The sequence below is a fragment of the Poecilia latipinna genome, unplaced genomic scaffold, assembly GCF_001443285.1.
Source record: "Poecilia latipinna isolate Pla-1442-1.1 unplaced genomic scaffold, P_latipinna-1.0 Scaffold2794, whole genome shotgun sequence".
Classification (NCBI taxonomy): Eukaryota; Metazoa; Chordata; class Actinopteri; order Cyprinodontiformes; family Poeciliidae; genus Poecilia; species Poecilia latipinna.
Window position 1 is genome coordinate 1 of NW_015115410.1, and position 51972 is coordinate 51972.

At 38.4% G+C, this 51972-nt stretch overlaps 4 protein-coding genes across 10 annotated transcripts; 3 read left to right on the forward strand and 1 right to left on the reverse strand.

Moving 5' to 3' along the window:
• Positions 1-1094: 1094 nt before the first annotated feature.
• On the reverse strand, positions 1095-9571 carry LOC106939186 (syntaxin-16-like). Of its 4 annotated transcripts, XM_015021499.1 has the most exons (10): positions 9354-9571; positions 9123-9266; positions 6577-6588; positions 6318-6425; positions 6088-6228; positions 4830-4992; positions 4639-4727; positions 3535-3678; positions 2843-2923; positions 1095-2444 (listed from the first exon to the last, which is right to left on the reverse strand). In XM_015021499.1, the coding sequence occupies exons 2-10, from the start codon at positions 9246-9248 to the stop codon at positions 2340-2342; spliced, it is 969 nt and encodes a 322-aa protein (XP_014876985.1). In that variant the 5' UTR covers positions 9249-9266; positions 9354-9571; the 3' UTR covers positions 1095-2339. The 4 variants fall into 4 exon arrangements, with proteins under 4 accessions (XP_014876985.1, XP_014876986.1, XP_014876984.1 ...); XM_015021500.1 differs by having other exon boundaries at positions 9168-9571; XM_015021498.1 differs by having other exon boundaries at positions 9123-9571.
• A 2089-nt stretch (positions 9572-11660) lies between these two features.
• Positions 11661-26453, forward strand: LOC106939187 (diacylglycerol kinase alpha-like). 2 transcript variants are annotated; one of them, XM_015021503.1, is made up of 24 exons: positions 11661-11914; positions 12428-12508; positions 15021-15097; positions 16119-16263; positions 16601-16675; positions 16757-16806; positions 17368-17442; positions 17535-17651; positions 18266-18383; positions 18501-18589; positions 19927-20037; positions 20124-20222; positions 20293-20343; positions 21287-21360; positions 21776-21850; positions 21930-22015; positions 22100-22189; positions 22263-22423; positions 22546-22610; positions 22827-22917; positions 23662-23839; positions 23929-24049; positions 24313-24373; positions 24877-26453. In XM_015021503.1, the coding sequence occupies exons 2-24, from the start codon at positions 12436-12438 to the stop codon at positions 24955-24957; spliced, it is 2163 nt and encodes a 720-aa protein (XP_014876989.1). In that variant the 5' UTR covers positions 11661-11914; positions 12428-12435; the 3' UTR covers positions 24958-26453. The 2 variants fall into 2 exon arrangements, with proteins under 2 accessions (XP_014876989.1, XP_014876990.1); XM_015021504.1 differs by lacking the exon at positions 11661-11914 and adding an exon at positions 12052-12290.
• A 4070-nt stretch (positions 26454-30523) lies between these two features.
• On the forward strand, positions 30524-37036 carry LOC106939182 (probable nuclear hormone receptor HR38). Its single transcript, XM_015021492.1, has 7 exons — positions 30524-30687; positions 32224-33062; positions 33822-33951; positions 34355-34518; positions 34613-34815; positions 34911-35089; positions 35188-37036. Exons 2-7 carry the CDS (start codon positions 32226-32228, stop codon positions 35448-35450), a joined length of 1776 nt encoding a protein of 591 aa, XP_014876978.1. The 5' UTR covers positions 30524-30687; positions 32224-32225; the 3' UTR covers positions 35451-37036.
• Positions 37037-44287: 7251 nt separating this feature from the next.
• On the forward strand, positions 44288-48017 carry LOC106939184 (uncharacterized). 3 transcript variants are annotated; one of them, XM_015021495.1, is made up of 5 exons: positions 44288-44382; positions 45894-45955; positions 46979-47099; positions 47181-47542; positions 47613-48017. In XM_015021495.1, exons 3-5 carry the CDS (start codon positions 46988-46990, stop codon positions 47772-47774), a joined length of 636 nt encoding a protein of 211 aa, XP_014876981.1. In that variant the 5' UTR covers positions 44288-44382; positions 45894-45955; positions 46979-46987; the 3' UTR covers positions 47775-48017. The 3 variants fall into 3 exon arrangements, with proteins under 3 accessions (XP_014876981.1, XP_014876983.1, XP_014876982.1); XM_015021497.1 differs by lacking the exon at positions 45894-45955 and adding an exon at positions 45724-45833 and having other exon boundaries at positions 44307-44382; XM_015021496.1 differs by lacking the exon at positions 44288-44382 and adding an exon at positions 45196-45332.
• Positions 48018-51972: the final 3955 nt, after the last annotated feature.

Here is a 51972-nt window from a genome sequence, read left to right on the forward strand (position 1 = left end):
ACAAAATAAATCCTCATCTCTATTTTCATTGACTTTTTTATTTATTAATTTTGGTGGAGGTTTTTTCCTGTTAAAACAGAGTTTTCCCTCTTATGTGATGTTAGATAAAAAAAAAACACCTTCCAAAGTAGGAAGACATAAATTTTCCTTTGGTTTTGCTCTAAACATAAATTAACTTCGTTTTTAAAAAGTTGACTTGTGGATTCTCTGCAGGTCATTTTCTTTGGTAATATTACTACTTTGCTATGTAACCTTCATGTACAAGTAAATCAGATTTTGGTTTCATCGTCATTATTTAATTTTCTGTCTCACAGTTAATAACTATCAATACAATTACTAAATTATTTTACTATTTTTATGTTCTCTTTATTCTCTTCCATATAATTGTTTTTTTCTTTTTTGTATTTTATTATTGTTAATATTATTACTCTAAGCATCAGTACATCTGATTTACTATCACCAGTATTATCACTACTATTTCATTAGGTTAATCCAGAATTATTAGAGAACAGGAAAATAATGTAAATCAAAAAATAACTGAAAAAAAATACACATCCTAACCCACATGTTAAACAATTTCATTGTTTTTGTCGTGACACCTTTGATGTTCTGAGTTTGGTCTTTGTTCTGTACGTGTCGATCTTAATGTATACCTCCTTGGTTTTTCTTGTTCCTTTTTGTTTGCTTCATTTGTGGTGCTGTTATTTCTTCTTTTATCTGGTTATTTTGCACTAATTTGTTGGTCTGTAATGTTTGTTCTGTGTGCATTTATTGTTGAATTTTAAAAAACATGCTGAAAATCACTCGAGAATAAAACAGGATCCCCAGCATTTGGCCAGCGGTGGCCATGGACCCCTCTGCCCCCCCATTGGGGGCACCACTGAACATCCAAATATTATACACCAAGCAACCTGGAGGGAACCTTTACAGAGCTCCCAAAATGCAACGTTTGCAAGGGATATTAATCGGTACCGTAACTGTAATAGACCAAACATTAGCTGATGAAATTTACTAAACTATGCCATTTTATTTTTTGCTGTCTTTAATATCCAGTTTCATCATAGTCTCTTTATGTTCACCACACACAAAACACACCATATTTCAGCTTTATTTTCTTAAAAAAAAAAAAAAAAAAAGCAGCCATGTCCTCCAATGTTTCACTTCAAAAACCAAAGCATACATGTAGTACCACAAAGACCATTTTGTCCGTCACAAACAAAAACTCCACATCAACGACAAAGATGATTGGACAGTTGTATAAAGTGTAGGTTTAAGTACAGATAGTAAAGCCATTATTTAAGCTTCTCAGTCTTTAAAATGAGAAAGTACATGAGGAGAATTCGAAACACACTCGAATGAAATGTGTCCAAACTGAAATAGAAACAATAATAATCATCCTAAAACTGATGAGGATATCTTCAAACGACTGCCTGCGTTGGACAACGTCACAGTTTTCAGTGGAGTGGATTTATTTTAAACATACTCTACTCAGTCTACAGTAAATCTACAGGAAACACCTCTGGATTATTTGAAGGTATCAGAAAATAAATAATTCTTTTTTTTTTATCATACAAGCAACAGTAGTCTTACATCATAACGTTTCTCTCCTCTTAGGCCCTCAATATGTGCAAACTGCAAGAGCTTAAAAAGGTAGCACTTTATGCATGGACCGCAGAATATAAAAACAAGTGTTTTTACAACAAGCACTTCATTCAAAGTGTAGCGAATGTGACAGAAGACTAAAATATTATTAATATTAGAGCCACTTAAATAAAATAGGGAGTTGATAAAACAAAGGATTTTTTTTTTTGGAACTAACCAGCTTCTCTAATCAACCCAAATGCTAATATTATCCTCTTTACATCTTTAAAAAGTCAAATACTGAGATGTAAATATAACGCTGAGCTGAGAGTGAATTAGCAGTGAAATCCCACCTAATGCATTGATTTTTTTTACCAACTCTTGTCCCCATCAGAAACCAAATTACTTAATATTAGACAGAAGTCACTGGTCTTCATCACCACCTGTGCTTCGACAGAAAATGCTCCGTTGTAGCAGTTTATCACGAGTACTTCAACATTAAAGGGGTTTTCCTTTCGTTAAGACACAGATATGTCAGCGCGGACGGGGCTTCTGTCAAGAGTCTTCGTGTTTAACCAGACTGAAGATTCGCTTCTTTCATTCGACAGCAACCAGAAAGCATCTCCACGCCGCTGAAAATGCACTTGGAGGGATGTTGAATTCTTCTTGACGGCTTCAAGACGAATCCAGAAGAGTCCAAGTCCAAACAGACACGCGACAAAAACCCAAACAGATGGACACGAAGCCGGAGGAATGCTTCACTTAAACTTTGTTCCAAAAAGAATAATGATTAGAACGAGGACTATGACGAAAAGGATCAAAATGACGAGCATCTTCCTGTTTTTCTTCTGATACTGCTCCGCCTGCGAAGGAAAGGGAAGAAAAAACATACAAACAAAGATTTAGGTCCCGAGTCATTAATTTAGCATGTGGATTTTTATTATTGTCTTTAAAAATTAAAATAATTTTTTTGTTGACATTTAACACTTAAGCAAATGAATGATCAAAGTCATCCAAATTCATGACTATGGATAAAAATAATGTAATGTATCCAATTGTTAGATTCAAAGACGTTTATGTTAATTGCTTTGTCGTCATTCACGTTTTGGAAAAAAAATATACAGATTTATTATTGAAAGCCTGAAATCTATAAGGCAGCCCTGCCGATCATGTGTTTGTAAACTTACGATCATAACTGGATGGTTCATACAGGAAACATCTAGCACTTGAAATATGACATGCAGAACAGTGTTTTGTTTACCTTCTGTAACTGTTTCAGTCCGTCTTCTGTTTTTACACAAGCCTGCTCCACGTTGAAGTCAATTCTGTCCAGAACAGTTCCCTTTGAGAAAATAAAAACATTTTTATTAGAACAAAGTACAAACAGCCGGAGCTGCACTTTATTTTGTAAAGCTAATGCCAGTGTTTTTTTCTCCATTTCCAAATACATCTAAACTTTTATATAAGGATGTTTTTATTTACAAAGATAATCTCTAAAATGCAGGGGTGAATGAATTTTCATACAGAGACGGTATCAAATGCTTTCTCTTCTGTTATATATTAAATAACAAAAAAAGGCAAACATCAACTGAACGTATTTTTTTCCTTTTTTAATTAAATATTTTTCTGGCTGCTAGATTTTTTGTTTCTATTTTTTCTTTTTTTTATAATTATTTTTAAAGTTGTATTTGTTAGATACATTTTTCTGCAGTTTTTTAAATACAGCAGCCTCAACCATAAACTCTAGTATTGCATTGTTTTGGAAAAAAAAAAGAAATCAAACAAAACAAAACCTGCAAAAAGATTCAAGGCTTCTACCAACATGAAAAAGATCCTCTAAAAATATTGTTTTCAAAAACAAAATGACTTACATTTTCACAGTAAGCAATAAAAAAACAGAAAAAAGAAATGTAGCATTTACAATTATTCCACTAATTATTCTCCTTTTAGTACCTGCTCCACCACCATTCCCGCCAAATCCCGGAAAATCTCATTCAGATCCGAGATGGACTGCACTATTTGTCGGATCTCCCTCTCCCGTTCCTCCACCAGAACCGTGTTCTGCTCCACCAGCATCAGCTGATCATCTGTGAACCCCTGAGAATTCAAGATTCACACACCCTGTTACACACTCACAAAGAAGGGAGGATAATAAGCACAGAAAACCTGAGCAAATGCTGTTGCAACCCATAATGCAACAGTAATTCATCAATATTAATGAGTTCATGTCGCTGGTTGCTAACCATTTTCAGTGACAGATAAACTGGGCTGTTTTATTTCTTGATACTTTCATCCTGCTCACTTTCATGGAAAAGATAATTTTTCAACTTTTTAAAAAGGAGCTTAATGCAGGCCTGAATCAACTCATAAAAACAAAATACCACTTCTAAATTCTACATTAGATTTAATTCTAGTAAAGCAAAATGTGTGAAAGATGACCAAAAAGAGGGAGACAAATAGGCAGACTCATGAAAAAATCTCAATTTTATTTACACTTTCATAAAATTACCAAAATAATCAAGTATAAAAGTATGTGCATCTCCGTTGATGGAGTTGATAGTCTGCCTGAAGATCTTAAACTAAGTAATAACATAACACAGTTTAAAAATAAACTAAAACATAGAATGACTGAAAGCGATAAAGTGACTTTCATATTTGAAATATGATTGAGAACTTCCTGATGATTTACTTACTTTATTTTATCTTTCTCCTTTTCCTTTTCTCGTCTGAATTTTTATGCATTTTTTATGTATTTTGTGTATTTTGTTAATTTTACTTAAAGTTATGAAGAGTGGAACAAACCCAAATAGCTTCAGCCTACACCTTTTTGATTTATACAACACTTATGAATTATTTTTACTCGACTTTGTTTTGAATTTCTTTGGTTTGTAGCTGCAGGGTTAACTGATTGGAACAACTATTATGCGTGTCTGAGTGTTTTACGTCGAATAAGCTCAACTTCAAAAATGTACGGAAACTGCTTATGACGTAATCATCGTTCAGCTGCAGCAATGCCGTCCTGCTCTCGCTCTGCTGGCGCAAACAAAATCCTCTCACCTTGTCGTACAGAGCTAACTCTTCATCCTCTTCCATTAAAGGTCCTGAATCAAAAAAGTGCTTCGATCTCTCCTCCCGATTCTTCATACCTGGTACATAACCGTCCGCATGATTAAAACGGCAAAATAAAAGAAACGGCGTCTAAGGTGGATCTACGTAGATGATGTTGAACAGAATAAGAAGTTTCTTACGTTTTAAATAGCTGGACTGCGTGTGCCTGAAGTTGGTGGACAGGTCCTGCAGGCTTTGAGCCAGGGACGACACCACGTTCACCAACAGCCTCTCCTCCTGCTCGGTGCAGTGGCCCCGGCGAGACTGCAGGCCCATCACGGATCGCTGGCATCGGTGGAACATCTGAGCAGAAGACGAGATCACGAGCCGTCAACCAGCGCAAGCAAAGCAGGACCCGACTAGAAGAGGTCGTGTTTTTATGTTTGACGTTTTTCTGTTAAGTCAACAATGTCAAAAGCATCTCTGTTTTATCAGTTTGAGTTTTCCTCCACTGTTCAAGAAAAAAAAAAAAAAGTTTTAAAAAGGTTAAAAATATAAAGAAGAGATTTTATTTGAATGGAAATTACACAAATAAATCTCTAATAAATAAAAGCTGCTGCTGCTCCCACAAAGCTGCGCAACCACAAAAATGTGAAAAACCTGCCCCTTTAGTGAGGTCAGATATGAACAGCGAAAGCAACAAGTTAACCAGTAATAATTTTCAAAGCAATAAATAAATAAATTCAGCTTTCTGCACGATACTTTTAAATCACGTTTAGCCATACTTTGTAAGTCGTGTCGCTCCATTTAGCACATCATTTAGTTGAGAAAATCAGCAGACGAATTGAAGAAATAAGGAACAGTTTAAAGGAAAATTTCAGCAGAGATTAATTACTTATTTTTTAACAAAGTCATAAAGTGCTGCACAATATAAAATCTCAAACCATAAACCATTAAATTGACAAAGTGAGATGAAGCGTACGATGACGGACAGAAAAGTGCTAAAGCTGATGTGGAACCACAGGGAAAGGCTACAGTAAATACATCCGTCTTTAATTTTAGATAGCTAACGGGCAATTCTTTTACCATCGAATGTTACTGCATAATCTATATTGTCAATTTTTTATTTATTGTGACAAAAATAAACTCTGCATAATTATGTTTACTTACCCCAAAAACTAAAACTATTGTTGAGTCTGTTGCTTTTTTCCCTCCACTGTTATTTTCATATCAATATTTTCAGCAATATAATTAAACGCAGTAATTATTTGCTGCTCAATGATAAAACTGCACTACGTAATTTAACCTGCGCAGCAATAAGCAAGTTGCTCCTGTAGGCAAGTTGCTGATTCCACTCCTCATCTGGACAGTAATGACAGCGAGTGTTGAAATTAGATAAAAAGGTGAATTTCTCAAACCAAAACTGATCCAAATGGGGACAGCGGTGAACAAAAGCACCTGCGTGATCTCCTGGGTAGTGATCTCTATGGCGTGCTCCTCCTCGCTGCTGTCATCCAGCGTTGGACGATTCATGTGCTTGTCGTGAAGCAAAGCCAGGTCCCTCATCTTCTGCTGGATCCGTGTGATGTCGTACTGGATCTGAAAGATCAGCAGTCAAAAAAAAAAAAAAACCATCAATACTGCGCGTTTCATTGTTTCATTTCTGCTCGACCGATGATCCGATTTACCTCGTCGACCCCTTCTATCCATTTGGGAGGCAGCTTCTTTGTGACGCCGATAGCAGCTTCTGGGTCCAGACTGATCCCAGAGACCAGAGCCATCCGGTCATCGGCCAACTTAGAAAAAAACAAAAAAAAAAAAACAAAAAAAAAACAGACATCTGTATAAAAATGTTTCTTATAGCATCGAAATGGTGCGATGATTATGATGATTGTAGAGCTCTACTTTTATTCTCTTAATTTTGTGAAGGGAAAACAACAGTAGTACCTCGTCAAGCTCCTAATGTGATTGTGAGAGAGCAGAGTGTTTCCATCCAGCCAGGTTAAGCAAAGGGGGAGAGAAGCAGAAGTAACAGATTGAAACGCAGAAAAAACCCCCTGTAAATATCAAAGAAAAGGTTTGCTGTCTACTTTCAGTTAAAAATTAGCATCATTAGTTTTAGCAGCTCATATTAGTCCTTCATAATGTACTCGAGTGTGTTACCAGTGTAAGAAATAAATCATCCCTGAGAGACAATGATGCAAAGTTAGATCGTGTAAGCTTCCATACAGAAAGAAGAAAAAAAAAAAAACTATTCTCAGTAAGTCCTTATAAAATTTTCCCACATAACAACCAGAGACGTCACAGTATGATATTGGGATTTTAAGTAATAGAACATCTGAAGCGGAGAAAAAATGGTTTTGAATTACTTAACCTTCCCTTCAGAACCACCCTCAGCTGCAATTACAGCTTTTTCAGTTTCCCCATGTCTTCAGACTGTTTGAGCAAAACAGCTCAAACTCAGTCAGACTGTATGAAGACTGCATGTCATGTGTCAATGTCCAACATCCCCACAGCATGATGCTGCCACTGCCACCCTTCATGCCGCAGCGCTAGATTTACAGCATTTTGTGCATAGGTTAGAAAGTTTGATTTCAGTCTCATCTGGTGAGAGTCTCTTCCTTCACATGCTGCCGTCTCTCCTACATTGTTTTTGGGGAAACTGCAGATTGGTGAAGAGTACGAATGTCAGTGGTTTTAACGTCGACTGAGTCTCCCACCTGAGCTGCGGCTCTCTGCAGCTCCTCTACGGTTACTGCCAGGCCTGTCAGGTGCTTCTCTAATTACTGCTGACCTTCCCTGGTCGTGGTGAGTTTGGAGCACCATACTCCATTTTAAATAATAGATACAGCAGTGTACTTAAGTTTTGGTCAGTCACATAAGATCCCAATAAAATACGATGAGGTTAAAGGTTGTAGTGTGACAAAATGTTAAAATGTTTAAAGCATGCGAGTGCTTTGTCAAGGCCATTGTTAGTATTCTCCAATAAAATGGAGTGAAACCATAACATTGATCTGTTCGTGTTTCTACGAGAGAATGTGAGGTGAGCAGGAATGTGGTGGAAACGTTCACAGCAGGGTGTGATAGTCGCAGCTGGAAGCTTCCTACAGCTTAGAGAATGTTTCAGGGAGTAAGAAGAGGATTGGTTTTCTACCTTTACTTCTGCAAAGGTTTCAGCATGCATACAAACATCAGGGTTTATAACATAGGCAAAGTTTCTAGACTGACTCATAACGCCCTGTAAATGAAATTTATCACATCAGATGATCAACAATAAATGAAGTTTTCTTTGCAGGCAGGCAAGGAATGTCCACTATCCCTTGTTTGGGCTCCCTGGTAATCTGATACCAAGCTTTATCCTTTCTGGGTTTTCAAGCTGCGGGTTTGGAAAAAAACACAAGTTTGGGAAGGAAGATCTCAGATAAAAATGTTTGCCTTCCATTAGAGCTACTCTGAGGGAAAATGTTTGGACTCATTTTGCGCCTTTGTGGAGAGATTCCACACCATGTGGTGATTTGTCTCTCACAATCCTTGTTGTCGGATTACAACCATGAACTTCAACGTATTGTATCGCAGTTTTATTTTATAAACCATAAAATAGTCCATAATTGTGAAATGGGATGTACTAATACATTGTTTACAAATGTTTTACAAATAACCGGTATTAGTATTAATGCAGTTGTTCTATGAAGGGTGTTTGTTAAAAAAAAAAAAAATGCTAAAGAACAATTAGCATAATGAAGATCAAAGAACACAGCAGTCAGTCTAAGGCAAAGGGAGATGTTTCAAGAAGGCTGTAATAACATACTCAAAACTTTGAAAATATCACAGAAACCTCAAAATAAGAGAACGCTACTAAGTAATGAACTGACAGGCTGTGGAAGGACAGCATTAGTCAGAAGTCAAGGATCCGTGGGAAAAGTTCAGTGAGAAAAGTATTGAATAAAATAGTGTTTTGGTGAAATAATAAAGAATGTTTAAAGAATACTGATTTACAAGCCTGAATATCAAACCTAGCTTTGGATTTTTTAATAAATTAGTGATATATATATATATATATATATATATAACAGAGGTCTGACTTAGCCAATCCAAAACATGTCACAGAGGAAATCAGGTACAGTCACAGGATGGACCTAGACTACAGCACAGATTTTACAGAGACCAGAACACATGTAAACATCTTTTAACTTTCAATAGCAATGAATGATTTAAATAGTGTCAAAAACAGACTTTAGCGGTGGTTAATATTTAACAAATGCCATTTTTCATAGTTTTTAGCTTCGATTTAGCTTCTGCGGGCAATAAAACATCCTTGCGTGGTCCTCCTGATTCACTCTCGTCAATCAGTCATGAAGTGAAACAAGGGACCACATCAGCTCTGACAACACAGAATATCTACTGCTACCCAGGTGGCTCTAGCTACGCGGACTCAGGGACTAACTACATGCAAACACACACAGTAAAATGTCAAAACAATGCAGAGCACTCACCGCAGCATTGCTACGTGTACTCAGACGGGGGTCGTATGTACTCACTTGCTCAGCCAAAATCTGCCGGTTTTGGATCGCATTGTTCCGCATTAACAAGAAGGCATCGGTCAGACGCCGAGTGGCCATGACTGCCTTTGTTGAGCTCTGAATTAACAGAGGACAAACTGACTGCGGATCACCCGATGATTTAGTAAATTATCTCCAATGACGCGCTGCTAGCTTTAGCTTTACCTGCGAAGAGTGAGGGAAGTTTCGCGGTTACAGCACATCAAATCTCTCCGATCATATTGATCTGTCAAGCTTCTTTAGCATCAAATTTTAGTATCGAGAGAAAACCGGGAAGTTCAAGACAATTTTGTATTTGTGGTCAAATTGGAAACGGTTGCTCCTCTCTTAGAGAGCTACGGAAGTATGTGTACGTCAACACGTAAACGTCTGCGTTAAGCGCATCTTCTTCTAGTGCTACCCTCATCAGCACTTTACAGATATGTCGCCCTCTAGTGCCTCAATTAACATTTTTTCTTTCTTTGTTTGAACACTGTCAGGTTTAAAAAGCGCCGTGAATTTTCTAAATAATGGCTCATGCTGATACAGGACAGGATACATTGCAGCCAGTTAAATTATTTAGTGAAACTGTAAAAATAATGCAAAAATGCATTGCTATTTCAATGAGAACAAAATGTTATTTCACTTATTCTTAACATTCTAGCATTTGTTTTAAATATCCCAATGAGCAACATTTTTAATAGTTTAATTGTTTAAAACATTAATCAATCTATTGTCTGTATTTCTATTCTTGCAGGGTTGAGTGGCCATTTTAATTCTTTAAATAGAAACAATTCTTTATAATATTTATTAGAATAAGAGCACAGGTTTCCATGAAGTCTGAAATATGGAGGAACTAATTAGTAATAAGTTGTTTTTAGTAGTCATACAAAACAAAAGCAGGTGAGAAGAGAACTATAATTAAATATCGGATTGTTTTTTTTGGGTCAGTGCATAACTTCATTGATTTTTATTTTTAATTCATATGAACGCTACTAAGTGTTCATATGAATATAGAAAAAGAACTACAATGCATTTAGAAAAAGAACTACAATGCATTTAAAATTTAATCTAGATTAAACATCCACAACAAGCAGGGTAAGTATCACCCTTTATTTGAACATTTTTTTTTTTGTCAGGGAATGGCATTATCTGCTGCAGAAAAGCAGAGGTGCCGCAGGACTTGTGATGCAAACCCTGAAAGAAGGCAGAAAAACTTGACTTAGGCCTATGTAGCTGGATATCTGGGGGAAAATTTATACATTTTTATGCATTTTGGCCATTCATCTACACAAAACCTTTGTTTAATACCACTCGGACCAAAGTGTATATTTGAGAAAACTTCTTATTTGTGTTTTTGTTTGGGTGTGTATGTGGAAAAGGTAAGTTTGTTGATTGAAGATGTGAAGCAGAAATGCATGAATAAGAATAAAACATTTTTTTTCAGGTGAAGTTCATGAGAAGACATTAGCTGGTGTGCAGATGACCTAATGAGAGAGCCACAATCCCCATTAGGAAAAGAGTCTCTAACTAGCCTTCCTATGCGTTTCTGCTGGATTCTCATCTCCCTTCAGTGCTCTGACTGGATTTTCTCTCATTGGGTTTGATTTCTCCTGTAGAAGTCCATGCCTCTAAAAATAAAAATAATTTATAATGCAAAGCTAGGGACAAGTCAGCTATTGGAAAACGTAACCAGGGGAAGAGTATCCAAAAATTATACTCAAGTAAGAGCAGCACTACTTCAACATATTTCTATTCAAGTAAAACTAAAAGGTAGCTGTCCATGAAATTACCCAATAAATAAATAATAAAAGAGTGTTAAGTTACTCAAGAACTGATAGCTGATCAAAACATCAATCAATTAATATTCAAAAATTACATCATCAGATGGACTAAAATAAAGAGTTACATGGAAATTTAGGCATTTTAAGGACCAAAGTGAAAATAATTCATATGAATAACATCAGTACAAAATAACAAAATCATTCAAAAGAAAAAAATCCAAATTGATTAATTTCAATTTAAAACTTATGAAACTTTAACAAAAACTGAAGGTGTGCGTCTTGTTCTTCAGAATCTCCAGAAAATTTATGCACTAATACCAATACTTCATAATAAAATTACTCAAGTAAAAGTAGAAAGTACAGTTTAGTAAAAATACTCCTGAAATAAAAAAAACAACCAAAAAACAAATCTAAAAAGTTACTCAAGTAAATGTCACTCAGTAAACTAGTCTCTATCCAGCTCTGCCTGTAACATGGTGGATATTTGATCCCTGTAGTACAAAGACTTTCACCATTAATTTTCTTGTTGTCTAACAAGCCCCGTATCACATTAAATAATAAAATCAAGAAAAGCAATACTTTATATAAAGCTACAATGGCCAAATGGCACCGAATAAATAAAGCGTGGCGTGTTTGAGGTCGGTGACGGGGCCTGGGTGGTGCCACTAACCGTAATTATTATGTAGCTGAAAGCTCCTCCTCCGTTCATTCTTAATCCCTCTGGCTCTGCCCGCTAATACTGTGGCTGAAATTCATCCACAAGGATCAGGCGGCCGCGGCACCAGAGCTCCCTGCTGACTTTATCCGCGCTTGGGACGGTGTGTGTGTGTTTTTTTTCCTTTTTTTTTGACGCGCTTTCCGCCGCGGTTTGGTTCCGAGAGACGGAGTCAAGTTTTCAGGGAGAGCCCAAGAGGGTTTCTTCCTGCTTGAACACCTGAGTGACTTTGACCGAGCGCTATCCCGGTGAGTTTAAAGTCCCTGGCGCTGCCAGTCACTCCGCTTTCACATTATAATCCTCTCTGATGGATGCGTCCTCCTTTCAAAGGATGGCTTTAATTGCTGATTTATTCTTCAGCTTGAGTTGCTGATTAAGATAATGGGACATCACATTTTTCAAGCAGCTTGTCAACCTGTTGGTGCTGGGGTTGGTTTTGTTTATTATTATCTGCAGCTCCCAGTTAATAGTGCAACAGTTCAGCAGCAACTGGTGCAACTTTTAAGACATGAAAGCAGAGATATCCAGGTCTGGTTTGAACTACTGATTGGGAAAAAAACAAACAAAAAACTTTCAGTTGGCAGATTATTATCCCTGAAAAGAGGAGTGTTTCACACACCACTGGTATGCTGGAGTGTTTGGAATGGAGACAAACCAGTTCATGTAACAGACAAGCAGGGAGGAACTAAATCTCATGCTTTTTCTGTCAGACCGCTGACTGTCTGGTTATTGTTTGGTTTTCTGTCTTGTTTTTCCTGCAGGGATCATCATGGCCTCAGCTGATGACACAGAAGGGACCCTGACTCCTGTGGATTTCATCCAGCTGCAGCATTACATGGAAGGTGAGCTCTCTTCTTACATTTATGGCAATAATTAGGAAATTTATACTCTTAATTTTGTAAAATGATATTTAAAAAAAAAAAGTTCAGTTTTTGATCGATTGATGTTTTTGTTTCACTTCCTATCATTGAAACCACAAACTTTAACATATTTTTTATGTAATTATATGAGTTTATGTTGAATGCTTATGTAGTAATTTCGCTATAAACACTCCTTTTAGCTGCCTTCAGTAGTTACATGTTTTTATTTAACCTCTGTGTAAATACAGCTGCTCCACGGAGGACAGAGATAATAATGTGGAGAAGCTTAAAGCATGGCTAGGTTATAAAACAATGAAGTACTGTTCAATCTATAATCTGATGGAACGAGAGGGACACCACAGCAAACTTACCATCACCTGGTCGTCCACCTAAAGTGAGGAGAGTTTTAGTCAGAAAATCAGCTGTCAGGCCCTTAGTAGCTCAGGAGGAGGATGGGAAAATGTCTCTTTATAAGTGGAATAATCTGCCAGTGAAACAAGTACTTTTTTTTGGTCAATATTAAGGACAAAAACACTTAAAACAAGCTTCTCTATCTTGCTAAAAAATACATTTTGTTCTATTTAAAGTGTAATAAGACATTTGCACTAGAAACTAGAGAGGGAAAATGGTAAGATTTTGTGTTTCTGCAGTGAGTTAGAATGGCCCAGTCAAAGTGCAGCTCTAAATCTATATGAGAACCTACAGCAAGTTTTCAAAATCAGTATCTACGGATGCTCTCCTACATTTGCAGAAAAGGATGGTCAGGAATATCTGAGTCTAGATGTGCAAAGCTGCTATAGACATCACCCAAACGATGTGCAGGTCTAACTGCAGTGAAAGCGTTTCTAGGTTCTGATTCAGCACCTAGAAAGGCACACCATGCTTTTAAGGAAAATGTCTGAAATTTTGTTTATCATTTCCCTTCTAGCTCACTGTTATACTTGGATAATTGTTGTTGCAACCAAGGTTAGCTAAAACTAACAAAATAACAAAAACTAGAATTGAGATTTTTGTTAGCTGAAATAAATAAAAACGGTAATTAATGGGGTGAAACTGTAACTGACTGGAACTATGTTGTCCCTTTATATAGAAGTAACTAAAATATACTGGAATTATAGATATCATTCGTTTTTGTGTTTATTAATCTATTTATTAGCTTTTTGAACTGATATGAAGTAGATTTTTTTCCTCCCACATAAGCTGTCGAGAAATTACGGCTCTCCATTCTCCGCCTGGCAGCACTTACGCTAGTCTGCAAAATGGTGACTGTGAAAGTTGGGAGAAAGTACCAGTCATTTGGTTGATCAACAAAAATCTAATAATTTCTTTGAAAACGGCATCTATTGTTGAGTATTCATTACCCAGTTGATATGTACATAATCACAAGGTGCAGAATTCAAATAGGTGAAAGTATAAATAAACAAAAACTATTACTATAAATAATAAAAACTAGCCCAAAACTAAGCAACATTTAACTAATACCGAATAAAAACTAGCAAACACACTAATTAAAACTGAATTAGACAAACAAAAAGTCACAATGAAATAAAACTAAACTATAATGAGAAACCCGAAACTATTATAGCTCTGGTTGCAATGTAAGAAAAGTTTGAAAAAGTTCAAAGTGGGGTTTCATTACTTTTGCAAGGACCAGTGTGTTTATTTATGAATTAGTGTAAACCGTTCAAAAAGAGCTGAATAAAACCTCACATGTGACTGGACACACCCACCGTTCTCTTTGTGTGAGTGGGAGTGTCCAAATAGTTCAGTAGTCCTGCACTTTCACAGACTGAAAGCAGTTCAGTATTAGGAAAGATCCATAAACGCTAATTGAGATAAGGGAGAGGTGAGCAAAGTCCATTCAGACAAGACCAGTCCACACACCCATCAGGTCGGCCATCCTGTTAAAAGTGGCGGCGGCCTCGAGCGCCGCCTGACTAGGTGAACTGTGAACACGTCAACTCTCGCTCACCTTCTCTGGAGAAGCCATTAAACTGAACGCCGCGGCTCTGGGGTCACAGCTAATGCTGAATTATATGGGACCTCTTGACGGGGAAGCTGCACCAGTCTAAAAATACTCCGTCTACTCAAAGGCTTTGGTAGAAATGAAATGGGTCTCTAGGCCTTTATTTGGATAATGGATGAATAGATAATTACATGTACCATGTGCTCAGAGGCGGTGTGTGTTTGCTCAGACTGTGGGGCCCAAATGAATGTTTTATAAACACACACACACACACACACACACACACACACGCACACACACACACACACACACACACACACACAGAGTTTATTCATGGTCCCACTTACTGATACTCCCACCTTTCAGTTGCTGCTTTAACAAAAACAAACCATGTGTCTGATTTGCAATTAGACGTAATCAGTTGTATTGCAGGATTTGTTATAATCAGTTCAGATGCAGGAAAGTTAACATTCACATGAAGTTTATCACTGAAGTTTTATTTTGACGTCTCCAATATCCTCCCTGCAGAAAGCAGTTTGAGGGTCAAAGATGTGATCAAGGAGTTTCACCCAGGAGGCCGATATGCCAAGCACACATCTGGAGAGGTAATTAATACTTTTTCTAATCAGTCCATCCATCCGTCCGTCCGTCCAGCAGAGTTCAGACTAAATCCACCAATTCTGAATTTTGGAAAAACACTTTGTCTAAAACCAAATGTTAAATGTGTGAGTAATGTCTGCTTTAACACACAAGCAAATATTAATTTGTCATGTGACTGTTGATCTTCTCTCTATTTGGTACTTTAGCACTTTTTCCTGGACTAGTTGGAGCAAAACCACTACAGGATGTTTCCATTTTCACAACTAATGTCACTTAAAAACATTTATGTGACTCCAAAAAATTATATCAACCTGCCAGACGTTGATAAAAGTTATTTTAGTGCAATTTTTTAGTAGTCTGGACTCCTACGGGGATCAGAACCAAAACATTTAGACATGTGGTGTACGACAAAATCTGCAGAAAATGTGATTCAATTTAGATATTCAGAATTTGTGTCGGTTTATAATTACATTTCTTGATAATTTATAGAAATATTTAACTACCAGAAAAATGTAACTGATAAGGAAGGGTTCAACTGCATGAGAAAAACCCGGATAAGGGGAAATTTTAGTCAATTAATATTTTTAAATATTAACTTTAAGCCTGTCACAATAAACAATAAATCAATTAACCGCATATTAGCATAAATTAAAGCTTATTAGCTTATTAGCTTTTTAAACTGTTGTTTCGGTTGTTTTTGTTTATTTATTTTGCATATCTAAAATGTTTCCCAGTTCCAGTAGTAAATATTCTTTAGGAATTAAAGTATTTTGGTGTTTGATATTTGAAGATATTTGATATTTGGTGATATTGGTTGAAAATGGTCTCAAAATGACAATATTATCGTTTATCACAATCATTTCTAGGACAATTTTTTGTCACATTTGTCACTGTGACAGCATCAATTATCTATTTGCTTGACTGCAGTGACTGTGTTTTGAATTTAAGTGAAAAATGAGTTTTTATCCTGGTTGTTGTAATAGATGTGTGTGCTCAGTGTAAATGTGACCCTGTGTCTCTGCTCAGTGCCTCCACCTGGAGGGATTCTGTCTCTTCCTGAAGACTTACCTGGAAGTGGAGAGCTTCCCTCCAAACTTCTGCCAAAAGCTCTTTAACTATTTTCAACAAGCAGAGCTAGACGGGTCTCCAAAACGGTCCACGCCTCATGGAGGTAATTCATTAAAATACCTGAAATGTTTTCCGTAAGGTAAGGGACATCAGGAGGAAATGTCTGCTGTTTATGCAAGAGTGGGATTCTCAGCATTTCCTTGAAGAGATAGAATAAAGGAATGCTAAGAAGACAGTTTGCTCAACGCCCCGCCTGTTGGTTGGCTTTACTTTTTGTGTCACATGAATGAAGCCGCAGGCACTGATTTCACTGATTAGAAGACAGCTAACTGTGATGTTTTCTCCTACTTTACAAAAACTTTAAAGTCTGACAGTGAAATTGTCTTGTTTTAATCTCATGTAATGAATTTCCAGTTGCTGCAAAGTGTCTGTCGTTTCAGGTGGGGTTTTTCTTCGTGACGTTTCCTGCTACTTCTCAGTGCTGGAGGACGGACAGCCACGGGAAAAGCTTGAGTGTTGGTTCATTAATTACTCTAGAACAGATTAATTAAAGATGAATGTGTGGAAATGACTGACAGCTTTTTGTTTGGTTCCAGTTACCTTCAAGCTTTATGACAAAGATGGAAACGGACTCTTGGACAGTTCTGTAAGTATGAATGGGACCTTGATGCTTTAATAGGAAAAGAAAGAAAAGACGTATTTACTAATTTTCACGTTACACTAGTTATAAATTAAAAGCAAAATTATTAGAGATGCACTAATCAATCACCCACTGATTAAATGATCTTCTTTCCTTTGATCAGCTGTGACTGGTTATTGACAAAAATGCAGTGAAATACAGAAAAATAAGACGTTATTAGTCATTTAGCGCAGAAAACCTAAGGATTCACATTATTATGTGTCTACAAATGCATCTATTAACACCACCTATGTTAATTTTTTGGAAATATATAGTCAGTTAAACCAACCATTTATCTACCTGCTTGTGGTTTTTAATTAAGTACTCCAAGTATCAATTGACCAGAGATCAAAATTAACCAGTACTCCCTTGACTAGCTCTGATTGGTCAGTTTAAATACTGAAAAGTCTAAATCCATATGGAAGTTTTGGCTGTTTTTGTTTCAAATTTAATCTTTGCATCAGGTCTGTTTTTGCACACTGACTGAGATGGATAAGATTATGTAAAAACTGGTGGTCTCATCTCCAGGAAGTGGATCGTATAATTGCGCAGATGATGCGAGCCGCTGATTACCTGGGCTGGGACGTGACTGAGCTGAGACCAGTACAGCTTCTGTTTCTATTCATGCTTCCCTTTAATATGTGCACTATGAAGTATAAGTGTCCTGTTTATGACTGGATAAAATGATGTTTTAGGTTCTCAAAGACATGATGACTGCAATAGACGTTGACGACAGTGGGACTGTCAATCTGGAGGAATGGGTCAAGGGAGGCATGAACAATGTGCCTCTGCTTGTGCTGCTTGGACTGAGGGTGAGCACTTCTTCCATTTATTTCAGTAAAATTTGCAAAACTCAAGTTTTGTAAACATACAGTGATATGCTGCTTACTTTTATTTAGGTTCATTTTGGTGATTATGGCTTAAACATAGAAATGAAAAAAAAAAGGTTATCATAACATTTAAATATTAAGAAAGGCAAGTAAAAATAGATTTAAAAAAATGAACAGACTTTATGTTTTGGCCAGCACAGTCATGGAAAAAGTGTAGCTTGAGCTTTCATATTACTTGAAAGTTTAGTGGAAGAAAAGTTGCAGAAGAAGCCCAGATAACGTACGGGGGGCATATACTACCTGTTATTTTGTCATTAAAAAACAATTTTTATAAATCTTAGGTGATATTCTAATTGTCTGAGAAACTGAGTCATTCATTAGCTGGAAGTCTTTTTTATTTGAACAAGATTACACTGTGCACGAGTTCCACATTTTGAATTTAATTAATGAAATGAATTCAGTTTCGGTAATACTCTAAAGTCTTGAGCTGCTCCTTTCACGTGGCCTCAATCCGGTTCGTTTCAGGACTCGACTCTTCACAAGTGTTTTTCTTTTGTCACTAACTTTGCTTCTCCCTCCTCCTTCCTCGCCCACAGATGACTGAGAAGGACGGCCAGCACATCTGGAGGCTGAAACATTTCAACAAACCCACCTACTGCGGTGTGTGCGAGAACATGCTGCTCGGCCTCGGCAAGCAAGGACTCTACTGCAACTGTAAGAGCTCGCAGCTACCTCCAGGGGGCAGTCATGCTCCTTCGGGTTTTCTCACCTGGTCTGCTGATGTGTCCGTGCTTTTTCTGTTTGTTTGTTTGTTTTTTATTTATCTTGTAGGTTGTGCTTACACTGTCCACAACCAGTGTGCCAACAAGAATCCTGAGCCATGCGCTCGGACCTTCGTCAAAACCAAAGAGGAAATTGGCGTAAGGAACACAAACCTCACTTTTTATTTCCACTTCAACCAATTTGGTTTAATTTCCGCTTTCCGGCTTTGTTTATAAGTGAATTTCAATTTTATATTAAATCACAGCTCCAGATGTGTTTCAGACAGTATTGTCGCCTCACTTCTTGTTTTTTTTTTTTTTTACCCAACAGTGTCTGTAAGCACTTTGACTACAGAGAACATAATAGTGTATTAGTCAGGCAGTGCAGCCCATCAGTGTTTTTTAAGTGCGGATTACAGCTGGTACAGTCTGCTCTGTGCAGCTGGTAAATGTCCTAATTCTGCAAAAGGACAGACAATGGTCTGCTCCATCTCCTTTTCAGCGTGTGGCGTCAGCAGCGCCGCGGCTTGCAGGTTTTTACAGAGTCATGTTGCAGACCTCAGCAGTGGGCTGAACAGACGTGCTTTGTCTTCTGGAGGAAGGAGTATTAGAAACATCATGCTTTAATGGTGTTACAGTGGGAACATTAGTTGGCACGCCTGGTAAAAATATGTAAAAGAAAAAAAAAAGGCTTAAAATCAACAAACTGTTGCGTAATCATGCAAAAATCTAACATTTAATTTAAATAATTCAGTTGATTAGAAAATCAACGTTAAGAAATAATAGTTACAATTGCTGGTAATCTCTAAAATACATGAAACTAAAGGATTTTTTTTAGAATTATGCTTTGCTATTTTATTATGATCAGAGTTTTTAAGCTCTGATTTGCTCTGATGTGATTTTTACTGGAGCTTTTAGTGTTTCTATTGTGGCCAATCATTCAAGGAAAATGCAATCAATCAAACCTTATCATTATACTGATATTTAGTTAATGAGAGCCTCCACCACTGGCTCTTCACAAGTTGTAGATTTAGAAAAAATTTGCAAAGAGAAATAGTCAAAGACCTCTTCATTTATACTGCAACTTTATGAAATGTTAAAGGAAAAGTCCAGGGTGAAAAGCAGGATCAATAAACCTGCTTTTAAAAACAGTTGATTTGTCATACATTTATTTTTTTATTTCTTTGTTTCATGATGTTCCTTCTGCTGTATTATTTTCTTAATTTTGCTGTTAAGGTTGTTGTTGAAACTGAGAATTACATTAAAAATAAAAGACAGCATACTGTCCTGGGACTTGGACTAAGGTATTAAGGTGTTTTCCCCCCACAATGAATCAATGTAGTGTTGGATTTTTCAGTGAAAGATAAAACAGTCAGTTTTATAAAGTCAGTTTTAACATTTATTTAGAACATGAACTTTCAGACCTTGCAGTTTTTAAATAAATAAAATGAAAATGCAGCAGAATACTCAGCGGTTATGCTTCTGTGTTACTTCAGAAAGCAACTCATGACTGGATCAGAGCTGACTGCAATGCCAGTAAGTGTCAGGTCTGCTTCAAGAAGATCAAAACTTTAGCAGGGAAGCACTGCGTGTGGTGCCAGGAGATGGTGAGGACGATTCTTTGGATACTTTGGCATAAAACCTCAAAGTAGACAGGGTCATGTTTGGTTACCAAATCTGGTTTATTTTTAAGCGCCACGACGAGTGCGTTGTGCCCGGCGTACCCAAATGTGACTGTGGCGATCTGAAGGATCATATTTTGCCACCGTGGGTCATCTACCCCGTCTCAAAGGTAAAACGAGAAAACACGTTTTCGCTTTACATGTAGGATCTTTGCAGCTAACTTTTTGTTGGTGCTGCAGGAGGAAGACACCAACCTGCTGAGCGTGACTCCTGACGGCCACATCCTGCAGGTCTGGTACTGCTGAATCTGTTCAGCATCGCTGCATTTATCATCCCAATACCACTGCCTCTGGTAGAGCTTTTATTGTTAATCTTAGCCTCTTTTTCCCATCTGAAATTAGTTTTCCTCTGTATTTGGGATCATTGCGTTGTTGGAACGCCCTGTTGTATTTCAATCATCTGACATTAGGTGTGTATTAAACTACAAACAGCTGAAATAGTCATATTCCCGTCCACAGCGATGCAAATTTAACCTTGACATGGAGGGTACCGACTGAGAAAGAAGCACCTGCTCCAAAATTAACATGTTTAAGTTTAAAGAATGACTGAGTTGTAACAAGAAGTATGATTTAACCAGTCAAAGTGAAGTTTTATAACATCAGAACACTGAATAAACTATGAAGCACGGCGGTGGCAGAATCATGCCGAGAGTCTGTTTCAATACTGTTAGTATAAGTTCTTCCACTTCACCCCAAATCAATGAATAAATGCTTGAAACTGAGATGTCACTAAATCTTCTGATGGGACAAAGATCCCAAAACTGATTTTGAAAAGAAAAAATCTTTTTTTATATATTTTTTACAGACTTCTGGAGTTATTCTGAACTCAATGTAACAGACTGGAAATAAGTCAATTAAATTATTTGAGGCAACAAAATGTTAAAAATATAATCAGTAGTGGGATTGTATTCAAGTCTGTGCTCATAATTTTGATGCACTGTGGAAAATCCAAAATATTTCTAGCTTTGCCATACAGTTCTTGTGTTAGAAAATCATTAAAGCTGCATATCATGATACATGTGCAAACGAATAAATAAAAAAATAATGTGTGTGTGTATATATATATATATATATATATATATATATATATATATATACATTTATCCAAAATCTTACCTAATTCTGTGCATTTCAGATTACTGAAAACTGTTTGAATTTCTTCTGCCTTTTCCAGATTGCTCCTATTCTAGACACTCATCCTCTGCTGGTGTTTGTCAATCCTAAAAGTGGAGGGAAGCAGGGCGAACGGTGAGCAGCTCAGAAACAATTCAGTTCAACAAACTCTGAGTGAACACGCTCATTTCAAAAATTAGGAAAGTAAAAATTTTTTTGTCATGTGAGAAAGTGAAACTCACAGCAGCTAAACTTGGTGATATATTGAAGTTTATGACAATGTTTTTGACGCAAGTTTGGGTTTTGATTTTCTGTAAGTCATAATCATCAAATTGACAAAAAAAGACTCAAAATATTTAACTTTGTGTAATGAATTTTGATAATGAGTTTCACTTTCGAGCGACAAAAATTTTGAATTTTTTCCTAATATTAATTTTTAGATGTACCAGTAATTTAATAGATCCTCCGTGTTTTTACTTACTGTGTTGCTGCTTTGTCCTGTGGACTGACCTCAGTTGATGGATGTTTTCATGCCTGATGTTTTGTGCAGAGTTCTCAGGAAGTTTCAGGGCCTGCTGAACCCACGTCAGGTTTACAACCTAAGCAACGGAGGCCCCATCAGAGGGTACAGTGAACCAGCGATGTGCAAGTTCATTATATGCATCTTTTAAAGGATTTTTTTTACAGGACATTTGTTCTTTCAGATTGCACTTCTTTCGAAATCTGCGTCAATTCAAGATCTTGGTGTGTGGGGGAGACGGCACAGTCGGGTGGCTCCTGGATGCTATAGGTACCACGAATCCCTCTTAACTTTACAAGAGACGACTGGAAGAGCTGACGCTTTAAAGAAATAATGAAATACTTGGGATTTCAGATAAAATGAACATCTCCGTGCATCCTCCGGTTGCTGTGCTTCCCCTGGGAACTGGGAACGACATGGCTCGCTGCCTGCGCTGGGGAGGAGGTAAAAAACAAAGCATGCACCGCTACGAGCATCTGTAGCTCAAAGTTGAAACTCTTCTTGTAACTCTGGCAAGGATACGAGGGGTCTGACCTGAAGGAAGTCCTGAAGGAGGTTAAAGACAGTCGGCAGATCCCTCTGGATCGCTGGAGCATCAAGGTGACGCCGAAAAACCCGCAGGATGCAGGCGACCCCGTCCCCTACGAGATCATGAATAACTATTTCTCTATCGGAGTGGTGAGGGGCATCACACATTCATTCATGCAGTTCCCTGAAACACAAACCGTTGCAGCTGCGCTCGTAGATTTGAGCTAAAATGTGATTTAATTAAAAGTGAATGTGTGTGTGCATGCGTGCAGGATGCTTCCATTGCGCATCGTTTTCACTCCATGAGAGAGAAACATCCACAAAAGTTCAACAGCCGGTGAGGACTCTGACAAGAGGCGATGTTATCCTCAGTTGCCATCTTTATTCTGGGTTTAGACGAGTCAAAATTCAACATGTTCAGGATTTGGTTTTTGGTCATTGATGGTTACATTAAATACAGTAAAAGTAAACATTTCATGTAAATCTCTTTTACTGGAACATTAAAACTTAGTCGGGAAACAACTAAAAACATTTTCTCTTTTTTTTTTCCAAGAATGAAGAACAAGCTTATGTACTTTGAGTATGCTACTTCTGAGTCCTTCTCGTCCTCCTGCAAGAATCTGAAGGATTGTCTGAGTATTACGGTAAGAGTTTGAACTTAAATCAGACTCTGCTGCTTTCACAGTTAGAGGCGTTCGATACGGGACATTCTGATATCATACGAAGTAAAAACAGTGTCAGTATCATTGATACAAGTAGCTGTTATTTAAGTGTCACCAAACCTCTGACCTTTTTGTGTTTTTTTCCTTTAAATTATTTTGTTAAAACCTGGTACAAAATTTAGATCGTTTATAGGTGTCTATGAAATACTTTAACATGATAAACAGAAAATAATAGAAAAATAGAACAAATTTGTGTGCATTGCTTCCTAAATAAACAAAGAGCAAAAACATAATAATCTGAGAGCAAATCAAAGCAAATTACATTACAAATATGAACTAAAATTTCAACAGGGAATCTGAAACTAAAGTACCGTATTGTTATTTGATATTATAGATATTTTTTATTGATCCGTACCTAATACTGATACCAAATATGTCGTGTCTACAGCAGAATATTTCTCCAGAAACAGAAGCACGTTCTCATATATCTGAGAGGTTTCGGTGCCTTCCCCGTCAGGTCCAGCCTCTAGGATCAGAAATCCTGTTCAATATGTTTAATCTGACAGCATAATTGACACACAGCGCAATGAAAATGGCCCCAAAATCCAGACTCTGGGATCAGCTCACAGTGAAAAACACACAGATAGATTATAAACCCTCTAAACAGAAGCCAGCACCTCCCACCCAGGATCATCTTTAATTCATTTTGCGTTTGTCTTTCCATAGTGCTGTGGAAAACCTCTGAACCTGCGCAATTCTTTAGAGGGCATAGCCGTCCTCAACATACCCAGCATGCACGGCGGCTCCAACCTCTGGGGGGAGTCTAAGAAAACTGATGGCGCTCCCGAAGCGGTGCACAGCGAAGTCATCACCGACCATGAACTTCTCAAAACAGCCACACAAGGTGAGTCTCTGTAAGCAGCCATTCGGCTCCAGCAGTGTCCGAGAAACCCCGTTTAAATCTGTACGGGTTTGTTTCACGCTTTACTTTAGATATAAGCGATAAACGTTTGGAGGTGGTGGGGCTGGAAGGAGTCTTGGAGATGGGACAGATCTACACTGGACTGAAGAGCGCCGGGCACCGACTGGCACAGACCTCCGAAATCACCATCAGGTTCGAAACTTAAAGATAAAATGAGCTCCTGTTAGTTTATTTGTGGCCTAAAAGCAATTGATGACATCAGAATGAACAAAATGGTCCATAGTTATTGTTTCCTCCACCTCTGAGGCTGCTTTGCTTTGTTGATCCTGAAAATAAGTAAATGCCGATTGGGACCCGATTTCTTACCTTACAACTGTGTCAAATTTGATGGTTTTTCCTGTTTGTGTTTGTTTGTAGTCAAATAATTATAATAGTCCTTTAATTTCCATGTGCAGCACAGCCAAAGCTCTGCCCATGCAGATTGACGGGGAGCCCTGGATGCAGCCGCCGTGTGAGGCGAGTAACTATCAATGTTCTCATTTCTGTTGGGATCTAATGTGATAGACCAACACAAGATAGTTAATATCTGTAACGTGATAAGATAAACATTTTATTTCCCCAAGGGGCAATTTGTTTTGCAGCCAGCACAGAACAATTTTATTGAAAGATTGTACAAATCTCAAGGCAATACTACAAATAACTACTCAAATACAAAACTGAAATTAGAGGAATATGTGCAGAGAAGAAAAAAGAAAACAAATTTAAAAAAATAAACAAAAATAAACATTGAATATCGCTGCAAAACTGCTAAATTAGTTTCTTAGCAATAGGATTGCTTTAAGGTTTTTTTCATAACATTGAGACTCACTGAGAAAAGCACAAAACATTTTAGTGACACACAAACAACGACAAAATGCAAAGCAGTTTTACTACAAAGTTCAGAACACACACTGTTGGTTTTAAAAAAGATATTTTAAATAAGCAGACACAAAAACTGTTTTCCCATCTCGTCTTTCCAGATTAAGATAACTCACAAGAGCCAAGCTGCTATGCTCGTGGCTGCACCGACCAAACCGAGCAGCTTCTTTCAATTCAAGTAGTCGTCAGATCTGCCACGTCGGCCGGTCTGCAGGGGCTCACAGCTGAGTATTAAACTCTGAACAAAAGCAACTGTGTTTTATCCTATGTGTTCTTTGTGTTCTTTCCCTGACATGGTTTCAATTTACCCGCTTGAACTACTTGAAAAAAATTTAACTTTGCATGTCTTGAGTCTGAATTGCTGCTTCTGTGTGCCAATTTAAATATAATTCAACCTGTGTTTGTAAAATATTCCCTACACTAAAGAGGAATATGAGTTCACTGTGTCTATTTTATGTTGTGATAATGGTTTGTGGTAAAAAAAAAAAAAATGTTTACAGTGGTGTATTGTCAGGTTTCCTCTGTTCTCAACGCAGCTTGTAGTGAAGCGACTTTGTCTCGGCCTCCAGATTCTCCTGGCAGCTCGCTCACTCTTCATAAAACTCACCGTCAGTGTTCATCCCTTTAAAATAAGGAAAGCGATGCCAATGTTTTACTATGCGACTAATCTACTCAATGTCTGGGTTTTGTTGCTTACAGGGTAGAGCTTGCTTAAATGCTGCTTTTATAAAACGGCATTCCTCCATATTTTATTTAGTATAAATTAGATGAGTTGTGTGGGTTCTTGGAGGTAAATTACTTAATGATTTACTTTTGCAAAGTCAACAAGATTGTGATGCTCTTTTACAAACTCATCCAATATTTCTGGAAATTAATCTATGCCAAAATATGGAGGAATGAAGCCAAAATGTGATTTTTTTTGGTAACGTAAATTATTTGTTCTTATCAATCAAATGCAAGTCCTGTTTTGTCTACATAGGTTACTTGTGCACTTGTGAGTATGTGTGCGTTTATGTATAATGTTAAATATCAAACTGTGTATCTGTCATTTGAATGTTTCTGGTGTTTGTTTTCCTTTTCAATGAAGCTGGTGCAACGTCAGATGTGAAAGGTGTACTAAAATCATCCTAACTGGATTAAGCCAGCTGGTAATGGTTTCATTCTTCCTCCCAGTCCCTGAACTCATCACGTTTTGACTCTTCATTGTCCCAATCTTTCATACATCACCACAGCTTCAAACAAGGATGGTCACCTTTACTTTCTCCTTTGGTACAAATGTTTAAAAAGCACTGAAAATGCTGCTTTACAAAAGCAACTTTGTCCTATACGCTAAAATAAACAATACATGAAAAGAATCCCAGACTAAAAAAGTATTTGTATTTTTTTGTTTTGTGAACATCCGTTCTCAATACATGTTCAACAATTTTTTTTGTCAACAGGAGAGCAATTAGTCCTTTCTTACAGATGGCGAGCAGAGAGTTGGTATGTGTTTGATGGTTACCATGGTGACCACAACATGCCACTCTGTGGATTTCTTTTTTGAAATGTTTACTAGCTATTTTGGTTCTTGATTACATATTTTATTCAGGATCTAGATTGGTGGTGTCCAAACTTTTTGCCCAGGGTCCAAAAGTGGCAAATCTAAATTACTGGTGGGCCACAAAATTCATTAAACTAATAATACAGAAATTAGGTTGTGATTTTTTGCCATTACTTTTTATTTATTTATTTCGCTTTACCTGCTCAACAATAACTAAATTTTCAAATAAAATCTGTATATCATTAAAGATCCAAAACATAAAGTCATTTGGACTGTTATCTTATTAAAAGAAAAATAGACAGTTTGCAATTTTTTGGGTCATTAATTGTTTACTATGTTTGTTGGCCCAATTTTTACCATTCTAGACTTGTGGTTAGGAACCAAACAAAATAATTTCAAGGGCCGCTAAAGGCCCCGAGCCCACACTTTGGACACCCCTCTAGTAGATCGTCACTTTTAAAGCTGCACATTCATTATTTTCACACTTTCCAGAAAGTTTTCAGTTTCCCACCAAGCCGAGCAAATTTCAAAGTTTAGATGCACGCTCAATTAAAGTATGTAGTATATCACAAGTTAGCAGCGGCTGAAACAGTTCACTGCGTTGAGCATTTATTCATCAGTGAATGCATGTGGGAGGCATAACCTCGTGTGCTGCCCACTTAATGAAATTCTAAGTTGGAGTTGGTGAAATCTTATTACAAACATTGCAGCCCACAGCGAGGCAGGCTTCGCAGCAGTGTGGGAGGAAGAGCAGGAAGGCTGTAATCCACAATAGTGAGGTAAAAACCCAAGAGGTTCAGAGCGATGCGGCTGCCAGGATCAAAGGAGGAGGCTCTGACATGAAGGACGGTAGATGATGCAGAGAAACAATGCCTGATCTTTCCATACATATACTTCTAGTAGACCTATTGACATGAAATTTATCAGATACTGGTAGCAAACTAAGTAATTCATACTTTTCAGAAAAAGCTTTTGTTGATGCTTGACAGCTTCAAGGTCTCTCCTGTATGGTTATACAAGTAGCATGTGTTTAGGTGGGATTTGAACTCATCTTTCCACACAAACTGACTCAGATTTCTGGGTTTTTCTTTGTATTTCAATTGAATTAAAATCAGCTGCTCTGTTCTATCAGCTTTATTTTCTTTCTGTGAAACCAGTCTAATGTTTTGGCCTAAGATTCTGGCATTATGCTGAGAGACAGTCCCACATCTTGTTGGTTTTACTTTTGAACCTCAGCGTTAGTTTGATGTAGAAACAAGAAATATGCGATGACCATCCAAACACCTGACCAAACATTATTGTACCAGTAGTTCATCGGTTTATCTAAATATTCTGGAGCAACCTTCAAATGTGCTTCAACATGCTTTTTTCTTCAGCAGTGAAGTCTTTTGCAGTGAACATGCAAAGAGTTACTTTATGAAAACGCTGCACATAAAGTGATTCTAAAGGTTTCTGCTTGCAGCCTTTTGCACTTGACTGACTGTTTTGATTATTATTATGACTCTTATGTTAGAAATCTGTTTTATGGTGAAATTATGTTCTTTTTGTTTCCAGATTATGGCCCAATAAGACTCACTAAAAAATCCTAAGTTTTGTTTTACAACAAGAAAGCTGCAATTATGCCTTGATCAATTATGGTATTGTTATAATAGGCTGTCCTTTAGGAGTAAATCAGAGGTTTATTTGGCCTGATGGTGACTGATTTTTTTGGTATTATCCTGTTAAATCAGCAGGATTTTGGTTGAATTCAAAATTAATTTAGTTGATTAAACGGTAAAACTTTATACTAGAGGACTGCTTCCCTGCATTTAACTTAAGCTGACAGACAAATAAACATATGGTAACTATTTAGGAACTCCTCATTGAGAGTTATCGACACCCCATCATCACAGTACTGAATATTTGACAGCCAGGCCAAGATATTACACTAAGATAATAACTAAGTAACTTTCAGGAGATTACTAGGGAGGTAAATATGACTCTGTTAATATGATAAGATCAGTTATAAAAGTACTTGACCATGTGATACTCCAACTTAACAACAGGAATGGTGTGAAATGTGTGCACACCAAGATCTCTGCTTGTTCTAATGAGCCAGAGCAAAAAGGATAGAAAGATATGTCTCGCTTGTTTGCTGCGTACAGAGAGTGCTGCACTCAAACTCCTATAATTACATCCAGCAACAGACTGTCTGAGTAGATTGCACTTCTCCGAGGCTTCTCTAAAAGACGACTCTATTTTTTATTTTATTTTTTTCCACTAGCTGGACCGAACTCAAATGTCCCCAGAGAGGGGTGAAGTCTTAATGCAAGTGTTGGTTTGTCTGGTCGTTGTGGAGATGTTATGACATAGGGGGTATTAGGTGAGACTTAAATTGATGCTGACAAATGGATGTCAGCAGCTGTGGCTGTCACATCCATCGTACAGATTTTCCAATGATGACATTTTAGTACCGATGGCATCTCTTCACTACAGATGCTTGTAGTTCTCATACTTTGAAAGTCAAAGTAAGGATCTTTATTTCTATTGCACATGGCATCAGACTCTGTTTCTCATTAAGGTTCATTTAGCGAGCATAATGTTGCTATTCATTCCAAATTTCATAAGAACTTAAATGGTAGATTAAGCTTTTAGATGCACCACTAGGTCAGTCTTGTACTTTGCTCTTTATAGGCAAGATAAGGTGTCATCACAGTTAGCTCTTTGGAAACTGGTCCATAACTCAGTGCCCAGCGGGAAGACTCATGGAGATAGTGTGAAATAAATTAAAGTGTAGCTTAAAAACAACAGTAAACAAATCAAACTATTTTAAATTAAATGCATAATTTAAAAGTAATCTTGATTAAACACAAAGAGGAGGCTAGTGCAATTATTTTGTTTATAAAAAAATCAAGAAAAGTACACCAGAATACCAGTAGTCATAACTTTCTAAAAATATTAATATTGTTATGCTGGGAACTAACAGAACAATGTGACCAGCTATAAAGATATAAAAAATACACTATATTGCCAAAAGTATTTATTAGTCCACCTTCTGGAACATCTGAACTTGAATGACACCCCAGAAGAGCCTTTGTGTGGTCAGACACTGATGTTGGACTTGACAGTCCTGCTAATAATTCATCCCATAGATATTCTGTCCATTTGAGGTTAAGTTCTGTGCAGATCAGTCACGTTTTCCAACATTAAAGTCCCTCATCCATGTTTTTCTGAAACTCTGCGTCTCAGTTTCCAAATGACAACATTCTGTAATTTTATACAACTTACCACTTTGTTGCTGTTGTTTCCTTTCTCTTCCACTTTGTTTTGTTACCACAGACAGTAAACTGTAGAGTACTTATTTTCCAGGACATTTCATGGATGGGTTAATGAATATGTTTGGCAGCATATTGTAAACATAAATAAAAGGAGATGGATATAAATACATACTTCAAACTTGTCTCCTTTTCTAAATTAATATTAATTAAAAAACATTATGGTAGGTTGTGGGTTCTTTCCCTACACCCAGCTAAATGTTGACATGCCACTTGGCAAGACACTCAATCCCATATTGCCCACCAATGTGTGTATTTGGGAGAACAATGTTCCACTGTAAAGTGCTTTGAGTGGTCCGTATGACTAGAATTACAACTATTACAACTATAATGACAAATAAATAAAACAGATAACATGTGTATAATTTATGTTGTAGTTTAAAATGCATAAGGTGGACTGGTCTTGCACAGTTTGGCTTTTTCCCCCCCAAAAATGCGTACAAGTATAAACACATAAAGTGTAATATAAAAAGAAAATGAACGTGAAATCCTTTTAGGTAACTGTGATCTCTTTTGGAGAGTTGACAGTTTAATTTTTGACAGACGACAATCCCTTATCCAAATTAGAAAGAAAGCGGTTGTTTCCCGGTCTGATCTGTGATAACACACCTCACACGTGCATTAAAGCTAAATTTCCAGATAAAAACGTCCTCACCTCCTAACTAAGGCTATTTTTAGCATTTTTTTCATTCAGTAATAGCCCATGTGAACGCCGCAGGCTATATTTAGACCAACGTTCACTCTCGGTTCTTGCGTCAATGGAATCCCGTGCGTGCGTCACCACGAACAACGTCTGCGTCTCGATGCTGATTGGCTGCGCCCCCGGAACGTTCTACCATCCCGTTCACCATTTTTGGGCATTGGCCCGCCTTTTTGTCGATGCGGCCAAAATAAAACAAGAGTGTATGAAGCCGACTGCTCTGACCCAGCGTGTGTGTGGCAGAGTGTGAGCCTGAATGGGTGGGTGTGCCGACAGCAGCTGACAGAGGTGATTTTATCTGTTTCTTCAGTTTTAAAAGATAAAAACGCTTCAGAATCCGGATATTCACAAAGAACAGGTGAGTGAAAGTACTTTTCGTACAGGAGCCTGTAAGTTAAGCTAGCTTGTTTACACTTTTATTGCTAGTTATGTCATAATTTAAAGTTGGAATAACTTTGATTTGGAATGTGGAATAATAGTTGAAGTATTTTTTTTTTTAAAGATTCGTTTTAGAGGCTTTGTTAAGGCTGTAAGGTTTACCTAGTCAAGACTGATCTAGTTTAACAAAGTAGTTGTTATTATGTTTAGTCAGGTTGTTTGACTTACTTCAGCCTGAATAATGTAACTGTAAAACAAGACAAATTGAAACAAAACAAGTTAATTTAACTATGAAGCTATTGAAAACCAGACACATCACTTTAGCAAATTTAACTAACTGTATAAACGAATTATGAGTTGTAAAACTGGAATAAAATTGAAGTATTTCCAGAATGTGTGAACTTTGGGAAGTCCAGTTAATACATAAAACTAGACCAGCAAATCTAAAATTAATGTTTATTATCTTTTTAGACGTTTGTGCAAATGTAACTATCTGTTTAAATTTGAATCTTTTTTTTAAGAAACACTAGCCCTCTACTAGTTTGGCTTCTGATACCCCTCAAAAACAATAAAAATGTTGAAATGAGAGGGCTCGTGGATGCATGTCTGTTTAGCTGTAGTTACACGTACACTCAAACAGGCTTCACCACCTTTCTCACTCTAACTGGCACTACGCCAGACATGAAATGCAATCTGCAACACTCCATGGTACGGCTGCTGTGAAAGAGGGTTACCCTCCACTGAAGGAGGTTTTCAAAGCATTAGCAGCCGGTAACACAATATCTGACAATATCCGAGCGATCTGCCGGACCACCGTCTGCATTTTCCAGAGAGGAGTGATAGGGCCTTAGGCAAGAGAAATGGCATGTTTGGTGAAACGAAGCGGAGCTCCTTCAAGGCGCTAACGTTGGCTACTGTTTACATGGTCACAAAGGGAAGGTTATAAACCTAAATAATATGAAATATTGTTGTATCTTTCAGTTTTTCAATTGCAATGTTGAGTTATTTACACCTTAGCACACTTTACAAGACAAATAGTTCTAGTTAGCTTCCAATTAACTGGAAATCAAACTAATCTAATCCATTCAAATACAGTAGAATCTTATAGATAGATTATGCAGTTTCTGTTTGTAAACTGGTTATTGAGTTATTGAATTTGTATCAATCCTTCATCTTGAGACAATGGTAGAGTGGCACCAGTTTCTTTGACCTGGAGTAAACTTTAGTCGTAGGCTCAGACTGACTGTCAGTCTGCTCCTACTGACTTCTGGTTAAAACAACATCAAATGAATGCAGGAAAAATACACTGGTCAAGCTGTACCTTTATTGTGAAAGGAAAACTTAATACCCAGAGCATAGCCACAATATGAAAAATAGAAGTTTGATTAAGATACATTGAAAAACCTTCAGATACCTCAGAGCAGAGTGTTGCTTTTGCAACATATGAACAAAACAGGATTTATGTTTGAGCTAAGAGACAACTAACATCTATTTTCAATTGCCTCCTGTCTCTTAGCGATGCCCTGTGTTCAAGCCCAGTTTGCATCTCTGCCCTATGACAACTTCTTCAGCTCTGAACTCTTAAATCCTGACCTCAGTGCCAAACTGGCGATGGAAATCTCTGGCCAAAAGGACCAGCTGTCATCATCCTCACTGCCTAGCATCAACACTTTGATGGGAAATGGTTACATTGGGGAGTTTGATGCTTACTCCTGCAAGGTTACCACTTCCCCTCCTGCCTCTGCAGCTTCATACAGCCATGCTGCTGCAGCTGAAAGCCCCAGTCCACAGATGCAGAACCAAGCCTTCAAGCTGGATGATCTTCAAGTGTATGGCTGCTACCCAGGATCCTTTTCTCTCAGCTGTCTCGAAGAAACACACTCATCGTGTGGATCCGATTATTATGGAAGTCCCATCTACGGCGCTGGTTCTCCTCCAACACCAGGCTTTCAGACCGAGTCTGCAGCTGTCTGGGATTCCCCTTTCAGCCCCTTCCCCCCAGCCCTCCCCTCCTCTGTTGAGAAGGCCACCATGGCGCAGCAGTTTTCATTCTTTACCTTCAGCAATGCACAGGAGCAGCACTCTCCTTTGGGTCAACATCAGGATCCACCATCTTGTCAAGAAGATGGCTTCTTTCATCTCTCACAACACCAGCATGTCTCCCCACTTCACTGCCCCCCCCTGTCCCTGGACCATGCACGGCTGGAGAGCCCGAGAGCGCTGGAGGAGGCTATGATGTCTCAGAAAACTCCCAGCCTTGGATCCAGTGAGGGTCGCTGTGCAGTTTGTGGCGACAACGCGTCCTGTCAGCACTATGGAGTCCGAACCTGTGAGGGATGCAAAGGTTTCTTCAAGGTGAGAAAGAAATTAAGCCTTCATCTGGTTTATTATGTAGGATTTATTCAACAAGCGAGCAGCAGAGGAGAGAAGACTTGACGCACAACGTGTTAATAATTTGTGCAATATGAATACAATTAACATGAAATAAAACCAGCGTTACACAGCACTTCATTCTGCAGTATGCACTTTATGCATTAGGCCTTTATGCTGCAGCAGATTCACAGTTTTTAAAGATGCTTTGTGGGAAAACAGCAGAGACTTTACATAGGAATGGATGGACACATCCAGATCATAATCCACTGCATTTCAGCTAATGGCTCTTTGGTATTAAATAGCTTTGTAATAACAACAATAATATTAATTTAATCTAAACATGCGCTCACAACACTGGTCTCCTTTGAGCTTTATAATATCTAAAAGCAAAATGTTCCTCTGGAAATATTCAGGTTTTGAGTTGGAAAGTAGGGAAAGTGAACAAAGAACGAGAAAGCCTAACTGAGTCTAGATACATATTCTATTTATATTATCGTTGCTTCTATCCAATTTCCTTACATGTTGCTAATTAGAAACACTATTAATAGAAAACATTGCCAATTAGCATACAGTAATCATTAGCAAACTGAAACTGTTTGGTATTGCTTGCCAACATTACTGATAGCATGTCACTATCAGTAATATTTGCTTTCCATAGCAACTTGCTATTAATAGCATGCTGCTATACACAGTTGTCTCTGCGAGGTCTGGTAGTAATGCTTTTTGTCTTTTGTTCCCCAGCGAACTGTGCAGAAAAATGCAAAGTATGTGTGCCTCGCCAATAAAGACTGCCCGGTGGATAAGAGGAGGAGAAACCGATGCCAGTTCTGCCGTTTCCAGAAGTGTCTTGCAGTGGGAATGGTCAAAGAAGGTAAAGCAACGTCAGACTCTTCTGGAGGGTTCGGGGGTCTAACGCAGCGGTTTTCAATCTTGGTTGTCTGGACTCCTGGCAAACCTGATTTAAACAACTGCAGTTCTTTCTCAAAGTGCCGTCAAGTGCAACAGAAGTGTGTTTATCCCTTACCTATTTAAGTCTGGAAATAGGGAAACTCCTTAAACATGCAGAGCAGAGGAGTGAAAACCTTGCATCCAATGCATGATGACAACAAACCTGAGATTTGCAGTGGCAGTTTTTGGAAACCAAAGCCATGTGCAACTTGAGCTTTACAGAGCCAGCTGAAGGGGGCACTGAAACCGATACTGAAGTCGTCTGAAGTATGTATCAGGTGACATGTAATGCTCATACATGTGTGCTCCTCTCCTTGTCCCTTTAGTTGTTCGCACTGACAGCCTCAAAGGTCGCAGGGGTCGCCTACCGTCTAAACCCAAGACCACGATTGAGGCTTCGTCAACGACTCCCAGCGTGAACGTCATCGCTTCTCTCATCACGGCTCATTTGGACTCTGACCCGGGCATCGAAAAGCTCGACTACTCCAAGGTAAACCTGCGGTTTTCTCTTGACCCAAACCTCTCCTTTCATACGACCTTTTGAGTTTAGGGATGTTTATCAATCTTCTCTTGTTCCTCTGCAGTATCAGGAGAGGTCAGACGGTCTGAAAGAAAAGGAGGACGCCGGCGACATCCAGCAGTTCTACGACCTGCTGACCGGTGCCTTGGATGTCATAAGAAACTGGGCTCAAACCATCCCAGGATTCACGGACTTCTGTGCAGAGGACCAGGAGCTTCTTCTCGAGTCTGCCTTTGTGGAGCTCTTCATTCTTCGTGTTGCGTACAGGTTGGTTATATTTCTCCACTTTCAAATCAAACTGAATGTTTTAAATATTTGACATTTCAGTGCTCTAATTGTTTTAATCGTTTAAAACCGTTCAGGTCGAAGCCAGAGAAGAACAAGCTGATCTTCTGCAACGGCCTGGTCCTCCACCGGCAGCAGTGCACCAACAGCTTTGGTGGCTGGATCGACTCCATCATGGATTTCTCACGGAGCCTTCACCGCATGAACTTAGACGTCTCTCTGTTCGCCTGTCTTTCGGCATTTGTCATCATCACCGGTGAGTTCCTCCGTCTCCTTTTCAGAGAGGCAAACTTTGGTTGATAAAAACATTTGAAGTTAAGGCTCAAATCTGACTGGAGCGTAATTTATGCCTAGATCGCCATGGCCTGAAGGAGCCCAAAAGAGTAGAGGACTTTCAGAGCAACCTCATCAGCTGCTTAAGGGAACACATGAGTGGAATTGGATCGGAAGTGACACGGACTCAACCCAACTACCTGTCCCGTCTGCTGGGCAAGCTCCCAGAGCTGAGGACTCTGTGCACTCAGGGCCGGCAGCGCATCTTTTACTTGAAACTGGAAGACTTGGTTCCTCCTCCTCCGATTGTGGAGAAAATCTTTATGGATACACTTCCCTTTTAAAATAAAAACTGTGTGACAAGGAGGCGAGATGGCAGCATTAAGAAGAACGGTTGTCCACATCAGACACTGACTGGTGGGCTACCATGCATGATATTCTCTAAGAGACCATCATTTTTTTTACTATTGCATTTTGAAAGTGAATATGACACATTTCATGGCACTATAAGGGATTGACATCAGTGCCAAGACTTTATCAGCATATTTTTAGTATGTTTTCTGTGATTTTGTAAATTTACTTTGTTGCTAACATGTTAGCGTTATTATTGTGTTCTGCAGCTTTTAAGACGGCAGTGCGGTGCTCCAGCGTTCTCAGAAACACTAATTTCTTAAGAGACTGGTTCACGATCCCACTCTGAAACTTTAAAACTTTAGCTTTAGCACAGATATATTTCCTTATACATTTCATAAATTATAATTCTATTTGTGCTTTCTCGGAAGGTCTTGGACCAAAATTGAGCAAAGTTTTTATTTTGATACAATCATATATGAACCTTCTCGCCTTAAGCTAAATAAAAAGGTCTGCGCTGCCTTTTTGGAGCAGCTTGTTGGTAAACTCCTTTCACAGTGGCTGCAACATGTTTGTGCTTTAACAGTGAATACAAAGTGCCTTTATAAGCCTTTAACCTCTAAGTAACATAATATGCCCCTGTTCACAACAGACATAAAATAAAATGAGTATTATACAACACCCTTCACAATTGTTGGCACCTCAAGATCTGTAGAAAAGCCTTAGATTAAATTGTCGTTACAGTTTGTGACCTCAAGATACATTTCTTTGTTAAGCGTCTTTAAGATTAACACTCATCTGTCTTTCTTGATTTTCTTGGTTTCTTGTTTTCCCCATTTTATTAATTTGTCTAAAAGGAATGAGTCCCTGTCACGCCACCATGAAGAAACATAAAGTCATGATTTAATGCCAACTAAATGTTTCTACACATACTAACTAATTTGAAAGCATGAGTTTTAAATTAAAAACGCCTAATTTCTGCTCTAGAACAGCTATTAGACGTGCCATTAAATGTGGAGGGTTCAGTGTATCAGAGCTGCTTTTGATATAAAGTTGCATGTGTCCATTCTGCAAAGACACGGTTATTGAGTGATGAAATGTCTGAGAGGATATAATCCTGTTCACATGCTCTTGAGGCAATGAAAGTTAAAAGTGCAACTCCGTCTGAGATTAAAATAGATCCGAGCAGATGTCCACGTCTTCTTGTCCCAACAATAGAATCGATCTTGTTCTTGGTACATTTTACATACACATCATGTTTAAGTACATTTTAAAAGCCTCGCCCTGCTTTTCTGGTTCGTACATATTGAATGTAGTTCTTGTCTTTTCTTTTAATCTTGTGGGCTCACGGGGAAATGTGACGACAAGATGAGCAGCTATAAAGACTGATGTTCACACGGAACGAGCAGTTTTTCTCTTACGGTTTGGTTTTTGCTGGGATGCGCTCCGTGGAAATGTTGCCATAACGTTTGTTAAATGGGGCAAAAATCCCAAAAGTCAGTCTCATTTCTTTTTAAATAATTGCTCAAGAGATTCTTATATTTTGTGCGTCATGTTGATAAAAATGTTTTTAACCTTGTGAATGTGTACATGCCAGTTTCTAATTTTTTTGCTTCATATTTAAAATATATATTTAATGCCTAATAGTTAATGTATTGAAACATCTGTAAGTTTTACATCTTCATCCCGACACATGCACAATACGAACAAATGTACATTTATATATATATATATATATATATATACACACACACACACATCATGCTCTTGTTCACTCTAAAGTACGCCAATGTAAAAACACATAGTGCCAACTTTCCAGCTTATTACCTACAAAAAACCTGTACTATTTAAATACTATTTAAACAAAAAGTACCAATTAGTATATTATACAAGGACGCCAAAAACAGCTTCTACAACTACTGCATAATTTTATCCCTTAACAGGCATAGAATAAAAAATGAGTCAGTTAACAGATTTACATTTTATGTTTAATAACTCGCAAAAAATCAGAATCTCTGTGTGAGAATTTAGTTTTTTACATTTCTTCCTTCTTACCCAAAATACCCTAAAGTTATACAAATATTTAAACATTTCATCATCTTATATTGCCGTCCTTATTGCTCAACAGTCTCAAAAGTTTAAACTGTTGCATACCAAAATCTTTTGCCAAAGAACAATACAGATTCTTCCTGTCCATCTGTAAAATATTGCATGCAGCAGTAGGATTAGCATGTTAACTGATGTAGTTTTCTAATTTTAGGAATCATATGGAAACTGATTCATTTGAAAACCTTCAATTTATTCAAAAACCTACTCTGCAGAAAGAGAAGATTTTTGGACTTGGGCTGAGTCGATACCTTTTAGATCCCCATCTCATTTTCTGCCCCAAACACAGGCAAAGAGCACGAGGCATTTCTTCCCTCAGGTAACATGACAGTGACGGAGACCAGCCTGATATAAATAGCTTTGAATGAGCTAAATCCGCTCCTTCATCTGCAATAACAACTTCACTGTTTAATTATGCCAATTTGAGATTAGGACGAGGAAACGATCAAATCTTTTATCTAATCTCTTTCTCTCTAATTGTAGCAGTTCGGCAGTTTAAGGTTTAAATAAAGAGACAGCATAACTTTCGGGTTCTTACATAACAATGTGGCAAAAAGTATAATACAAAGTCCTTTTCACTGAGGTGGTGTCAGTTTTGTCAAACATGGTGTTAATGTTGGCAACATTTTTGACCAGGGCAAGGCAACACCGTGCGCCTCTCGGCCGCAGATGACTGCTGCCCTGGCGGCATCCAGACACTTGACATCTGATCAGACTGTACACCTCGTACTGGTCCTCTGGATTTTGGCACTGGCAGATAGAATGGAAAAAGGGATACAGGGGGAAAAGAGGAGGAGGTAAAAGCAACATTAGCCGGCACAGAGACTTCCTTTTTGTTACAAAACGGCATGGGCAGCCTGTAGTAAAAGCCTCGTATGACGTGATGAGCAGATAAGTCTGGTTTCACGAGGAGAGCAAAGACGGATGCGGCGGTTCGTTGTAACCGAGAGCATGTTTTATATTTGGTTTAAAAACTGCAAATCTCTTCTGAAAGTCAGGATTTGTTCTTTGTGACCCGCGACTATAACAAGTCAGACATGTGGCCCCTTCATGTTTCCCGAACCCAAACTCAAAATACCACCTCATGCCAACGTATCTCCTGCTTTGAGATGCGGCGTTTCTTGACACCATCTTTTTCCAAAAGTAGAAAGTTACCATCTGGAGCTGCCATTGCCTCTTTGACCTCTGACCTGACATACAATACTGCTTTTAGGAACAAACCATGGCCTGTGTAAGTCCTGACATTTATCATGATGATTTGTAAACAAACCTCCCAGACTAAAATCATTTGAAAAAAATTATCCATGCAGCAGAAAACAAGAGGCTTTGCATGACTTTGCTAACCTGATGTTTTCATTGTTACTTATAAAGTACAGAGTGAACTCGGGCACAGGTTCCCCTGCAGCCTCAATTTGGACAGGTTAACATTACAAAGCACCTTGAAGGTGTTTTTCACCAATAAGCATCAATTAGATCATTATAACTAGATCTGCTTTGCATCGTAATCTCTAAAATAATGCGTTTTCATTTTACAAATTTAATTGAATTAATTTTTTAGTACGACAGTGCATCAACGTATTTCATAGCCCTAAATATCTCTGATTTAGCAAGATGCTAATTTGCATCCATGTCCCCAAAAACACAAAAATAACTACAACATTAAGACAATAAAAATACAAGAATGCAAGACAACATTCTGCAAACAGGAGGATCTTTTTCATCGTTAGTTGAAGACTTTGCTCTGCTCTGTTTACAGTTGATATCTTAACAATATGCTCCTAAAGGGGAGGAAATAATTATTTCATCTCCTGCTATTTTGTAAATTTTCTCAAATAATATGTCTTTATAGCTTTATATCACTGTAAGGGTGCAGAATATCAATTATTAATAATCCAGAAAAAAAAGCATTACGTAACGGTTAAGATTAATTAATATTTGTTGAGAGAAAAAAACTTTTGATGCTAAAATGTAATATAATTAAATCAGTTTTGCTCTGTACTTCAGTGTTTCTTGCCGTTTGGTGACTCAAAGCTCCTTCAACAGATTTTCTGAGGGACTGAGACAGACCTGCCCACTTAGTGACCTTAAAGTGCTTCTTGTTTAGTTGGTCCTTTTTTCCCTCAGTGACTTGCTTTAAGAATTAGATCCATCCACAACCCATCAGCAATGTTCTGGCTCATGGAAGAAGATTTTCATCCAAGATATCATCAGTCACTAGCCTCTCAATGTGCTGTAATCGCGACAAATAATGCAGATTTTATGAATTATTGCAGACACGGTATTAATTCCTCAAAATGTCTTAACAGACCCCTGCAACCTCTTCAGGTGAGGTTTTATTCTAGCGTTCGGCTACATTCTCCTTACAGTCTCAACTGTTGTTTTGTGACGAAAGTTACAAAGTCAAAAAGGATCAATTATCATCGATAATTCTTCTTTACATTCTGTTGTGTACAACTCTTTTACCAAAACTACAGATGTGACAAAATGGGACAGTAGAGACTCATGATTTAATCACTCAATATGTTTCATTTTGTTCAATTAATTTTAAAATAAATATGATGTAGATAATGGTTTTCTCTTCATTTTCTCTTCTTGTCACTTTACAGTAAGTAACTTGAATTGGTTAGCATACTTAATGTTAAATGACGCAACTTCAAATCGAACGCAGCAATAAGTAATGCAACCAAATTTAACAGTAAGTATTGTGAAAATGACACAAAAATAAGCAATGCAATGTAATATTAGACATCTTTATATGACAATAAGCAATGAAAACTTAATTTTACTTATGTACCATAACTTAATGCAGCTTAGCTTGACTTAGCTCCAGTTAAGTAAAGTGGCATGCAACATGGGAATGTTAAGTAACATAACTTATAGTAATGTAGCTAAACTTAAAATGTAATGTTAGAAAATGTAAATTAATTCAATGTAACATGATTAAAAGCAATATAATATAATGTAAAGTAAAGCGACGTAATTTACCAGGAACTAAAGTAACGCATTGTATCTCAACTTTAAGAGAAGGTGAAACGTAGCAGTATTTAATGTACCTACAAGTAACGTAATGGGATTTAACACTAAATAACAATACTGTGGTGTAACAGTAACACTTTGCAACATGACGATGCTTCAGTAGCAGTGGAAGAAGTATGATGTGTGATGCAGATGAAGAGATTTTCAGCCACAAACGTAGCAATTCTCTGAGAATAGATAAAGCAAGACAGCAGCCTACTTGGAGCAGACGGATAAAACTGCAGTCCAAGGCCAAGTCCAAACGCCACGCCTTCCCTCTGAGTGCAGTTGCAATTAGACGAAGTGCTTTCAATCTCAAACAAAGCTTGCATCCACTTTCGCTGACTTATTGTCAGAAGATAAAAACTAGAAGCAAAGAAGCCACGGGTAACACAATCGAATCATGCAGTTTGTCACTAATGGATCTGCGTGTGAGTAAGAGAGAGCAGCTGATTGCCGGAGATGTCATTGTTCCAGAGGGAGGAAAGCTAATAGGTTTGTTTGTGAGGATGCTGCACCTGCTGTTTGTTGACGGACTGAGCTGTAAATAACTTTGAGAAGCAGCTCGGTGCCCCGTGGTGACTCCAGTAATTACTTCTCCATGAGTCCTGCTGCTATATCGCTTTTTGAAACACACATATGTACAAAGTACTTTGAGTAAACGCTATAAGGTGCCCTGTGAAATCGTATACATGCGTGTAGATTCACGCTGCAGCATCAGGTTCTACGTGGGCGTTTAGCTGAGCGTGGAAAACCCACCATGGGTGTATTTATAGCCAGACCATTGTTGAGCCCACAGTATCATCAGTAATTGGATCTGGTCTCCCTCACTGAGAATGTCCCATGATAAACGAGACGGCGACTGTCATTGCTCATGACACCTTGTGATAACTCTATGTAACACATCACAGCATTAGGGTCTTATTCCCCCCTGGATTAAATGCACAAATGAACGATTAGCCGTCTAAACCGTCATTTTGAAGTGAGTGAGAGGAAGTGATGGTGAAACGTAGTTCAGTTGATTTGTTCTGGAGAATTCACTCAAGTTTAAACAGCAAAAAACTAAAGAAAACAAACGGTTCTTCTTAACATATGTGAAATTGAGAGAAACTCAGTTCATCAAAAGCACAAAACAGATAACTTACGTAGGTGTAATATTATGAGCAGCTTGTCATCTGATGATTTCAGTTTTAATGTTTGCTAAGCTCCCCTCACTGTCCTGTGCAGGATCCTAATTTGCACCATTTCCTCTCAGAATGCTGGGAACTGAGCAAACCAGTTCTTTTCCTTTTGAGTGTTAAATATTTTTCCTTTCTTTCCTGCTATATATTTCAGATGCTCAGCAGTTCAGGGCCTCCTTTGTGGTATTTTTAGTTTTGAAGTGTGTCAAATGTTTTCAATGCGGGACCAGTCTTGGCTACAGGCATGACGGTTTAACACTCTGAGTCTTTTATGGAGCCGCTCGGTAGTCGTACGTGCAGAATTGTGTTTGGTATTTTATCTATGATTATGTGCCAGGCCTTCTCTAAAAAAAGACACAAAGAAGACAGGCAGCATGCTGTGTGTGTATGTCAGCATTGATGGGGCCTTCAGAGATGTGGAAGTTACTCTTGTCATATGCAGCAGTGCATGCCTTTACACCATCAGACATGCATCCACAGACGGTAAAGCTGATGGAATGACCGATAAGTATCATATATATGTACTGCACTGCTTTTGATGCAAATGTCAGAAGCTAGTTTTATCTACAGGAATCATTTACATTGTCTAAAGAATGTAGCAGAAGCAGCGACAGGATCCATTTTTCTTATGCAGCACATTGTGGTTAGCGTCTCTCCAAAGTCTGCTTCTGATTTGTTGCTCAGCACCTTGAGACGACTCCTTCCCTGGAAGCTGCTCGCTCCTAAGGCAGGGGATTTCTGAGGCATGAGAAAACCAGAACCTCCAAGAATTAATGCCCGAGTGACTCAACAAAACCCCTGACAAAAATGAGATCCAGTTGCACCAAATATGTTTGTTTACATCGTAGAAGCTGAAGTTAGGCCTATCAAAGTTTTAGCGTCAAATCGGTCTGGCATTAATGGAAGAATTGACATTTACTTCAACTGCAAGCAGATAACCTATTGAAGAGAGAATTTGAATATATCTATCAAGCACATTTGGTGCTGCTTGTGTGTGTGTGTGTGTGTGTGTGTGTGTGTGTGAATGCGTGCGTGCGTGTAGGTGTGCGTGTGTGTGAATGCGTGCGTGTGTGTGTGTGTCACTATGCTGGAAACTTCTCCCTGCTCAGCCGAAGAATATGAGAATGTTACAATTATAAAACAAGATTGACAGGAGGGATAGTGTTGCACTGGCAGATGACAGATCCTGGCTGACTGCCTGATAGTTATTCACAGCAACCACCCCCTCCGCAAACACACACACACAAACACAAACACACACACACACACACACACACACACACACACGCATGGATGCATGCACTTGCATTTCAGAGAGCCCCAGCCGAGGGATCAAAGCTTGAGGAGTGTCTTAGGGACAAGTGATAATGTGTGTATGTGTGTGTGTGTATGTGTGTGTGGATGTGCATGAAAATGGGGGCTCAAGGTCAAAGCAAGCACATGGTACAAACACAGCAACACAGGCAGGTGGTCCAAAGCGGACAACCGCATCATTCAACGAGTCACGATCTGACTGCTGAAAACTAAACTCTGCTGGGCCTCTTTAACTTTTAACATGTTTTGAGTTTATTGTCAAAATACACCAAAAAAAAAAAAAAACCTTTTACCAGGCCAAGAGCTGCTCAGATGGTGCTGGAAACATGAGGAGTTGTTAAAGACAGCACCTAAAGGCTTTTACAGCGTGTGAAAACAGAGCCAGAAGGGTCTTTACTTCTGTGTACTGAATCCACTCAGTCCGCTCATTTTGGCTCGAAAACTGCTGTGGGAGGATTTTTCTGTCAGCCTCCCGAGAAACCTGCTGATAATGTGACACCATTAACAAGCTGCCGGTGGTCGGTAGGTTACAAAATACACCAGTGATGCGTTCATTTCATTTTAATGCTAACTTAATGAGCTGGGGAATTTAACGCTCATTGTTATCTGAGAAGTGCAACAAAAGTCAGATTTCTGTCGGGATACAGTAGTGATGCTTCACTCCAGTCTCTTTTATTAGTTTGGTTTTTTGATTTGTTTCTCACTTGGATTGCAGTTTCATTGTTAGTGCATACACTCCTCAGGACTCATTTGGCTCTGGTTCTGGTTAGTAAAAAAAAAAAAAAAAAAGCAATAGGTAGTAAAAATACTAAATATTTTTACTTTATATGTCCAGCCATTGCATCTTGAAATTATTTAAGGTCTATTTTAACACACAAATACTCAAGTTAGTGGAAAATCAGCTTTAGTCCATTCTTCCTTTGTTGGGAGCAATCTCATGCAAATTCACATTCAAAACCAGTGTATTATTACACCAACAGGTTGATTAATGAGGTTTAAACAAACTGGGCCTTAAACCATCGTTTATAGCAGGTGAAATATGGTTATAAATATAAATAATTCGCCAATTACGTTGCTCTATCGGTGTACTTTTGTTTCTGAGCGCAGTTTACACACCTCACCACTGTTCCGACGCGATGTTTATGTTGAATCGCCATAAAGAAGTTGGTTCTTTTATTTTGAAGGCAGCTTTATAGGAAGTTATTTACCTGACGTACGGTGTGATGACGTCATGGATCTGAAAAACAGGAAAAAAAAATGCGGATCTTCTGCTCCTTCAGTCCGTCACTGTTCCGCTGCTGGAAAAACTGTAAGTCCGAATAAACGCTAATTTTAATCAACCTTCTCTAGGAGTGACAGGATTTATTCTTTAGAAAGAGTCGGAAAACAAATACTTGGCTTAGAGAAAGCGAGGCCCAATTAGAGCAAATTGCACAACTTTGAGTCAGCCTAACCTAGAGCGTATGGTTGCTGTGATTTTCTCAACTTAAGATAAGCGATGAGGAAGTGCAGAGCAAAATAAAACACTACCAGAAGTGGGCATTTAATTTTTCTGTCAGGCAGGAATTTCACTTCTGCTGTGCTAAGAATAATTCTTACCTCAGACACCCTGTTCACACATTTTCCTAGTCCCTCGCGCCATACAGTTTGACACAGAGTTTTTTCATTCAGCCGTAGAGCTGGCTGCTTGACTTGGAAAAACGAAAAATTAGCGGATCGCTGGTGTCTACCTGGGCAACACCTTGGCCATGCATGCAATTTAGAGGAGGGGGTTTTCAGAGTGTGGCGTCCTGTCCAGGATGTACCCCGCCTCTCGCCCGAAACGACCCCGATAGGGACAAAGGTGTACAGAAAATGGATGGATGGATGGGTGGGTTTTCAAAGTGTGGGGCGTGTCCCTCCTTTAGGGCGTGACATGAGGGAAAGTAATAAATAAAACAATAGCAGCACAAAGTAACTGAAAACATTTAGCCAACTTCACCACGCCTATGCCAGAGACTAAATGGATATATTTTTAAAGCTCTGGTGAGTTTGGACAAGAAAAATAAAAAATAAAATAAAATACTTAAAAAGTATGACTACGATTGTTTTAAGTCTGAATTTTAATGTGCTGAATCTGAAGGTCTTCCAAAACCACGGTGTCGTCTGTGTAGCATAGTTGATTCTGCACACAGCTACATCTGCAAAGCCTCGGGAGGAAGCCGAATTACCCACGCAAGTACAAGAAGATCATGCAGGCTTCATGCTGAGAGACCCCAGGTCGGGATGCTAACCACTGCGCCGCTGCACAGCTCATGTTTTTAAATGTCAAACTGAATCATATTCCAAAAAATATATATATATATATATTATTTTGTTTTCTGGGATCATAGAAATATGAATTTGTTTTTGTTTTATTTCTCTTAACAAAAAAAATGCCATCCTTTAAGTTTTTAATCAAACAGCAAATAATTCAGACATATTTGTTTTTCTTCACAAGACAACAAATGAAAATATCATCTGTCTTCTTTTTCCATTTTCACAAAGGTCACTGCACACGTCTGTATTGCAGATTGCAATGTTGCTTTTTTTCTACTAAAGGAGTTTCACTTCTCTGTTTTCAAAAGCTACTTCCTTCTGTTTGACTGTTTCATATACCAACTTTGTGCAGTTGCATTAACAGAACTTCGTGCTTCGGGCCAATGTCCAGTGTTTTCCAGTCTTCAAATCCAGTTTGACGTCTGGATTTAGGATCCGTGAACAAGTTGTAGACTCTGCAAGGTAACTGGCCTTTAAGTTTACAATCAGTGTTTTTTTTGTTGTTTTTTTTTTAAATGGCAGGAAGTTTGGATGACTTTGAGGCCTGATTGCAGCTTTTTTGAGGACAGACAGTCACAAGAGGGGTAAGTGAGCCATTGTTCATGTGCGACATGAAACTGATGATTGTAACTGGCTTATAGCTAACAGAATATCAACAGAGAGCAGTTCCTTCCGTGATGTTTGGGTACTTAATTAAACTGTCTATGAAATCCTAGGGTTTAGAGAAGTCTTATACGATAAATCTCCATATTTTCTGTTGTAAATGTGTGTTTTAAATGGCAGCAACCAGTGCTTGTATCTCTCTGCAACAGTGCGTTTAACCAGATGAAGACAAGTCTGCACAAAGTGGTTGATTCATATGACAGAACGTAACGTCACTTTCTTCCACACGTACCATTTCACATGTTGCCAAAACAGCTCAGTTTGTGTCGTGTGTAAACAGTTGTTTGCTGTGTCCCTTACATAACTTTTTACAATCTGACTTTCTCAGCTGTTCTCTTCTAAAATATAAATTTGTAGCGTAAACTCCAAGTAGCTGTTCTACCAGCAGTTTGTCCCACCCGAGCCGAGAATCTCTGCAGCTCCTCCAGAGTTGCAGAAATTACTAGTTCGGTGGTCAGTATAGGTGGATGGACAGTTTAGCTGTAGAGTTGGGAAGCTAATGTACAATTTGTAATTATGTTTTACAGTAAGGATTGTGTTGTAGCGTTCTAATTAATGATGGTTGCAAACCCCCAAAACTAACTTTTTATTATTTCTGTTGTAAATAGATTGAACTGTGGATGTCAGATTTTGTTGTTATAAGAATAAATATCACCAAATCTTGTGATAAAATCTGAAGCCCAAACGGCCGATTTCCAGTTTCACGTTGCGCTCCAACAGAACGGCGTTCAGTGATAAGTTCAGAGTTGGGGATGTTGGTTTATATCCTAACTCGTCTTCACAGTTCGTCCCTCACCTCTCGGCTTTGTTTCTTGGTTTGTTTATTCACTAATGTTCTCTAAAACATTTGAGGCCTTCAGGGAGCAGCTGAAATCACACAAATTACACACAAAAGACTCTGTTGTGATGGTCGTAGCTGACCCAGTGATGCTGACTGTCTGCAGAGCCCTGAGATGGAGGACGCGTACAGTGAACTTTACCAGCAGTTTCTTCGCCTCAGGTCGTTGTGCCTCAGACAGGCATCTCTGCTTCACCGGCTCACAACAGCCCTGCAGAAACAGCAAGGTATGAGTTTTCATTTCAATGCTAACCAGCAGCGCTCCAATCACTCAAAGTAACCTGTAAACAAACATTTGTTTTGTCCAGGGGTCTCTGTTTCAGAAGTAGAAGTGAGCGATCTGATTTCTATCCCGGTCCAGTGTTCCCATGAGGTCTCTGCGTTTCTGTACGAAAAGCCTCAGCCGCTGACGTCTGCGGGACCAGACCCCACGCTGCCGCACGGGGCTGAGCACGCTTCCAGAAATGTTGGCTGCGCCTCCGGTGTCCTTGCTGAGGGAATGTCGAAGCTCAGCGTGAACATGCCTTGTCAGAGGAAGCAGGATGCGAAGACGGAGATGTTGAACCCGTTCGTGTTCAATACGGAGTTCTCGAAACTCCACGCAGATTCTCCCAGCAGGTCAAAGCCTTCAGAACAAAATGGCCCTGGTGAACGCAGAGCTCCGTACATGGTGAGCGTCTTCTGCTCAGAGATGTGTGGTTGTTGTTGTGTTGTTTTTGTAAAGTTTTGATCTGTTTCAGATGCCGATGACGGATGGAGGCCTCCTGAACCTGTCTGGAGGAGCCATGATGTCTGAAGTGGCGATGCACTCGCATGTTTGTGACTTCTGCCAAGCGGTTTTTCCCGGAGACTCGACCACACGAGGAGAGTTCCTGCGTCACCTTCACACCCATGTCACATAGACCAAAGACAAACACTACAGTTGAAACGTATTTCCCTTCTGTGGATCTCTTCACTTCTACTTTTTTTTTTTGTTTGGTTTTTAGGTCAATAAATTCGCCTTAATGTTAGAGAAAGAAACCCTGAGCAAAAAGCAAATTTTAAATGACAATTTCTTTTATTAACGTGACCTGTCATGCTTCCTTGAACAGGTTATATTAGATCTATGGTTGATACAAAACATGCTCAATACATTTTTTTGCACAAATTCTTTCTCTGATAACGAGATTTTAGTCTGCTTAATTCTGAGCTGTTTTAGGGTGTCTTGTTACTTTAAATCCAAATAAGCTACTGCTGACCTCAACTCAACATTTGCACTCGCATGTAAAAATGGCTGCAAACAGACGTGCAGTTGCACAACCGTACATCTTTGAAAAGCAGAAGTAGAGCCTCCTGCACAACCAACAACAATGCAGCAAGCGGTTTCTAAATTTTAACAACAAAACACTAGTCTTTTCCAGTAGCCATTGTAGATATTGCAGTAAAAACCAGCTGACCAGATGTGCTGGAGCTCAGCTGGGGGTTGCTAGGTGAGGGGTGGTGCCCACTGATTTGTGACATTAAATTCTGACAAAAAAACAATCTGGAGGCTGCATTCTGTGTTTAGTCAAGTCATGCTTCATAAAATTTGTTACAGAATGTGGAATGAAATGAAAATATTTCATTCTGACAAATAAGCAAAACCAGAAGAAATCTGAAAGGGGGCAAATACTTTTTCAAATTACTGCAGGTCTTCTCTCAATGACATTAGACTGATACTGTGATGGTGCATGCACACCTCTGGTCACACAACCTCTGGGAAGTGTGTCATTAGCTATAGTGTGAAATGAATAGGAACTGGTTGTTAAGCATTAGCTGTGTGTGAGCGTTGTTTGAAGTGTTTTACTTAGGGTTTTACTTGTCCTTTGCATGTGGGTGTAAATAAATTTTCAATTGAACAAAAATCTAGAGACATTTGTCTCATTACTGGGAATTTATGTCATGATTTTGACATGCAGGTCTTTGGCAAATGACCCCAAATCATCTGCATCAGGAACAAGGTTCAACGAAACAAAGTTCTTTACTCAGGTCCTTTAACTGGTTTCTGATTTGCTGGTTTTCACACGGAGCAGCAAACTGCTCCATAGAAAGCTGGAGATCGGGCTCTGATAAACAGAACCACAGCATCTGCAAAGAGCAGAGACCCAATCCTAAGGTCCTCGCCTTGACTGCGCCTAGAAAGTCTTTCCAGAAGTTATGACCAGAAACAAAACCGACTTGTTTCTGGTCGGAGCTTGGGCCATGCTCTGCCCATGCGGACCAATCTCTGACTGTGGTATTGACCCGGTACTGGACGCTGCTGTGGTGGTCCCGGTACCAGGCCTCCTGTGTTCTGGAGACCTTTGGATCTCTGTGGCTCTTATCTCCTCCATGTTTGTTCTTATGGAGACTCCTTGTCTATGAGAGAGCTCACAAACACACATAGGTGTTTGGAATCGTGTATTAATTACTATTCTGTGTTTTTCAGTGATGTTGTTATTGTTATGGGTTTTTTTTTTGTTGCGGTTGTTTCTTGGTTTTGTGTTTTGCTCTCTTTCTGTAGGTGTAGAAGGAGATTTCTAGGTTGTCTTCTTGTACTCTCTTTATCCTTCTTTCTCTATTCATATCTCTTTGTCTTACTTCTCCTCCTTTCTTTCATCTCTTCATCTTCTTTTCCATCACACAGTGATGGAAAAGAAAGGGCAATAATGTTTTAAACCAAACCAAGTGGCCAGTGGGAGAGCATCGCCGGAGCTGCTGCTGTAGTTATGTAATTTCTTGCTTAATTTTTAACACTCCTCAACAATCCTTGAAATGTTGAGGTAATCTTATATGTTAATTCATACTCTGCTTACTTCAACTGTCCTTGTGCTGCTTGTCATCGGATCGGCTGTCTGCTGCTTCGCACTGTTACTGAAGAAAGAACAGGAACTAAAAATAGATGCAGAGATTAAACTCCAATTAGCAGCGCTGACAGCTGAATGACGATAACGGCTCCTTTACTGCTGCCAGATTGATTTTATAATCAGACTTTGAGATCTTGAACACAATTTCTGTTGTATCGTCAAGATTAAGGGTATTTATCATTACAGAACCTTTACAATAAAATGACAATCAAAGCGTTAAACACAGAGTGAAATGTAAATGATTGATAGATGCAGTCAAGGTTAATTAGATTAATAATCATAAACCAATCTGAAGGGCGAGTTCATTTTTCTTGGAGTTATCTTTATTATATGTTAAAAGCTGATGATTGCTGTATGTTTCACAGCACTGCATTTTATTTTAATTGACAAAAATTACTTGACAACATGAACTTAAAGACAGTAAAACACAAGTGAAATTTCTAAGACATGTCAATGAGAACTCGGTGAGCTCAGTGAATTGTTATAATTCATGCAGTTTTTAAGCATAAATAACTTGTTAAAGGTCAGGAACTCAGAGATATTTAGACTTTGACTATGCCATTTTTTAGCCTTTCAGATGTGGATCTACAGGTGTTCTTTCATGAGTGTAAGGTCATTTTTTTTCAAAATCTCTCTTTCTTACTGTTTATTCAATGCCATGCTGTTTTTTTTAAATTATGTAAAACACTTTGAAATGCCTTGCTGCTGAAATGTGCTATTCAAATAAAATTTGATTGATTGATTGATTGATTGATTGATTGATTGATTGATTGATTGATTGATTGATTGATTGATTGATACCATCGATGACAGTCCAGACCTTCATGCTGTCGGCTCCATGTATGTCACTATAATACTCTTTTCCTTAAATCCTCTGTTGGTTTTTTACTAGAAGTTGCCACACTTGTAGCTTTACACTTTTGAAAAAGTTTCTCTTTTGCATTGTCAGTTCATATAATATTTTTTGTGGATCAAAAGGTTTTTTTTTTTTTGGTAAATGTCAAACAAGCTTCTGTGTCATTTTTATTCAGCAGGAGTTTTGTCTTTGGTCCCATTGATGCAGTTTTTGCCCAATCTCTGTAATTTTTTGGATTTTGTTCTTGTTTCTTTTGTGGCATGCAGAGTTTGTAAGGCTCTCTTGTGGAAAACCAGCTGCTCCAGAAACGCTTCCCTACTGTTTCATCTTTTCTCCATTTCTCCTTTCTTTTTTTGAGATTTTTTTTAACCTGTTTCATGTTTGACAGGATCTATTTAAGTGACTTATAGACTGTACTGTTATCAGGCCTGGGTGTAGTTCATAAAAATGAAACAAACAAACAAACAAAAAATAGTGGTTACTTCTGTTAAATCCAGCAAAGTTATTTTAAGAGATGTGGAAAAGGAGAGTTCATGTAGGTGAAAACTCCAATCTAAGGTGTGTATGTGCTCTGCAAAGAGAAGGCGTGTATGATATTAAAGCGAACACCATGGAGAAATATGAATTTTCTTGCAAGTTGCGAAGGTGTTTCGGTGCGGATGAGCAATCTTTCCATCCCCACAGGGCCGTGACGCTTAATAACGCTTTGGACTTTTTGAACTCGTTTTGTTGGGACTTACTTTAACTCGCGCAGTAGTTTTAAATCCTACGGAAGAATTTGTCTGGTTAGTACCAGGTTTGCTCTTGGGCGTCGTTTTGCAGTCCAATGTCTGCGGGTGACATGAGCGCCGATGATGAGTCACAGCAGCAAACAAGACAACAGCAGAAGTGTTGCTGGATGAGTGACTCAGCTCCTGCTGCCTCATCCACACTTCAGAGCTGTTAAATTAGCAGGAGGAAAAAAAGTCACTCTTGGTAGAAAGAACTACAACACTGACTTAAATCATTAAAGTAACATTTATTAGGATATAACAAAATAAATTATCTGTCTTGCAACGTACACTGAGGATGATTGTAATGCTCAAGAGACGGGTAGGTGTAACCGATGCACAGCACGCTACCTCACTGATAGTTCTGCAATTAGTCTACAAAATCTGTTATATTTATAGCCGTCGACATAAGCTAACACCTAAACTCTGCTGCCGAGGCCGGACGGGGTGATGAGTTTAAAATAAGCTGCTGCATCAAGAGAGAATAGCATCATTTAGTCTCTCTGAACCTCTGAGTTTTCCTAAAATACAAACTGAACAAAAAATAATAAATCACCCCCCCCCCCAAAAAAAAAAAACACTGTGTTTTAAAAAGCACAAAAACATAAAA

Coding starts and splice junctions, on each gene's coding strand:
- LOC106939184 (XM_015021495.1), top strand. CDS start 46,988: ATGGAGGACGCGTACAGTGAACTTTACCAGCAGTTTCTTCGCCTCAGG. Junction 47,100..47,180: donor AGCCCTGCAGAAACAGCAAG/GTATGAGTTTTC, acceptor TGTTTTGTCCAG/GGGTCTCTGTTTCAGAAGTA. Junction 47,543..47,612: donor AACGCAGAGCTCCGTACATG/GTGAGCGTCTTC, acceptor GATCTGTTTCAG/ATGCCGATGACGGATGGAGG.
- LOC106939186 (XM_015021499.1), bottom strand. CDS start 9,248: ATGGCCACTCGGCGTCTGACCGATGCCTTCTTGTTAATGCGGAACAAT. Junction 6,229..6,317: donor GGATAGAAGGGGTCGACGAG/GTAAATCGGATC, acceptor CTGATCTTTCAG/ATCCAGTACGACATCACACG. Junction 3,679..4,638: donor AGTTAGCTCTGTACGACAAG/GTGAGAGGATTT, acceptor TTGAATTCTCAG/GGGTTCACAGATGATCAGCT.
- LOC106939187 (XM_015021503.1), top strand. CDS start 12,436: ATGGCCTCAGCTGATGACACAGAAGGGACCCTGACTCCTGTGGATTTC. Junction 15,098..16,118: donor CCAAGCACACATCTGGAGAG/GTAATTAATACT, acceptor GTCTCTGCTCAG/TGCCTCCACCTGGAGGGATT. Junction 22,424..22,545: donor ACTATTTCTCTATCGGAGTG/GTGAGGGGCATC, acceptor GCATGCGTGCAG/GATGCTTCCATTGCGCATCG.
- LOC106939182 (XM_015021492.1), top strand. CDS start 32,226: ATGCCCTGTGTTCAAGCCCAGTTTGCATCTCTGCCCTATGACAACTTC. Junction 33,952..34,354: donor AGTGGGAATGGTCAAAGAAG/GTAAAGCAACGT, acceptor TTGTCCCTTTAG/TTGTTCGCACTGACAGCCTC. Junction 34,519..34,612: donor AAAAGCTCGACTACTCCAAG/GTAAACCTGCGG, acceptor GTTCCTCTGCAG/TATCAGGAGAGGTCAGACGG.